This window comes from Prosopis cineraria, unplaced genomic scaffold, assembly GCF_029017545.1.
Source record: "Prosopis cineraria cultivar Desert tree isolate PC_DT_omini unplaced genomic scaffold, ASM2901754v1 PC8, whole genome shotgun sequence".
Taxonomy (NCBI): Eukaryota; Viridiplantae; Streptophyta; class Magnoliopsida; order Fabales; family Fabaceae; genus Prosopis; species Prosopis cineraria.
Window position 1 is genome coordinate 32,047,386 of NW_026555339.1, and position 72,089 is coordinate 32,119,474.

Consider the following 72,089-nt stretch of genomic DNA (forward strand, 5'->3'; position numbering starts at 1 on the left):
TTGCGTAAATTAAGTGTGATAAATTGATAATGTTAGGTGGACATTACAATTAATGTCAAAAAGATACCTAAGGACTTAAGAGGATTTATGGCATCTCGAGGGATGTGATTATCATTTATATATTTTAGTAAAATTTTATTATCATTTTTCCTTTTTTCTAACACTACTTCTTCAAGATATTTCCCATTTTCCTTCTTCATCTTAATTGAATTGAATTCTATACTCCTAATAGACTACTGTAAGCTTAAGAGCTGCCTCTCACTGAACTCCTACTATAGGATTTGATGCTATCCACTACTTCTATACTACTTCTTGAAATATCAAGCAATGAATCTACTTCTTTGTTGTTATTTGTAGTGCAAATTGAAGATGAAGCGTTGTTTAGGAGGTTTATATGAAGAGAAAGATTAGGCACTAAATTTGATAATGGGCATGGGATTTTTTTACAAGGTCTCAAATGGAGCTGCACAAAGGTTATGGCGATGAAGGTTTGGATGTGAAGGAGAATGGTTGCCAATGAGTGAAGTGGGAGATGAAGCACACATCATAGAGGAAGAAGATGAGTAAGAAAAAGGATGAGGCAAATGGGTACATGGTGGTTGACATATATCCTCTATTGGTCAAGCTTCATTTTTAATGGTCAACATTTTTAAATTTAACAAAAGGGTGAAATTGCTCTCTTTTTGAAAGTTTCAAGATGATATTGCTAGAAGAAACAAGCTTAGGATACCACACACCCCTTTTAGAAAAGTTACAAGATATTTTTACCCTTTAACCTAAAATTTAAAAATGAAAAATAATTCATGGGATGCTATTTGAAAACTTAAAGTTTTCCCTTATGTTTGCTTCTTTATTTGGAGATTATTCACAAATGCTATAGTGTGTAATGAGAGCCCCTATATAAACAATGTTATAGAACTAATCTTGTTTTTACTATTTTTTGTAATATTATTGAATATATTGCACACATGTTAAATGGTTGAAAGTGTCTTCATTTAGTAGCCCTTTAGGTATATGCATCAATTCTAATGCCATACAAAATTTTTAAAGTGGTTTGAAAAGTTGTTTTATACTTTGGGTGATGATATACAATATGTTATGGCCTATATAGCCTTTTTCTGCTAGAACATATGGAACATGAGATGTAATTTTGTTTTTAATGGTGTTCCCATGAATCCCTTCTCACTAGTGAATCACACAAATAGTACTATAAAAGAATTTTAGGATGCACGAGATTATGCTCATGGTACCATCATATTGGAGTAGCCTGAAGATGTTTTTTGAGGCAACCCTTAGCTTTTGGCTCTATTAAAATTAACTAGATTTAATTTTGTGCATTGCAAAAATTTTGAAATTAAGGAAAAAAATGAAGTGAATGATTTTCGACATCGTTGAATAACATTTTTTTTATTCAAAATGATCTGATAAAAATATACATGAGTTAAAAACTTTCATCTCTCAATTTTTTATTGCTCATCAATAAAAGGATGACTTAGATCTTGTTCCACAAAGTGAAACTATCTTCTTGATTGTTTTTAAATTAATTAAAGATTTTAAGAAAATAAAATTATAACAATTGAACATTGAATTTGTAATGGAAATATTGATAAAAATATTTTGTATATGTAAATTCAATTTAATTATAACAATTTCATTTTTTTCATTCATAACTTAAAATATGATAAGTTATGCATTTATTTTTTTAATAATAATTGATGTATATATTATTGGGAAAATTATAGGTCCCACATAAGAAAATTTATTACCAAGAGGTCCCATAAAATTCACAAAATACTCCAAAGTCTCAAATCTTATGCATTTACAACTTGACTAAGGGCATTGATGACTAAGCAATGACCATTTATAACTTGAAAAAGAAAATGACAACTTGCAATAGCATGTTCCAAATGGTTGTTGCCCATTTATCAATGCCCTTTGTCAAATTGTAAATGTGCAGGATTTGAGACTTGTGAATATTTTGTAAATTTTATGAGACCTCTTGGTAATAAATTTTTTTTATGTAGGACCTAGATGTAATTTTTCCTATATTATATTATACAACTTTAAGCATCAAGAAATTATAAAAATTAATTAGTAAATTTTTCAAAAGAAATGTTTCATATTCCTTTAAATATAGTTTGTTTTTATTTTTTGGTTCAAATAATGAATTTTTATTGATAGAACAATTCTTAAAATCAATTAGTACATTTTTTTGTTCACAGAAATGTTTCACGATGATCAAATGAATTTTTAATGACAAAAACATTCTTAAACATTCCTTTTTGTTATTCTTATACCTATTTATAGCAATTGAAACTTGCAAAAGAATATGTATTAGTTTACTTTAATATTTAGAAAGTTTAAATCATGTTTATTATTGGATTCTCATCCTAGACAGTTCATTTGTTAGAAGACTTTCCAAAAGATGTATAGATTAACATGCATAAAAGATGCTCCACATTCAACACAATTTGAAAAAAAGTAGGTTTCAGGTGCAGCATTTGAAAGAAGACTAAAAAAAGTTAATGAAAGAAAATTTTAACTTACAATACATCTCTTTTAAAACAACAATTGTTGTAGAACTCTTTGCCTTCGATTTAGAATTGTATATAAGGAATTTCAAACCATCCTTATTCTTCACTCTAGAAATGGCAACATACAACTGTCCATGAGAGAAAAACTAGTCTTGGAAAATAAAATCCAACCCTTGACAATGATTTCCCTTAACTCATATTTATTGTAATTGCAAATGAGGACAACTAGGAATTGATAGTGTCACATAAGAGATGGTAATACTCCCTCAGAAGGATTTAAATCCATTCGATGTATATAAACTTCTTCTCCCTTTTTTGAACCATTAAGTATTACCCCTCTTATAAAGTGGTCTCCCAACAAACTAACTCTTATTCTTGTTCCATTGCTTAGACCATTGGCTTGGTCTATATTCCTCAACAGCATTATTGGTATCGTAACTTTAAGATTCAATTTATATAGAGCCATACTTGAACACTCAATTGTATTAAGGAACTCTATGTTATAAATATCATCAAAAGAGTCAAAATCTTGATCAGTTTTACAAATTGAATCAGAACTGAAAAATGTTACCAGCTCTCCTAGGAAATTAAAGCAAAAGTAATTGTTCAATTGATCCATTACTTAAACTGTGGGAGCTAACATTGCTCTATGTAATGTCCTCCTTGACTTAACACTAATCACATAATCACAACATCCATAATTAACCCTAAAATTTAAGGTAATCACGAGAATAACCCAAATGAATTACTAAGTTTGTAAAATTTACATAAATGGGATCCCATGATTTCAAAACTTAAAATCTTATAAAATCATTTCATAAATTAAAATTAGAGAAAAACTTATATATGGAAGCATGGACATCATATAAGGTAAGACAACATCAAATTGGGGTCAAAAGTGCAAAAATAGTGATTTTAGAAAAATACACTGTAGCATAAACTGCAGAACCTATGATAGCAAAAAAAAAAAAATTGTCGTGGCAGATTTTCTGGCCGAACTTTCAATGTGTGCCATTTTCACATCTAATGTTCAATTGGAGTGATTCAAGTGCCCACACGAAGCTTATTTGATAACCTAACTAATGGTATAAGTTTCATTATGATTTGACACCATATGTGAGATTTGCACAACCAGATGCAAAAGTTAGATTTTATAACCATTGTAGGGCATCTAAGTTTTCAAATCTCAAAACTTATGCTGTTAACTCATTTTTAGGCTTGAACTAAGTCTAGTGGACCAAAATACATTTGGTTGATCTTTAAACAACCAATAACACTTCAAAACTAAGATTTGGCCACTCTATGCTCCCTTATCACCTAATAGTGCTAGTCACCGTATTTCCACATATAATTGCTATTAGGCCAAACTATCACCACAATTCAGATCTATTTATCACCACATACACTTGTGATAGTATTTTAGCCTAATCTCACAATGTTTCACCAAACATTACCCCTTAGGCCAAAATATTACAAATTCACATAATGCACACAAATCACCACATTTTGCACTTATAACAAAAAATTAGCCTTTACCATAAGTGATATTATCTACAATCACTTTAGGCCAATTTACCATAGTAAACATCATGATAAGTGTAATATTCAAACCTAACACATCCATATACACATCATGCTTATACTAATACATTAGCCCTACACACATGAACATCAACACCCATACCAAGGCTAACATATCAAAATATCATACAAGTATGCATCCAAAATATGCAATCTCCTAAATTGGCAACTCAACTTATATACATCATTATTTACAACAAAAACATAGGTCATTACAAAGAAAGTAAACAAAGTACTCTTGGCTTGGCTCTTTCCGTTGTCCCCTCTCAACCTTTGAACCTGGAAAAATGTAAATCCACGAGGTGAGACAATGTATCAATAACCAAATATTCTATACTATTAATAAACAAGTAAAGCAATAACAATTAATGATATAATAACAATCACCATGCATAAGCAACATATTATAATTCACCACAAACATATGGCATGCTAAACCAAGCAATTGCACAATTATCAATTTAGACTAGATTAACCAACATATAGTATAAAGGTAGATCATCTCCTAAAGAGGTGTTAAAGATTAAAGCGTTAAAGGTCACTTTTGTCCCTATATTTATTTCTTAAGAGTGCTGGGTGCCCTATACTCTTAAGTGGGGTAAATTTATCCCTAAACTATTTTTTGGAGGAGCAAAAATCCCCTTCCATTAATTAATCGTCAATTTTTTTCATTTTCTGCTGATGTGGCATGTGCATGAGGCCCACCTTTAGTGCTAATTTGCCCCTAAACTATTTTTTAGGAGCGTTAAGTACCATAAAATCTTTTTCTCGAAGTGCTGGACACCCTGAAATCTTGTTGAAATAAAATTGAATAAATATTGTTAAAATATTAAGTATTTTTCTCAGAGTGCTGGATACCTAAAGTCATATACATGTATATGATAAGCTCTTATGCTCCCTTAATTGCCTTGGAATTCATGCCTAATGCACCTTAAATTCATATTTGTAATTTGCCTCCAAATTTCTCAAAACACATTACAATTAACTTGAGCTTTGACAAGTCAACTTGATCCCTTATGTGCAAGTGCATTTAAACCTCTTGTGTGCCTTATTAGACCATGAAAATCATGCCCAAATGGTCTCATTCCAAGTCTAAATCATGTCCATAATGCTCCTTCAAAGCTCTCTTCAATTTCCTTGAGTTATGTCTTCATTTGTCACACTAATTCACCTAAGTCACAATTAAATCAAATAATCAATTAACCATAGTGTGACATTTATTTAATTAGACTAAGATATGAAATATTTAATTCATTTAAAGTATTAAAATGACTAAGGAAAAATTAATACGAAAGCCTCATAAGACTCAAGTGTAGACAAGCACACACTTGAACTAAAATCAAAGGTTAATTGAAAACCCTTAAGGAGACAACCTTTAGAAACCCTTAAGGAAACAACCTAAAAATGTTGTCTTTTCCTAATAAATCTCAACCTAGGATGAATCAATGAAAACTAACTAGACCAATCATCTTATCTCATCAAAAGACATAAAGCTCAAGCTTAATGCTAATTTAGTGAACAAGTGCATTTTATAACTAAATTACCCTTAATGCATGTATTTGAACACTTAGGCAAAACTGCACTAAGAATGTGATATCAATGCATATGGAGACTCTTAACATATAAAAAATGGTCCTAAAACTAATGCAAACATAAAATTTCCATTTTTCCCTTGAATTCCCAACACGTGCAAAATGACCAAAATACCCCTAATATGCACACTTTCTCATTAGGGCTGAAAACCCTAATTTAATACCAACAATGCACATTTGAGGGTTTTCTATCATGAAATATGGTCCTAAATGCCTAAGAAAAGTGTGTAACAATTATAACTAACTACCTAACCACTTTATGAAATGTGAAAAACAAAAACCACATCCCTTTTTAGTGAAAAGGGACATGGATTATTCATAATCCACATCCTATATAACTAAAAAAGGGACATGGATTATTTATCTTTTTTAAATATATAATTTGTATTTTTCTTTGCAGCCAATAAACTTGTAAATTTTCACAACAACAACAATCCAACATCTAATATGTCTAACAAATAATAGCAATAACAACATAAGCATATATAGATTAAAGGAACACTAAAGCCATTATCTATTCAACTGTTCAATATTTACAATCAAAGTTCAACAAACTGCAACAATATACTAAATAGAGTTTTTAGCAATGGAAAAACCCTTTTTATTGTAGTATGGCCATACATTTTCTCTCACTTAATGTGAGGGACGAATTTCATCTTGACCACTTATATTCCTCTACATAACTATAACTAAACTCGATCATAGCCTTTATGATCACCCAGTCAAAGGTGACTTTTGACTAGGTCAAAGTTCAGTGGTCATCATGTAGGAATCCATGATGATCTTAAGTCAAAGGCCTTAGTGATATAGTTATATATGAGATAAGCTTATGATTTATATTATGCAGCTTTCTCATAGTGGTTTGATCCAGCACCTTATACTCTTTCAAGTGCCTATGACTTTGATTTGTATCTCTATAACTAATCAAAGTCATACTAATCTTGTTTCATCTATGATCCCTCATAGATGACTGACTAGGGACATTTAAGACAATCACTATAGTTTGTCCAAGGATACAGTTATCATATTGAACATGCAATTGTTACGATAACAAAAGAGAAATTCATTAAATAACAATGTACATAATACAATGATTGGCCCTAGGGCACAATTTCTAACATAATATAGTATCCACACTTTGTACTCCCTATCTGTCGATGGCATTGGGCAAATAAAAATCAAATGATAAGTATAAACAATAACATATATGGAATGATTGAAGATGAAGAACTTTGAATAAAAATTACTCACATTTGGAAATATCCAACTCGGTGGCCTTTTTTTTTCCACTTTTAGGTGGGCGGCAACTTCCCCCTATCATATGATATATCTTTAGTGAACTATAATAAAATTTAAATTAAAAAATTTTAAATATATAAAAAAAATAACGTTTATAAACTATAAAACCTTAACTTACATGTTAAATATATCCTTAGTTTCACCACTAGGTTGCTTGTCCATGGAGCAAAACCAGTAAATCTCATGCAAATATGGGCAGACAACATAAAGAGAATAGTGATAACTACAACATATAAGAAATAAAATCAATGTATGAAAATAAGGAAAATATTATCAAACTGAATAATATATATGCATAAATATAAACAACTTGCCCTTCAAGAACTTAGGCCAAATAACATGGTAATTTTGTTTTTGAAATAGTACTGCCCATGTATCTCGTCCTATCATGGATATCATTGTGAGTCAGCGTCATAAAAGCAGGACATAAAAATCTAAATTGATTTTCTTTAGGTCTAGTGTAGAGATTTTTGAGAAACTTATTAGCAAAAGGAGATAAAAATTAACACATATAAATTAGAATAAAAGAAAATGAGATAAAATATAAATAATAAATTTACAAGACTAATAACATCACCCAGGATATATCAAACTCCCTTATTAATAGGAATTCCAAGATGTCTTTCTTATCAATTGCAAAAGGATATGATCTATCTACACCCATAATTCCTTTAAGCATCGTCAACTAGATTGGCTTTGTCGTTGCCTTAAAAAACTCATATAATTGTGGCAGATAAGGGAAGTTCTCAACATCTTAGGATCCTAATGACACATCAAACGAATACAAGTTATATAAATTAAGTAAAACAAAAATCAAACAATAATAGGTTTTTTTTTACCATTAAAACTGACATATCCATGTAACAAGTCTTTTAGGCCATAGAATAAAGTGACCTAATGCTTGGCCTAATTTTACAACCTCATTAGTAGGGAATGGCATTGTTACATAAGGCTCAAGAACAACTTCAATCAACACCTTGACTTAGTCGTCCGAAATAGTAATATGATGGATTGTTTCCCTAAGCAAGTATACTTGAGATGTAGCAATTACTCGCTTCTTAAGTTTATCCAAATAAAGAAAACAAGAAGTCTCATTATCTACTGAGGGACTATCAGCATGTCCTGCTATCTCTAGCGGATTATGACTATCTTTTGTGCTTTGAAGCGCAAGAGAAGTTTGGAGAAATAAATAAAATGGTTAAACATAAAATAGGAAAAATAGAAAAAAAACTAAATATTTAACTAATTGAAAACCTGGGGTCCTTACTGCTTAGTTCCTTGTGTAGCTCCCATGTTGGAGACCATAGATTTGAACTCCTGAAGAAGCTACTCACGAAACAACACATGATCCTGCTCGTACTTTGAGTAACCTTATCTAGAATCTCATCAAGCTTGGCTCTAGATACAACTCTCAATCTTTATGGTGTTGGTCTAAGTACTACCTCAAACTGACTCCTTTTCATATCCCTCTGACACGACCAGCATAATTTAGCATTCCAATTACTATCACTAAGATGTCCATTCTTTCGGTAGATTGAAATGAACCTTAGGAAGATTGTTCCTCAAGTGAATCCTATAATATACAACTAATGAAAACCATGAAATGTGAATTTCAATTTAATTTGTTTAGTATAATTACTTACAATCCTTATAGCAACTTCAACCGTCTTTAGAGTAATGTACTGCCCTTTCTTGATCCTTGCCTCCTTCCATTTTCTTTGATGAGTAAGAGGAGTCAGGGGATTAACAATAATGCTAGGGGTTTGATCTTGCAACTTCCTCCAATTTCATCAAATCAACTTCCATAAGCTTTATGTCCAGCTTCCGATGTCCCCCCCGAGATAAGTAATGTTGATATTTATTCTTAGACTATCTCTCTTTGTTTAGTATACTTAATTTCTATGATTAAATTTTGACAAAGTTAGAAATATATTTTAAAAATAAATAAAATAAGTCAGTGATTGATTCTATCAAAATTTACCTAAAATTTAGGATCTTCCTGTGACCTTACAAATTGTGTCCAAGTCTTGTGATCAATAAAATTATAGTCCAAACAAGGATCCTCATTCTTCTTCTCTCCTCAAATGTATTCCCTGAAAAGTGTTGACTTGAAATCTTTCCACCAATCACGTACTTGTTGAAGCTAATATTTCTTCATCTCAAGGGTAGGAGGGACATCATAAGTGAGCTACAAGGTATAATATTTATAAAGTAAGTTAATAACATCAAATATAAGTAATAGCATAAAAAAATATTCATACTAAAATGTCATTCCAAATCAAGTCCTTCATAGCTTCTGGTGCTTCCTTCCATTTATTGTACACGATCTTAAACCTAGATCGGGCTATAAAGCCTGTATAACTTATGAACTTAACTTCTTTTGGACCAAGTGGTGTTCTATAATCATGAAAATCCAAATGCATCTTCTCCATAGTACCTTGACGTAGAGCCAACTCTTTTAACTTTGTACTACCTCTACCCCTTCTTTTTTTAAATGCACCGGACGTGTCACTAGCATCCCCACTAGAACCCTCCATATTCCTATTAAAAAAAGAATAATGATGCAATTAAGTAATTTGCTTTTAAATTAAATATATAAAACTAAATAAATGAACTATTAAGCAAAAACAAAACAATTGTTTTATTAATTGGGGTCATACTTTATTCATTTTCCTAAATTTCTTCACAGTGATCATCTCTAATTGCATATTCATCATTGACCAAATCTAATTCGATTGATCTAGGCAGAATTGTAGTAAAAGGCGAGGTTTCATCAAGATTAAAACTTAAGTCATCATCCTCCATATCAACAATCTGCCTTTTCCCTTGTAGTATAATAAAATGTAGTTTATTTGATAGATCAGTGATATAAAACACTTGTTTTGCCTGAGTTGCTAAAATAAAGGGCTCATCTTTAGAACCAACCCTATAGAGATCAACTGAAACAAATCTAAATTCCTTATCTATTTTAATGGCATTAAAGTGAACCCGTTTACATTTAAAAATAGGTACTTTGAATTTGATGTAGTTTACTTCCTATATCTCTTCAATCACTTCATAATAGTTTATGGAAGGTAATAGTAGGTTATTATCTTTTGAAGTAGAAAAATGCATCGCTTCTGTTTCTACCATTACTCCACTATTTTGCATCGTTCTTTTATCATCTTGAGCTTTTGTGTAGAAGGAATATCCATTTATATCATATCTGCCCTAGCATACAACCTTAAAATGAGGTCCCTCAGCTAACAATGTTATTATATTAGAGGCACCAATCTCATTCATAAGTATGTCCTTTAACCACCTTTTAAAAGTATTATTGTGCTCTCATTAGCCAACTGCATCTCATTCTTTCTTGGGTACTTGTCTTTTAACAACTTTTTATGAGCATCCAAATAAGGTTGAACTTCTTCCATGTTATTCAAAATATATAGATGTGCTTGCAATACTTTTTCATGAGACATACTTTTCACTTTGACCTCCTATGTTCCCTTACCAAAAAGTCTTGTCCCCTCATGTCGAGTTTGAGGGACTCTAACAGCCTTCAACCCTTTTAGATATGAAGTATAAAATTCAATATCCTCTTCAGCCACATATCGTTAAACAATTGATGCTTCAAGTCGGTATGTATTCTTGGAATATCCTTTTAAGATTTTCATGTACCGTCAAATAGGTACATCCACCTTAGATAAATAGGACCACAAAGCCTTATTTCCCTTACCAAATAAACTATTAAATGCATCATGATGTTAAAAAATACTGGAGATAAGTGCATCTCCAATTAGCACAAAATAATATAAGCCTTATTTTCCAATTGATCTAACTTATCAGTGTTAATGACTTTACTACAAATAGCATTGAAGAACATACACAATCTCATTATAGTACATCTGACATCATCTTTCATAATGCCTCGAATAGCCACAGGTAAAAGTTGTTGTATCAACACATGGCAATCATGCGACTTCAAGCCTATTAACTTCAAATCATTCATGGAGACAAGTCTGCTAACATTTAAAGAATACCCCTATGCCACCTTAATACCATGCAAACATTCACATAAACTTCTTGTCTCATCTTTAGATAATGTGTGCACTGTTGGTCGCAAATAAGCTCTTTTCCCTTCTTCTCTTTGTGTGTGCAAGTATTTTCTTATTCCCATTTCAGCTAAGTCCAGTCTAGTATTTATTCCATCCTTAATCTTCCTACTTATGTCCAAGAGTGTACCAACAAGACAATCACATATATTTTTCTCAACATGCATCACATTAACACTATGCCTCACATCTAAACTCCACTACTAAGGAAGATTAAAAAAAATGGACCTTTTTTTCCACAAATTCTTCTCACTTGCATTTTTTTATACTTACCAAAAGCAACATTCATTCTTACCATACATTGATAAACTTGCTGTCTAGTCAAGGCCTTAGGAGCTATTTCATACTCCTGTGAGCCATTCAAAGCCTTCTTTAACCTACAGTAAGGATGATACCGATCAAGAAATCTTTAGTGACCAAGGTAGACTATTTTTCTTTCATGCTAAAGTTTGTAATAGTATGTGCCTTCTTCACATATAAGACATGCATTATGCCCTTTAACACTATATCCTGACAAGTTTCCATATGTAGGAAAATTGTTTATTGTGGTGAAAATCATAGAGCTCAACTTGAAATGCTCTTACTTATAAGCATCAAATACCTCGACACCGTCCTCCCATAGCATTTTTAAGTCTTTGATTAAAGGTGCCAGGTAGATATCGATATCATTTCCAGGCTGTTTCAATCCTGAAATCATCAAAGACAACATTATGTTCTTGCCTTCATACACAACCAAGGAGGTAGGTTGTAAATAACTAATAAGACTGGCCATGCATTGTGTGTGCTACTAAGATTACCATATGGGTTGATTCCATCCATACAGAGTCTAAGTTGAAGGTTTCTTGGATCCCTACTAAATTCAGGGAATAGGTGATCTATTGTCTTCCATTGTAGAGAATCAATCGGGTGTTAAAGCTTTCCATAAGATATCTTCTCATCAAAATGCCATCTCAAATTCTTTGCTTCTATTAGATTGGCAAACAAACATTGAAACCATGGTATTATTAGAAGATACAACAATGCCATTATAGGAGGACCTTTAGTTGTGATCTTATGATTACTATTAACACTATCAGTACCATCATCTTTCTTCACTGTGTAGTATAAGGTCCTATATTTTGAACACTTGTGTAGCTCTTAATACTCATTTCTGTATAGCATGCAGTTATTAGGACAAGCATATATCCTTTTATAATCCATACCTATTGGGCACAAGATTTTCTTCGCCTCATACATACATTTTGGAAACAAATTAAGGGTTGGAAGCATTTTACTCAAGAACTCAAGTAACTCTATAAAACTTGAATCAGTCCACCCAGTTATTGACTTAAAGTTAACCAATCCCAACACAGCTGTCAAGAGCATAAAATTAGTACACCGGGTACAAGGGTTTCCTTGCATCACTATGCAAGTTATCATACACATGTGATTGTGCAAATGATGCCACCCCAACATCATGAATCATATCCTCTATTCTATCATCCCAATCATTCACAATTAGCTCATTTTGGGACATACAAGTTGCTCCTGCTACCTGATAGGAAATTAGTCGCTTATCCTCAAAATTACACTAAAGCTAACCCTAATGCAATATAGGGCCAACCCTAGGTCATCTCCCAAGGAATGGTTTTAAGTCTAATTGAAAGTTATCTAGTGAAATAAATCAACCAAAGTTTTTAGGAATTTAGTTACCTAGCTAATTCTCTAAACTAATTACCTAATGTGCAAGTAATTAAAATGCTAGTGAAAGTGAGTGAAATGAACTTCCCTTTTCACAATAATAGAACCCTAGAGATTAGTTGATTTTGGACTCATTATCTTCTCATGATTAGGCTAAGTTTAGCTTCCCTTTCCTCTTGACTAAAGCTGTCATGACTTAAGAAAATTATCCTAAGCCAATTAACCTAATTAGCTAACCTCCCTAGGTCTTAGATTAGAGTCCCTAGTTCAATTAACCAATTAGTGAAGACATTAGCCAAGTGATTCACTCAAAATCCTCTCTCAACAGCCATGGTGAAACACATAAATTGAGCAACCACAAGATTATGTCAAGCTACTCAACAACACAAGCATTAACACCACAAGATTATGCAATATTAACACAAGGTATTCACTAATTGAAAAACACAAGATTATGTGCCAAACAAAGAGTGGCAAAATTCAGTCATGGCTGTCTAAGGAAGAAATTAAATGAAACAATTCTCTCTCTTTACATCAACATCAAATTCAAATTAGAATTTATAAGCTAAGATGATTAAACCCTAGATTAAGGAATCTAACCATCTAGTAAAAAGAGAAGAGGATAGGAAACAAAAGAACTTAGCCAATTTGAATCTCAAGACTCATCCTCCATCTTTATCTCTCTAGGATTCCACAAAGAATCTTAGCCAATCTTCATCTTCAAGAACCCTAGTGATTGCTTGTAAAGGCCAAACTCCATAGCCCTTGAATGATGGAAATGAGCTTCAATCCTTGTGAAAATGGAAGGGATGGAACGAAAATGAAGAGAGGAGAAGAATGGTATGAGTTTTGTGGAGGTTTGGTGGCTGAAAATGGAGGTTAGGGTGCTGGAAAATGAAGAACAAAAGAGAGAAAATGAAGAACACTATGAACAAGAGAGAGAGAATGTGGAAGATGAATGAGATATGTGTTGGATCCCATTTGGGGCTTAAAATGGCATGCTCTTTGGTGTCTCCCATCAGCTGAAGCTTAATTAAAATAAGGAAAAAGAAATTAAAATGTAAATGGGAGCCTTGTCACACTTGCAAGGTGGCAACTTCCTATTGGTTTGTAGATGATTCCAATGTGTGCCTAATTTCCCATGTGTCATCCACATCATTTTAGCTGATTTAATCCCTCAAAATAATCATAATTCACGTGCAAACCATCATCCATTGACCTCAAGGAGTGTTGACCTCAATTGCCCAATTGATGCACAAGTCACATGCCACCTATGTCACATAAATCACATAATTCAATTAAATAGCATATGATATAATAAAATCTAATTCATGTCCAGAATTAAATTCATAATTAGAAGGGAGAATTTATTAAATTAACCAAGTTTTAGGCTACACAAAATTATATAAAAATTTTCACACAAAGGCAAACCAAAAACTAGGACAAACTAAGACACTTAAGAAAGTGTTGACTTTTTTATTTAATTACTCCCAAACTAAAATGAATTTTAAAAATATAATTCCACCATTCATCAACTAGACATAAAATGAACTTTGTCAATTTTTCTTGTACATTTTCTCAAAAGTTCATTTTTTTGGACCAAAATGCCCCTAGTGCACTGAACCTAGAAACTTAGGCAAAATTTCAAATCTAATGCAATGTGTGCACTTGAAGGTGATAAATCATTAATAAAAGTGTCCTAATTGACAAATAAAAGTGGGTAACAAATGTGTTCTATCACTACCCCATGCCATATCCATCTTGTATACCTCAAATTTATCCCATCACAAATTAAATGCTCTTCTATTTCATCAATACCTAACTCAACCTTATTCACACAGTTGACACAAGGACAAGAATACTTCCCATTTTTACTAGAAACATTTCTCCTAGCAAATTTAAGAAACTGGTCCATGCCATTCTCATATTCCTTACTTGTTCTCCTAGCATTCATCCAATTATGATTCATTCTATTTTACCTAATCAACCATCACAAAGTCCATCAAGTTTAAAAAAATTTCGGTAGAGTTTTCCCTTAAAAATGGGGCCTTTCCAAATATCAATAACAATAAATTAAACAATTTAACCAATACAAATAATCAAATATGCTTAAATTTGAGCATATATCATGTATCACAAAATTTAAGCATATATCAAATAATCCAAATAATCATAAACTTTAAGCATATATCAAATAATCATATATCATGTCTCATGCATTAGAAATAACATTTTCCAAAGCTAGGAAACTTAATTTTCTCAAAATCACCCAAATAAATTCACAATAATTTGTTAAAGCTATGTAGACATGTACCTTAATTTTGTGATAACTTCAACACAAATTAGCAAAGAATATCAAGCTTCTAAATGCACAAACAATGATTCTAAAAAAATAAATAAATCAAAGCAATAATAGAAAAATAAAGATTTGAATAGAGGAGATATCAGTAAAAAAAATTCTAATAGGATAAGAAATATAATAAAAATTATGGGTTAGAGCTATAAAAAATATCCAAAGTAATAAAAAAATATAATAAAAATTATTGTTTAGCAATAATATAAAAATATCCTTCTAATAAATTTAAATTCAATATAATAAAAATTATTGTCTAGCAATACAAAAAATTAATTTTGAATAGAAGAGATATCAATAAAAAAATTTCTAATAGGATAAGCAATACAATAAAAATTATGGGTTGGAGCTAAAAAAAATATCCTAGGCATTAAAAAAATGGGATAAGCAAAAATTATTTTTTTAAAAAAAATTACCTAGGTGGAGGAGGCGACGATGAGCAAGGTGAAGGAGCTGAGGGTCACCAACAGATAATGCTAACTAAGGTGAGCTGAGGGCCGAATGGATCTGAGCTATGGGTGCTGCAAGCTTTAGGGAGAGACGAGCTATAGGTCATGATGAGGAGCTAAGCTTTAGGAGACGAGCTATGGGTGCCGAGCTTTGGGGGAGATGAGCTATAGGTTTCACTAAATGAGGAAGGAGATGGAGCTGGGGTTTCATGAGATGAGGAAGATGAGCTATGGGCTGCCACCAATTTGAGAGCGAGAGGCTTCTGTTTCTGAGCTGGAGGTTTTTAGATTGAGATTCACAGATGAGACACAGAAAAGGGAAGGTTTTAAATCTCTTCCATGTCTCTTTTTTTTAAAAAAAAAAGAGATGTGGAATATTATCCACGTCTCTTTTTATAAAAAAGAGATGTGGATATTACCATATTTTAAAAAAATTATTTCTCAGAGATTTTTCAAAAAAAAATTAAAATTAAAAGAAATTAAAATTTTAAGCTGGAGCTGAAATTTCTATTGGATTATCCACATCTCTATTTCTAAAAGAGAGATGTGGATATTACAAGATTTTTCCAAAAAAATAAAATTAAAAGAAATTAAAATTCTGAGCTGGAGCTCAGATATTGGATTATCCACGTCTCTTTTTCTAAAAAAGAAATGTGGATATTATGAGATGTTTAAAAAAAATTAAAATTAAAAGAAATTAAAATTTTGAGCTGGAGTTGAGATTTTTATTGGATTATCCACGTCTCTTTTTCTTAAAAAGAGGTGTGTATATTACGAGATCTTTCAAAAAAAATTAAAATTAAAAGAAATTAAAATTTTGAGCTAATACTAGATTATCCACATCTCTTTTTTTGAAAAAGAGATGTGGATATTACAAGAATTTCTAAAAAAATAAATTAAAAAAATTAAAATTTTGAGCTAGAGTTAGAAGTTCTATTGAATTATCCACGTCTCTTTTTCTTAAAACGAGATGTGGATATTATGAGATTTTGCAAAAAAAAAAAAGAAAATTATATATATCACATCACTTTTAATAAAAAAGTGACTTGATTAAGTTAATAGACAATATCAATTTAATTAAAAAAATTTTAAAAATAAAATCTATGTCCTTTTTTATATCACATCACTCAAATCCACGTCCCATTTTATCAAAAAAGTGACATCTATGAGCTTAAATATTTATCTTTCCTGTAAAAAGAATATTCTTCTTTTTAACTGTCCCATTTGCCTTTTCTCTTTTATATTATAATAATTTTTTATTCTAAAATTATTATTCTAATAATAATATTTTTTAACTGTCAATCTGATTATAATTTTTCAAACTCAAATCCACGTCCCTTTTTACATAAAAAGTGATGTGGATTAGCTTCTAATTATTATAATTTTTAAAAATAAATTCCACATCCTTTTTATATAAAAAGAATGTTGATTATTTAAATATTAATTATTATAAACTATTAAATCCACGTCTCTTTTTAGTAAAAAGAGACGTGGATTAGTTTATACGTCTATTTTTAAAAATAAGAGACGTGAATTAATATGGTTTATTTTTAAATATCCACGTCCTAAATTAAAAAAATGACATAAATATTATTTTTTACGTCACTTTTTATTAAAAGTGACATGGATATTTCTAACCATTGAGCACTTATTTATAGAATTGCCACTGCCTTTATTTTTTATGTCACTTTATTAAAAAGTGACGTAAATTGAGGGATGTAAATTGTGTTTTTTACAGTCGTAGCCTCACCATAGGATCAGGAATTATGAATGCACTCGACTCTTCCAAATGGGGCTCTGTCCCACCATTTGTGTCAAGTTCTTATACATAAACACAATTCACAATTAGTTCACATATAAACAAGTGGAACAAATTACATACATCATACACTTGCTTGAATGGCCTCTAGGCCTACTCACGTACCTATCACTAGGGCACCCTCAGTAAGATGCAATATCATATACATATATAAGTAAGGTTTCACAACCTAATTCATATACACAATCACTTATGCATCCTAGTTGGCAACTCAAACTTTAACAACATATTATATATTCATTTAACTCAATGGTAGTTATACCACTACCAAATGAAGTTACTCTTTCCTTGCTTCCTTTCTCACTTTATTGTGCTCTCTTCACCTGTGTTTAAAAGTAACGGAGTGAGACATATGCCCCAGTAACTCAGAGGTAACCCAATTACTGATTAATAAGCAAAATCATAAAAAAGTGATAAAGTAACATGTGTTTCAATCAAATAATATCATATGCATATATAGGAATTTATTCTCATCAATCTCTTTATGCTCATGCCAATGCATTCCTAATTCCACCTAGTAGAGTAATCTCTATGCTCAAACTCGGACTTCCAGTCACATGGAATAGGGCTCACTATACCTTTGCTCAGACTAGGTAATCCTCTTTGGGTATGGGTAGTCTCCTAGGTCAGTCATGGTGGAGTTAAATTCTACCCTCTAGATCATCAAGACTTGCTAGCCTTATATAGAGTAAGACCACAACCCCCTACCTTAGTCTAGGATAACCTTATGGATCATTTCATATCCTAAGTTTGTCATGGTGAAGTCAAGCTCTATGCTTTGGATCATCACAATTCTTCTTCTAGGTCCGTCTTGGCAGAGTTAAGCTCTATACTCCAGATCATTATGACTTCCTAGACCTCCTCACAATAGGGTCGCGTCCCCCCACTATAATCTAAGATATTATCATGGATGCGATGCATGGAAATGCACATGCCACCTCAAATTCATTTCAATCAATACTCATACACCCACATGCATATTCTTTCACAATATCACTACTCTATCAGTTCACAACATAATGCACATAGTTATATAGAAATACTTGTAAACAATTTTACAAACAAACAAGTAAAGGGATTACTCTAGTTACCTTTAACCATTGCTACTAAGGGTTATCAATCACACTAAGCTTCCAGGGGCGTAGATTCTCACGAGTAATGCCACAGCTGCTCAATCTACATAACACAGTGACCCTCGGTCAATTTTCAACACCTAACACATATATTGATTCGACTAAACTGGATCCTTTAATACATAAAATAGTTCAATTGAACTCTTCTAAATTCATTTATCTACTATCTATAGTCGTTAGCGCTATGGGCTATTCATCTGACTATAACAACCTTCTAACATGTGCATTCAACTAATTTCACCATTTAACCTAACTTTCTTAGGCTTTGAGCCTAACTTTTCAAAGCTTAACCATTCAACTCTATAATAGTCACAAAACCTTAGTTTCGTATTTAATAGCCCATTTTAAACCTTTCTTTTAGATTCCAACACCTTAGAACCTCATGATTCGATTTCTCAACCAATGTAATTCAACAAAAATGGGGTAGAATTGAAGCTTAGAATTGCGCGACACTTATCCAACAAGTTACTAATCGAAGTAGACTCTAAACCTTTGGATATCGTTTGCCTTAATAGAGCTAAGCTTCTCTACCCCTCTAGATGCATTTTTTACACTTCCTCTTTTGATTTTATGAGTTGTTCAGGTTAGTTTTAAGAGATTCTTGCATAGTGCGCCATGGCACACACAGCTTCCATCACAACGCATGGCATAGTGAGTCCAATCTCACTTGTGCTTACACGTTATGTCTCGAATTGTCATTCTACCTTTCAATCCTATCAATACAACATCCAAACAACACAAAACACCAAGTCAACATCCAAACCACAATCAATCCATTGATTACTAATTTACCCCTAATTAGCAACTAGTTCCCAGGATTGCAATTCAGGATGTTATATAAGACCCATGTGGTTCATTGAGCTTTCATCCTCATCCAAGTACCTAAAATGATTTAGTCTTCAAGGTTCCTCAAGTCCTCTATGGAAATAGCAAAATAGCCAAACCCCTCTATAGAACCAAGTAGAGAATGAAGCATGAAATGGATGATCAAGTGGTAGGGATGTGTAGAGGGGAGTGAGAGGAGCAGAATGAAAGTGATTTGGTTATGATCTAATGGTTAGATGCAGAGAAATGGAGGAGAGAAATGGGCTGTCATGGCTGGAAAAATGAGAGAGAATGAAGAATAATAAAGAATAGGAGAGAGAATGTAAAATGAAAATAAAAGAGATGGTGAGAGATTGTGTGTGGAGGCTAGGGTTAATTCTTTTAGGTGAAAAACACTAATGAGGGACATGCATTCTAGCTACTCAAAGGCAAAAAAATAAAACAAAAAGGAAAAGAAAAAGCTAGGGTAAGACACACACTTCCAATATGCTTAAATAGGTGGCTTTCTCTCATTGGCTCAAAGGGAATATCCTAAATGAGAGTATTCTCATTTATTTAATCAAAGGATCTGATTATTCTCTCCCTTTTCAACCCCAAAATGATGCCATATTTTCCTTTTTTAGCCTTCTTCCATGATCCTTGACCAATTGCAAAATGTCCAAGTTAACATATGCTACTTAAGTCACAAAATGTTCATAAAATCAAAATCAAATATTCATGTGACCTAATAAATAAATTCTTGCACATGGAATTAATTAACTAGCATGGGAGAATATTAATTAAGTAAACTCAAATCATGCATGCACATAAAACCTTAATTCAATCAACAAAATCTACAACCCCAGAATGTGATTTTTATTTTATAACTGTCAAACAAAATTGAATTTTGAAAAAATAATTTCATATTCATTCTTCTGGGCATAAAAAACATGGAACACAATATTAACCTAATTTTTCATAAAAAGCACAATTTTGGACAAAAATACCCCTAGTGCCTAATTTTGCCTTTTAGGTGATTTTCTTGCTTTTGACACCATAAATGTATCAAAATGGGGGATAAAAGATGTAAAATGGATCATAAATTAATGGATAAAGTGTGTAAAATATTTGTCTTATCAATTCCCCTACACTTAATGAACTCTCAACCCTAGAAAATGAAAACAAAGCAAGCAAACAAAAAGGAAAGAGATGATCAAAGATGTCAAATTATGAGTGACCGAGTCAGTCCCTATCATCAATAATGTAATTGCAACAAAGAAAGAATTATGAACATTGCAATCAAACTTTAACCAAGAGTTAATTACATAGAGTAAGCCTCATAAGATAAAGTATTTATACTCTTCTCTCAAAGTGTTTAGGTTATACAATTTCACTCAAGTTCTCTTAATCATTACCTTACCTTAAGAAGGACTAAGGATTTATTCTTGGCATATGGTAGATTAGATGAGAGCTAGTTGTAACAGGTTACATAAATGCAAGCTTCCAAACTAACTAGGATGACCTTAAATTGCAATCAGGATATGTGTTCATCTTAAATGGTGGGGTAGTGAGCTGGAAAAGCTCCAAATAGAGAACAACAACTGATTCTATAATAGAAGCTGAATATATAACAGTATTGGATGTAGCTAAAGAAGCCATTTGGATGGAAGTTCATTACTGAACTAGGAGTGGTACCTAGCATCTTAGATCCAATAAACTTGTTCTGCAACAATAGCAGTGCAATTGCATTGAGCAAGGAGCCAAGGTCACACTGAAAGACCAAGTATATACTCAGGTGTTATCACCTTATCAGAGAGATTAATAAGAAAGGTGATATAAAAATATACAAAGTAGCAGGAGATGACAATGTTGCTGATCCTCATACAAAGCCTTTTGCATAGGTGAAGCATGAGCGTCATGTCAAGACAATGGGAATTAGACAAATTAATGATTGTATCTAGTGCAAGTAGGAGGATGTTAGATATTGTGCCCTAAGGCCAATCATTGTACTATGCACATTGTTATTTAATGAATTGCTCTTTTGTTATCATATTAATTGCATATTCATTATGATAACTATATCCTTAGATAAACTATATTGATTGTTCTCAATGTCCTTAGTTGGTCATCTATGAGAGATCATATACAAAACAAGACTAGTATGGCTTTGATTAATTATAGAGAAATAAATCAAAGTCATAGGCACTTGAAAGGGTTTGAGGCGCTGGACCAACCTACAATGAGAAAGCTACATGGTACAAGTCATAAGCTTATCCTATATAAGTATGACCAGTAGATACCAAGCTGATCTAGGAGAGGATCATTAGACTGCCATTAAGAATATCCTAAAGTACTTAAGAAGGACTAAGGATTTATTCTTGGTATATGGCAGATTGGATGACGAGCTAGTTGTAATAGGTTACACAGATGCATGCTTCCAAACTAATCAGGATGACTTTAAATCATAATCAGGATATGTGTTCATCTTAAATGGTAGGGCAGTGAGCTAGAAGAGCTCTAAATAAAGAACAATAGTTGATTCTATAATAGAAGCTGAACATATAGTAGCATCAGATATAGCTAAATAGGCCGTTTGGATTAGGAAGTTCATTACTGAATCAGGAGTGGTGCCTAGCATCTCAAATCCATTAAACTTGTTCTGTGATAATAGTGGTGCAATTGCATAGAGTAAGGAGCCAAGATCACACCAAAAGACCAAGCATATACTCAAGCATTTTCACCTTATTAGAGAGAACAATGATAAAGATGATATAAAAATATGCAAAGTAGTAGAAGACAATATTACTAATCCTCTTATAAAGCCTCTTGCACAGGCGAAGCATAATCATCATGTCAGGACAATGGAAATTAGAAAAATTAATGATTGTACCTAGTACAAATGGAAGGATGTTAGAAATTGTACCCTAAGGCCAATCAAAAGTCACCTTTGATCGGGTGATCATAAAGGCTATGATTAAGTTTAATAATATTCATGTAGAGGAATATGAGTGGTCAAGATGAAATTTATCTCTCATGTTAATTGAGAGATATTATTGGGCCTCTCAATGAGTAAGACTAAGAAAATGTATGGTTATACCATAAGGGAAAGCTTTTTCCATTGTTATGTCAGTCTACTCAGAGATTGAAAAATTAATAGTTAGGTAAAGGAGAATAACAATTCCATGTCTCATACTTGATTGATGTAACATCCAAAAACTTCAAATCTAGAATAAATTTACTAGTTAAGTAATAAGTTAGTTAAAAAATATGATTAATTAATTTAATTATGTTTTTTGGGTTGCTAAATGGCTTTTTTAGGTCATATTTGGCTCTAAATTGAGTTAGAATGGAAGTTAGATCAATTGAGTAGCATAAGGGGGAGCAAAAATGATATTTTTCTCATTGTGTCGTGAGCCATGGCTTATGTGGTGTGCACCGTGATGGTACAGCATAGGCAAAAAACATGAAAATAATAAAAAAAAAGTCAGTTTTGGTAGGAGAAAGCTTAGAACTTAAAGGAGGAAGATTTAGGCATTGCTAGGGTTTCATTTTGGGAGGATTTTGAAGCTGAATTTGGCCTTCAAACTCTTGAGTAAGTTTCCTACCTTTCTCCTCTACCTTTTCATCTCATTTTCATTAGATTTGGTAAGGGAGTAAATTTACTCTAAATGGATTAAGCTATGAGTGTATGTTTTAAAGACTTAAAGTGAATCTAAAGGTTTGATTTAAGTTTCTTAACCTTGGATAAGTGGTAATGTGAAGCTACCTCATTATTTGGTGAAGTTTAGATCATACTCTAGCTTGATTATAGGGTTTTAAAGTGAGACAAGTAGATATATTAAGTGTTATGTTGTGATAGAGTTAGTGGGAGGCTTGAGAGGAATGTGTGGACATAGTGTAATCTTGACAAGCCTCTTTGTTGAGAATATAAGTGAGAAGTGGGAGAATTGGGATGTATTGATAGTTAATAGTTCTTGTGTTAATTGAGAATTAATATATAGTATTTGTTTATGTAGATTGTAGTGTGGGAAAAACTTGCCTTGACACAAGAAGAGATTTAGTACTAAGGGTAACCCTTTTAGTTACAAAAGGGTTGAAGTAACTAGATAATTTACATTCTTTATTACCTCGTATAAGTTATTGTCAAGTTATTTTTCTATGATTTGTTATGTATATATGTATAAATTTTGTAAACGTTAACTATTTTAGAAAATGAGTGGAGTATTGATTTGTGAAATTCCATGTTTTTAAAGTAAATGGTAAGATTTATTATATTTATTTAGAAAGTGATTTATGCATAGTCAGGTGGAGATATGTAGTGAAATGTTGCATATTAGAGGGTGGGAGGTCACCCTAGTGGAGTTAGTGGAGATTAAGTCCATATGGCACTGCTGGCACCTCAGGACACTAAGTGCAACTCATATTTCTCCTTAGTTCCTGAAAAAGGGTACTGTGTTGGAGACTTACTCTCTTTAGTACCTAGAAGGGTGCAGAGTTGGAGATTATGATCCTTAGCATCCGTAGGATGTGGTGTTGGAGTAAAAACACCCCAATTACCAACAATAAGGGGAACCTGTAGTCTAGAAGTGGTTTAGGACACCTTAGCTAGATAGTCCAACCATGGATGGTGAGCTTGGGGACCATACATGTGGTTTGGTTTTATAAAATAGCCTATAAGTTCGGTCGGGAGTACTAGAGGACGGGATGATTAGTGATCATGCATTTAAATTGTGGTGATTGTATATGTTGTGTTTAATATGCTTATTTTAAGGCTTGTTTATAACTTGGCATGTTAATCAATAATGTAGATTATCTTAGTTACTGAGATTTTTATCTCACCCCATGGTTGTCATTTTATAGGTTCTGCCACTGAGTTTGAGTAAGGGAAGGAATCAGGCAAGGGCTAGCATACTTGCTACATTACCATTGTAATGCTTGATTTTATTTTGAGTTGTATATGTAAACTTATATAGATAATAACATGAGTTGTCAACTAGGAATACATATCATTTTGATTGATTGCACTTGTATTATACTATTTTATTTTATATTTTAGCTCAATATTGTATATGATGTGAATATATGGTGATTTTTATGGTGATGGGCTAAAATATTAATACAAGTGCAAGGAATATTATATACATGTGATGATAATGCATATGTGATGTATTATGTAGCAATAGAGGCTAAATGATGTATGTAGTATTGATTTTGTGTTTTGGCCATATTGGGTGAAACTGGCATTAAGTGGCCAAATTTTGTGTTGGCTATGTTTCTGTGTGTTTAAATGCTCAATCAAGTTTATTTTGGTCCATTGGACTTAGTTCAAGCCTCAAAATGGGTTAATAGTATAAATTTTGAGTTTTAGGTACTTAGATACTTGAAAATTACTTAAAAAACTAACTTTTGCATTTGAGTGTCTAAAATTCTCATACAATGTTAGATTGTAATGAAATTTGTACCATTCATTAGCTTGTTAAATAACATTCACGTAAGCGCTTGAATCACTCAAATCAGACATCGAATGTGAAAATGACGCGTATTCGAAGTTCGTCTCAAAAAGCTATGCTGTCATGACAGGGACACGTGCCCTACAGCATATTACACACAAGCTGCAGCACATAGTACAACAGCTGAGTTGGCCCCTCTATGCCACATGCCATGGTGCATGGGCCATGAGCTGCGGTGCATGTACCAAAATACTCAAAAATGACATTTTTTGTCCCTATTTTCATGTGTTTTGCTTCCCAAAACTTTTTCATACTTCCCATATCTTTATAAATCATTAAGTTTGAACTCAAACTACTTATCTGAAGGGTTTTTATGGGATTCCAAATATTTCAAAATTATTTCTAAAATATTATTAGTTTTAACCCTTCTATATTTAATGTGAGCTTAGGTGCAATGCTTGCTCCTAATTATCATTATTGTTGTGATTTTGAGGTGAATGTTAGTAATGTCAAGGCAAACATTATAATCAAAATATCATGTGACAAAAGGAATGTGATACGGTTATATGATAGATTACATCAGATCATCGATCCTCATATGAATTGGGTAGTTACAATGTTTTGCTAGGGGCCACTTGTGAATTGTGGGCTAAAAGTGTAATTAGCCTACTGCCAACTTCATATGGGTCTATATGATTGCACATAAGAACAGCCTAAATTTGAGGTATAATGTCCAAGTTCATTAAATCTGGAGTGTGTCTAGATTTAATAAATATAATGCTTTTCTAGGGTGAATGAATTATATATATATATATATATTTATTTATTTATTTATATGGAATATAAAATTCAAAATACAATTATATATGTATTTTTGAAATATATATAGATGTGTATATTTGTGTGTATGTGTGTGTATGTATGTATCTGATATGATATATAAAATTTCAAATATAATATATATATATATTTTTTTTTCAATATATATACATATATGTGTATTTTTATGTATACATATATATAATATAATATGTATATCTGATATATTATATTATATTGTATTTGTTTTAAATTTAATTTTATGTGATAGATTAAATTTAATGACTAACATGATATGAGAGAATATCATATTAATTATATAATTTGAATTTAAGAGATAAATTTAAATTAGATATGATATTATAGATTTTATTTATGACACAAATTTAATCTAATTTATCCGTTGGCACTTCAAGTGGTAGGCAAAAACACTAATCTATATATTATATAAAGAAGGGGATGTGCAACAAATAAGCAATATTAAGAAAGTCTCCTCATGGCAAAAAACCTCTAAGAGCCACGAAAATTCCCTAGAAAACAAAAGGATGACTAAATTGATAGACGGACAAAGATTAGATATGGAGAGTGTTAGTATGCTGTTCATATTGGGAAGCTGTTTGTGTGGATAACAATAGAGGGAGAAAATCTACATTGCCAGCTCTTAAGATCCAAATTCTTAAAGAGAATGTTGTGAAGTATGGAAAATTAGAAGGTAACTCTTCTATCCACCTTGATTTAAATGGGTTCATTTAGTTCACATCAGGATAGGAATTTAAAATTTTTAATCTTCCGTTACACCTCCCTATCCAACAATGTATGAGATGGGACATATGCATAGACATTTTCATATGCATTTGTGAGTATACTTTAGACTAAGGTCAGGGGTGGTAGCCCTACTCTGTGTAAGGCTAGGAAGTCTTAAAGGTCTTGAGCGTAGAGCTTGACTTCACTAGGAAGGACCTAGGAGATCCTGAAGGTCTTCAACGTAGAGCTTGACTCCTCCAAGAAGGACCTAGGAGAATGATCCATAAGTGTACCCTAGACTAGGGTAGGGGATTATGGTCCTACTTTGTGTAGGCTAGGAAGTCCTGACAGTCTAAGCATTGAGAATGCTCTACTAGGTGGGATTTAAGAGACCACCCATACTAATGATTCCCAGATTGAGATAATGGTTTGGTGGGCTCTGCTTCATGTAAGGCTGAAAGTCCTAGTTCATGCATAGAGCTTGCTCTGTTAGGAGAAATTGGGAGTACATGAGTATGAGCATGATAGGTGGATGAGTATTGTAAATGCCCCAAGAGGGGGATGAATTGGGCTAATTGAAAATTTAAATGACATATAGTAATAATAAGTGAGATGAAGAAACAAAATCACCAATCACAAGAGTCAGATGAACAGATCTTAACATAAGTGATTTATCCTAGTTTGACTCCTACCACTTGAGTCTATGTCTAGTCCCCAAGAACCTCTTGAGATTTTCAACTATATTACCAAGATTAATCTGGGCTCTTGGTTGCCTCAGTACAAAAATAGACTTCTCAATAAGTCTAAAACTTTCTCTCTTGCAAAGGTAATGATAAATATTCTTAAGCTCCCTAAGCTTAAGTTCCTCTATTTTGAAGATGTAAAATAAGGATAAACAGAGTAAGTTCAAGAATGAACTGCTAGTGCTTTTAAATTCTCTTTTATAGTAGAAGTGGAAATGAGATGCATCTAAATTTCATCTTAGAAACTATCTTTTGACAACAATTTTAGGTGTGTGTGCCACAGTGCATATACTCATCTGCTACAGTGCACGACACAAAGCAAAACGGATATAGTCTCCGAGGCATATGGCACAAGCCACGGCGCACGGTGCAAAATTTCACTTAGTTTTTATGATTTGAACATGTTTTCTTAGATTTTAATACACGTTTACTTAATGCTTCTGCTCTGTGTTAGGGTTTTATAACCTGAATTATTTATAAAATGATTTCTGGAAATCTTTATTTAGGATCCTTAAGGTTTTCAAAGTTTTCAAAAAATGATTTTGATTTAACTAGAAAGATTGTAGTGGAGCATAAGGTAATGTTGGTATAAGGCATTACAAGAACTTTCTTCCCAGGTTGGCACCAGTGTTGTGAACATGACTGTTTTTCATAGGATAAGTTTGACAGCCTCATCAACCTTTCATTGGTTGGAAGATTCAGAAAAGTTTTGAGATAGTCTTCTGTAATGTTAAAAGACTTTCCTTGTACTGTTGCTCTCAGTACTTCATTATTGTATAGAACTTGTAGAGAACTATAAAATGCTCTTACAACTTCTAGACTTACTACCATGTTGAGTTCCAATAGAGTCTTGTAAGGCTTCATCATTTTAGTAACATCATACCCTTTCTCTTTGAGCTCTGTTAAGTTGACAATCTAAAATTTACTGGCTTCTTTTCTAGCCATTTTTAAGGCCAAACTTGGAATTTGCCCAGTGTGGATTGAGTTGAAGTAGAAACCAGCAAAATCATCACTCTCATCTGATCCCTCAGTAATAGGAGCTTTCCCTTTCCTCTTCCTCTGTTCTTCAAGAGTTCTAGAGTAAGGTTGACTAGGTAATGTACCCTCGAGTGCCTTCTCAAAGGAGACAGATTCATGCTCAAAGGGTTTTGAAGCTTTAACTTTCTTTGATGCTCTTTGACCTTTTCTAGTAGTCCTAGGCTTCATAAGAGTAGGTTGAGATGGAGCAGCACTAGTGGTTTCCACTTGTTCTTTATCGAGTGTTTTTGTCTTCGTTCTTTCCTTTCTCTTTCTGACCTTCGCAACTTATTCTACTTTATTCATAACTTCATTATAGCTGCTGAGACTTGGATCTCCTCATATAAACCCAACTCGCTTAACCACAATGTCTCTAGTTTGGAAGAAATTAGACACAAATAGTCCTTATGCTTTCAAAGCCTCTTTAGTCATTTTTATTCGTGCAGGCTTCATCACATATTTGATCAATGTATATCAGAGATTTGGATGGAGAAAATGGTGTAAAATTGATAAAGGAATGGTCAGGTTTATAGGAAAAATGGTTTTGAGAGAGTAGAATGAAGAAGGAGTTTATGCGAGAGAGAAAATAGCACTAGTGGTTTTAGGGAAAAAGAGTAAACTGAGCAAGAATGCACACCACACACATATATATAGATAGATATAGCACCGATGTTGCATACCATAGCATTGGTGTTAAACTCAAAAAATTGAAGTTCAACAGTTACCTCATTTAAAGTTGTAAATCAATTTGATCTTATCCACGCTCAGTCATTTTGAGGTGTCAAACTCATTTCTTGGCAATGTTAATGACTTTGTAGTGACTTTCACAGCATTGGTGTTGAATAATATAGCACCGGTGTTACTATCGAAGTTAGCTATTTGCAATATCTCAGAATACCCATTAGTACCAATATTGAATTTCTAAAATTAGTATTATATATTTTTATAACACTAATAGAAAATTTCTTCAGACAGAGACCTGCACTTTCAAATAGCTACTCCAATGCTTAAGTTAGAATACATAATTAAATATATTAAAAATAAAGAGTAAAAAAGAAAGAATTGCTTATAGTTTATTAGGATTTAACAAACCCAACTTTCTTCTTATAAATACAAACTGCTCTGCTCCCAAAGGTTTTATGAAAATATTAGCAAGTTGTGGTTCAGTAGGAATGAATTCTACTGTGACATCTTTCTTTTGAACATGATCTCTGATGAAGTGATGACAATGTCAATATACTTAGTTCGAGGATGATGAACTGGATTTTTAGTCAAGCATATTGCACTGGTATTGTCACACTTAATTGGAATATTCTTAAGCTTGATTCCGAAGTCTTCAAGTTGCTGCTTCATCCATAAGATTTGAGAACAACATAATCCAGGAGCTATATATTTTAATTTAGTTGATGATAAAGAGACAATATTTTATTTCTTGCTTGCCTGAGACACAAGTGAACCATAAAAAAAGTGGCATGTTCCACTCGTGCCTTTTCTCTTTGTCTTGCATCCACCAAAATCAGCATCATAATATCCAATTAAGAACTTACTTCCTCCTTTAGGATACCAAAGACCTAGTGAATTAGTATCTTTTAGAGATCTAAAAATCCTTTTCACTATTGTCACATAGGATTCTTTTGGTGCTAATTGAAACCTTGCACTGAGACCAACACTGAAGGATATATCTAGGTGACTTGCTGTGAGATATAGAAGAGATCTAATCATCCCTCTATATGATTTGCAATCATATTCTATTCCAGCAGCATCTTCATCCATTTTGATGGTTGAGCTCATTGGAGTATCAATTCAATAGCTTGATCCATCTCAAATTTTTTGAGAATCTCCCTAAGATATTTAGTTTGACATATAAATATACCATCCTTCCTTTGCTTAATTTGTAGTCCCAGAAAGAATGTCAGTTCCCCCACCATAGACATTTCAAATTCTCCCTACATTAACTCAAAAAATTCTTCACATAAAGATTCATCAATTACACCAAATATAATATCATCTACATAAATTTCAACAATTAATAATTGATCCCTTTTTCTTTTTATAAAGAGGGTAGTATCAACTTTACCTCAATTGAATCCTTTTTCTAAAAGAAAAGAACTCAATCAGTTATACCAAGCTCTGGGTATTTATTTGAGTCTATAGAGAGCTTTCTTTAATTTGAAGATAGCATAAGATTTTTGAAGATCTTCAAAACCAGTGGTTGTTCAACATATACCTCTTCAAGGATGTAGCCATTGAGAAATGCACTTCTTACATCCATTTGGTATAGCTTGATATCTTTCACAAATGCAAAAGGCTAGAAGTAGACGAATTGCTTCTAATCTAGCAACAAGAGCGAAAGTTTCTTTATAGTCTATACCTTCTTCCTAATTATATCATTTTGCCACTAGTCGTGCTTTGTTTCTAATAACGATGCCTCCTTTATTAAATTTATTCTTAAAGATCCACTTAGTTCCAATTATTGGATGATTTTTGGGCCTTGGTACCAAGACCCATACTTGGCTTCTTTCAAACTGATTAAGCTCTTCTTACATTGCATCTATCCAGTACTAGTCAGATAAGGCTTCTTCAAGTATTTTTGGCTTTATTTCTGAAATGAAGGCTAAATGACTAGCAATGTTTTGAATTTTACTTCTAGTCTGGACAGGTTCATTGACATTCCTAATGACTTAATCCAGATGATGATTTTTGTTACTTCTCAAGGTGGTTAGTTGATGAATTTCTTCAATTTCATTATCTTCGGGTGGAGTCTAAGATTTCTCTCCTTCATCTTCTGTTGAATTATTTTTCTTTAGTTGAAGATCATATAACTTTTTAGTGACATCATCAATATTAGGAATCTTCTTCTTTTCCATGGGAAATTCATTAAACACCATATGTATTGATTCTTCCATGGTCTTAGATATGAGGTTGAATACACGAAAAGCCTTACTCCTGCTGGAGCATCCAAGAAAAATTCCTATGTTTGATTTGAGATCAAATTTTTCTAGATTCTCCTTGTTGTTGTTGTAGAATAATACCTACTACCAAACACATGAAAGTGAGATATGTTTAGCTTTCTTTCCTTATAGAGTTCATTTGGTGTCTTGTTAAGCTTAGGCCTTATGTAAGCTCTATTGATGATGTAACAAGCAGTATTGGTTGGACATAAGAGCAGTATTGGTTGGACATAGTGACTTGTAACATTATATGTTAGCTTAAGTTTTGATGATGACAAATATAGATGAGTTAACTATAGTTATGCTTAATTGCTTTTATATATATAGTAGTTAACTACATCTATAGAACAAGTGCTTTAAAGTGTTTTTACTTATGATGTTCCATATTTGAAAAAATGATTTGTTTGTATTAAAGTCATTTTATACTATCATATTTTTCCTTATCTCATATTGATTCTATATCCAAGAGTGTTCATAGTATTATGTTTCATAACTTGGATATATGCATATTGATACTTAGACTAACCATTCTATTTATAACATATCATTTAAGGTTGTCCAAAGTGAAGATGAGAGTAAGCATGAAGAGGAACAAAGTTGAAGACATCATTTTCATGCTACACTCATTATTGAAAAACATAAAGATAAAGAGAAGGATGATCCAATAAGAGCTTAAAAAGAATAAAGACATTTATACAAGCTTGGATACACCTTAGAAGCCTTAGACTTGATAGGTATAATATCATTAGGCTAGAAATCTTTATGTTAAACTCATTGATTTAGATATAAAATATTGGCTCAAGATATCTTAAATCAAAACATGCATTTTAACTCTTAAGAGAAAGAAAAGTGAGATATAGTTTTCTATAATCATGGTTTTCATCTTTCATCACATATGTCTCACAAAGTTCTAAATGTTTTGATTAATAACTCCATAAAATTTTCAAAGTTGTTCTATTTACTCAAAATGGAGTTAATTAGAAAAATTCATGAAAACTTAAAGTCAATACCTTGAAAAGGAAATTGTGCAAAAAAATTAGTTCTGACCATTGGTCATATTTCTTATTATATCTCTCACTACATAGATCATTTTAATGTGAAACATATCTCATTTGAAAAAAGACTCCAACAAATTTTTAAAGATAGTTTATTTATTCAAAATAGAGTTCCATTGAGAAAGATATGAACTTTAGAAGTTGAGTATTAAGATACTAATTTTGCACATCTTTAGTCTTGACCTTCATACATTATTTTGATCATATCTCAAAATATAAATTTGATTTGAGTATGAAACTTATTTTATTAAAATATATACTTCAAGAGCTTTCTAACTATGTATAATTTGTCAAATTTGGAGTTGTATTGAGTGAGTTAGGACATTATGAAGTTTTGCACACTGTAGCTGCATAATCATGCGTAAGAGTAGTAGTCAAGCACGTGTGATTTAGCACTAGTGTTCAAACTCACATGAGAGTACCTCTAGATCACATGTGAAAATGCCTCCAGAAGCCTATTTTCATTCTTAATAGCTTCTAAATGCTCAATCACACTTGATTCTACATGTCATACGCGAGATATGACCTCCAGAAGCATTAAACAAGCTCTATAAGCTAAATCACATATGAGACACTTCTTAAACTCGCTTAATATGTCATTTTTGCTTGAGAAACCTCTAAAACATATGTGATTAAGCACTGGACACTCACAAAAAATTGCATTAATGGCTATATTTACTGTGTGACATCTCCAAATGACCATTTGATATCTCTAACACATATTTCACTCCATGAGCTATAAATTTAACACTCCAAACTGATCAAAATATGAGATTAACATTAGAAATTATTAAACTATAAAATTCATGATCTTATTACTCCTATTATATAAAAATCATTATTCTTGAGCCAATATCATCTATATCTTTATCTTTTGAGTATTAGAGCTTCATTGTACTCATCATTACTCTTAAAGAGAGTTCCAAGTGACTGATTCACATACACAAAACCTTTATAAAGGTGAGGGAGAGATTTCCCTTGGAATCAAGAGAGGTTGTTTTCTTAGAAAAAGAAGCTCAAAGTGAGTTAGTGTAAAGGCTCACAAGTGCTTAAATTGAACTTGTGGATGTACCAAGGTGGTAAGAACCCACTCAAGCTTGTGTTTTATTGAAGAAATCTCAAGTAGTTGCATGGAGACTAGATGTAGGCTCAAGAGGAGGAGTTGAACCAGGATAAATCATTTTTTGCAATCTCTCTTCCCTTAACTCTTTATATTTCTAGCAATATTGATTTATGCTATGTTTTAATGTGTAAAATTGAAATTGATTTATCTACATACTCTTACTTAATCTTTTACATAGAAATTAATTTTTACACATATTGAGCTTGTGAAAATAACTTTGGCATTCTTACACAAATAGTTTAGAATTTAAATTTGCCAAAACCTTCCTTTGAACACACTTTTGTTGAAAGGTTTTAAAAAAATTAAAATTTCCTCAAACACCCAATTCACTGCCCCTCTTGCGTGCTTTGCCATATCTAACAGTATTCATGACATCAGCCCAGAATATTTATAATACGCCATTATCACTAAGCATAGCTCTGGCCATTGTTGTGAGTACTCTATTCTTCCTTTCTACCACTCCATTTTGTTGAGGAGTTCTTGGTGCAGAGAAGTTGTGTCTGATTTCATTTTCATCACAATAGTTCATAAAGTCACCATTTTCAAATTCTCTTCCATGATCAGACCTGATTGACACTATAGAAATACCTTTCTCATTTTAGACCTTTTTGTCAAATGCACTAAAGGCACAAAAAGTTTCACCTTTAGACTTGAGAAAGTAAGTCCAAGTAAATCTAGAGTAATCATTAACAATAACTAAAATATAGAGATTTCCACCAAAACTTTTTATTCTCACAGGACCCACCAAATGCATATGCAAGAGCTGAAGAGGTTTCTCAGATGAAATAAAATCTTTTGACTTAAACAATATTTTAGTTTGTTTTCCAAATTGACAAGCTTGGAAGACTTTTTCTTTATCAAAGCTTAAGGGTGGTAAACCAATAACTAAATCATTTTGCAAAATTTTTTCAATTTGTCTTTTTGTTCACATGAGCCAAGTGCATATGCCACAAATAGCTTTCCTTAAATTTACTTAGAAAACAGATTTGAGAAAGAGGTTCACAATCTAAATCAACAGTATAATAATTACCATCTTTATCAGTAAGAAGAAGTATCTTCCTATCAGATTTTCATTGGACAATGAATTCCTTTAAGTCAAAAATGACTCTATTTCCTCTATCACAACTTGGACTTACACTTATTAGATTGTGGGAGACGTTTGACATATAGTACTCCTTCAATGCTTACTTCTTTTCCTCTTCCCACATTTCCAAAACCAACAATGTGACCTGTTAGATCACCTCTAAAAGTAACATGACTACCATCTCTTTTATGTAGTTCTATAAATCGATTTAAATCTTCGGTCATATGTCTGGAGTACCCAATATCTATATACCATTTATTTCTCTTAGAGATAGTGAGGCATACCTATAAATAGAAACTATTTCATTTTAGGTACCCATTTTTTAATGGGTCCTTTCTTGTTAGTTGGTTTCCTAGAAATATTACTATTTTTAGGAACCCATTTCAAGGAGCTTTCAATGCCATTCTTCCTATATAGGAAAGACTTGACATGATGCCCTTTCTTGTTACAATATGACTAGGCAATAAATAGACTGGAAGAATGCACAGAAGATTTAAAGTAGATATGATAGTATCTAGCTCCCTTTTTAAGCTTCTTTTAAAAAGTGTCAGTGATAGGATTATATTCAATTCCTAACCTATCAAAGATGCATCTTTGTAAGCCAATCAAAATGTTTAGCATCTCAGTACCCCAAGTGAATTTTTGTAAATCATTTTTTAGGATGTCATTTTGAGATTATAATAATATGCAGTTTGTACATAAATCAGAATCATTTTGAGCAACAGTCTTCTTTTTAGAAGAAGTTTTTAACTTATATTCTAACACATAAATTTTCATTTTACCAAGTAGAAGTTGTTTGTACTATTCTTTAAATAGATAGAATAACTCATTATATTCATCTAATAGAAGATCAAAATTTACCTCATCTGATTGTGATTCAGTCAGATCTATTTCTTGTGCTATTAGGCATAGGTTTGTTGTTTCCTCCTCCTCTTCATCATCCGAAGAGCTAACTCCCCATATAGCAAAGGTCTTCTTCTTCTTCTAAGGCTTTTCCTTTTTTCTTCTCCTTTTCTTGTTTCTTTTACAACTGAAGACAATCCCATTTAATGTCCCAGTTTCTTGCATTCATAACATGTCAGTGGCTCCTTTTGATCTTTCTTATTGCTTGAAGATCCTTTTCTAAAGTTCTTCTTTCCTCAGTAGAATCTTTTGAATCATCTGACCATCATGCCAAATTCTTCATCTTCATCAGACTCTGCTTCTGATTCATCTTTGTCAACTTTCAGAGTAATGCCTTTCTTCTTTTTGCCCATATCTTCCTTGTATTGGAGCAAGGTTGATTCGTGTTCTTCAAGGCTTTCGAAGAGTATAGCTACCGAACTTATTGATACTCTTTATGCCTCAGTAATGGCAATGATTTTGGGTTGCCATTCCATTGGAAGACTCTTAAAGATTTGTCTGACTTGTTCAGCTTGAGTGTAAGCTTTACCCAAATTTATCAAATGATTGATAATATGAGTAAAACATACTTGCATATCTTTGATTGCTTCTCCTTCCTTCATCTTGAATGTCTTATATTTATGAATGAGACTACTCTTCTTGTTTTCCTTAACACTATCAGTTCCTTTATGAGCTTGTCTCAAGGTATCCCACATTTCTTTTGCAGTAGTATAGTGAGTAACAATATAATATTCCGTTCTGTTAAGAGAAAAACAATTGTAAGTTTTACCTTGGTGTAAAAATTCAATCTTCTTTTGTCCTTATCATCCTATTCTTCTCTTGTTTTTTATCTCATCAGGCTATCATCTCCAAGGATCATGGGGACATATGGACATCTGGTAACAACGTCCAATATCTCAATGTCCTAAGCTTCAAGATACATCAATATCATTCTACTTTTCCAGAGGGAATAGTATTCTCCCTTAAAAGCAGGAGGCCTCGTTATTGACTTACCTTTACCTAAATTGTTATTTGTCAAATTAGCCATTAGTAGGATCTTTTACTCAAACAGTTAAGTTAAGAATGAGCAACCAAGCTTTGATACCAATTGCAAATACCCCAAGGGGAGGTGACTTGGGCTAATTAAAAATTTAAATGAAATGCAGTAATAATAAGTGAGATGAAGGAATGAAATCACCAATCATGAGAGTTAGATGAGTAGAGCTTGACACAAGTGATTTATCCTAGTTCAACTCCTACTACTTAAGTCTACATCTAGTTCCTAGGAACCTTTTGAGATTTCTAACTATATTACCAAGATTAATCTAGGCTTTTGGTTGACTCAGTACATAAGCAGACTTCTCAATATGTCTAAAACTTTCCCCCTTACAAAGGTAATGATAAATCTCCTTAAGCTCATCGAGCTTAAGTTCATCTATTGAAGATGTAGAATAGGGATGAACGGAGCAAGTTTAATAGTGAACTGCTACTGCTTTTAAACTCTCTTTTAGAGTAGATATATAATCAATGAAGCTCTCTAATAATAAATGATATATAGAATGTAGGTAAGCTTTGATACTCAAATAAATGCAGAATGTTCTTATTGTTCTCGTTGTTTCTTTCTTTCTTTAGGTTTCATAAATAAGTCTATTTATAGTTAAGGATTATAAATGATCTGTTAGACTCATAAATTTTTCTGTTGGAGGTTGCTTGTGATCTATTTCATTCTAGCTTCGAGTTTTCTCAAATATCCAAGCTTTTCTAAGGTTTTCTGGTGGATTAGCCAATGGAACAATGCTTTATGACAAAGACTTCCTCTTTTGTACGGTAATGGCTATAAACATTAAATGCTTCTAACAAAAGTGGTTGAAGCTTATACATTTTAGTATAACAGAAAGCAAGCTCGGTGAATAAAAATAAACACGAGCAACCAAAAAACTTCAAGGAAATAATGATGTTTAAATATCATTTGGTAAAGATATAGAGTGAACACAATTGATTTTGGATGAAAAGAAGGATTAAAAGATGAGTTTTGATGACCTTTGGAAGAGATACGAAAAACAGAGCACAAATATTCATAGTAGTATCAGTGTTATCATGTTTTAGCACCAGTGTTATAGTGAAAAGCAGACACAAAAAGAAGGTCATAGCACAAGTATTGTCCTTGTAGTACTGTTGTAATCTAATACGTAAAAGATGGAGATTTTTGATATTTTTAGAAGAATTAGAATATTTCTAAAAAGATTATTTAGCATTGGTATTAAAAGGAAATAACACTAAAGTAACATATCAATCAAATCTCTTTGAAGGATAGAAGAAAGGACAATATTGATGTTGAGGTGTTAACACAGGTGTTGTACAAACTTGAAGAAAACTTAGTACAAGTGCTAAATAGTTGTGTTAATTCAACTAAAGATAAATGAAGAATAAGACCGATGTTAAATAGATGTTACTAGTACAAGGAAAAAAGATTTGAATAAGAAAGAGTCAATTGCATAGGTTTAAAAGGATAACACCGGTGTTAAAACGAGTAGGATTGGTCTTATGTGAAACATGAATTAATAGAACAGTGAGAATAATAAGTATAGCACCAATGTTAAAACTTCCAATACCAATGTTAGCAACACTTAAAAACATTTTTGAATAAGACAACTTCAAGTACAAAGATTATAGTTAAGTCAAGTACTTAACTAACAAGATAGCATATCTTCTATTACATATAAGCTTTTTCTTAGTCAGATTTAACGTTAAGCCAAATAACTTAGTTTTAGTTAAGAAAGCCTGAAACGCACAAAACTTTTCTTTATTTTGTAATCATCAAAACTAGGGTTCAACAAGTATGAATTCATGTATATGCATATTTATACTATTTATTAATAATGCTACTTTGTCTCTAGTTTATTATTTTACTTATGAGCCAGATTTGGGTTATATCTGAGTTATTGGGATGTATGTCCTACTTTGTTACCTTTGTACATAAGTGAAGAGAGTATGAGAAGGTTGGGAAAGGAAGTGATGAAAGAGTAGCCTCGATTAGTAGTAGTATGACCACTTATGTGTAATGAATGCATAAAGTTATCATTAGAGATATGAGTTGCCCACTAGGATACATAAATGTATGTGAATGTGTATCTGATTTGTGGTTGAAAACTTGCTTGTGCATATGATACTATATCTCATCAAGGGTACCATAGTAGTGGGTATATGAGTAGGCCTAGATGTGAATCAAGCAAGTATATGTTATTGTATAACTTGTTCCACTTATTTTGGATGTGAATTGACTATGAAAACTATGTGTATATTTGTAAACTTGACTAAATGGTAAGGCTTGGCCCCCATTTATAGGAGTCGAGTATATTTATGATTTTCTAAGCATATGGTGAGGCTTAGCTACATATGAAGAAGTCAAATGATTGAAGTGAAACTAGTATATATGTGTATGTAATTATATGTATTGTGCCTCATATAAGCCCACACGTGTGTAATGTGGCATTGAGAGGTCAAAATGACTATGTGATGTAATATATGTCATTTGATGTGTTAATCAGGTGTAGATACTCCTTTTGTACTTGGTTCAAAGCCCAAAGTGGTCTAGTAGGACAAGGAATGGAAATTGAGCACTTAGTCTGTAAGTTTTAAAAGAAAAAGTAACTTTTTACACCCCAGGCGTCCAATTTTAGATTGGACTATTGGATCATGTTCAAACTTTCTCATTAGATAGGATATGTTATAAGTTTTGTGTGGGCAGTTAAATCACTCCAATCGAACATCAGATGTGAACATAACATGCAGCAAATGTTCGCCCTGCGAACTATCATTTGACAGCAAAATTGTTGTCATATGCATTGTGGCACATTGTGCGTCACGCCACGGTGCATGGCATAAAGAGAAATAGAGCACGTAGCTTTATACCACATGCCGTGGCACATGTGGTCAATGCGACAAAACATGGCACATTTCCCAGAAAATAGTTTTGCCTTTTTGAGTCTTGAGATTTATGTTTACACTTTCGTTAATCCTCTTATTTGAATATACTTTTTGCAAAGTTGAGATCCTGTATTTTGAAAATAAATTGAGGATTTTTATTTTGATAATCATATTGTGATTATGTGTGTGGAATGGTAAAGTCCAGATGAATTAAGGGACCTTACAAATTGGGAGGCACAGCGAAAAATTAAAATTCAAATCCCAATCATGATCATAGACCAATCAAACTCATTTAAGTCAAGGTGGATAGAAGAGTTACCCTATGTTTTTGTACTTCTCACATGTTTTCTTCACGTATTTGGACCTTAAGAGCTAACAATATAGATTTGCTCCCTCTATTGATATCCACATAAACAACTTCCTAACACGAACAACATGCTAGCGCTCTTCATATCTAATGTTCGTCCATCCTTCAATTTGAAGCTCCTTTTGTTTTCTAGGGTATTTTCATAGTTCTCAGAGTTTTGCAGTCAATAGACTCACACTCAAGAAACTCGTCCCTTTTATCTATATTATGTACATTAGGGTTTTGTAGCCAATGAAATTAAATTTAATTTATCTCATAAATTAAATTTATGATATCATATCTAATTTGAATTTATCTTATAAATTCAAATTATAGAACTGATATGATATCTTCTTATATTATGTTATTAAATTTAATTTATTATATAAAACTAAATTTAAAACTAACACAATAATATAATACAATATAATATAACATATATATAAAATATGTGTATATATATATATGTTATACATGAATATATATATATATATATATTATATTTTGAATGTTATATATCATATACATATACATATACACACACACACACACCAATAGTTATTAGATAAATATTCAAATGCATATATATTTGTAATTTGTTTACCCTAGATAAGGCATTATATTCATTAAATCTAGGCACATTCCAAATTCAATAAACTTGGACATTATAGATAGAGTTGAGCTATTCTTATGTGTGACCTTGTAGGCCCATATGAAGTTGGCAATAGGCCAATAACGCTATTGGCCTACAAGTCACAAGTCGCCTCTAGCAAGACATTGTGACTATCCCATTCATATAGAAATCAATGATCCTATGTAACCTATCATATAACTATATCACATTTCTTTTGTGATGTGATATTTTAGTCAAGTGTGAGATATGGAATTGTTATTCTCTTCTACCTGACCATTACTTTCTCGATCTCTAAGTAGACTGACTATAACAATGAAAAAATCTTTTTCATTATAGTATGGCCATATATTTTCTCAGTCTTCCTTATTGAGGGGCCTAACAATATCTCTCAATTAAGGTGAGGGACAAATTCCATCTTGACCACTCATATTCCTCTTCATGAATATTACTAAATTCAATCATAGCCTTTATGATCACCATGTTAAAGATGACTTTTAACTAAGTTAAAGTTTAGCTGTCATCATGTAGGAATCCATGATGATCTCAAGTTAAAGGGCTTAGTGACATAGTTACATGTAGATAAGCTTATGACTTATACCATATAGCTTTCTCATAAAAGGTCAATCTAAGACCTTGAACCCTTTTAAGTGCCTACGACTTTAATTTATATCTCTATAATTAATCAAAGTCATACCAGTCTTGTTTCATATATGATCTCTTGTAGATGACTAAATAAGGACATTTAGGACAATCATTATAGTTTGTCTAAAGATACAATCATCATAGTGAACATGCAATTAATAAGATAACAAATGAGAAATTCATTAAATGACAATGTTCATAGTACAATGATTGACCTTAGGGTACAATTTTCAACATACTATTATTGTAGATTCCTTCTATCACCTTATTTACTGACATACTTCAAGAGATTCTTGATTGACGTGGACTGGTTTGTCTTCTCTACATTTATGAGCTTGAAACATTTTTAAGAGCTTTGGATTATATGGGGCTATAGCAATTTCTCTTAGATTTTTCAATCTAAGTAGGAGGCAATATACTTGGATATTTTTCATTGTTCTTTCATTTAAGCAATCATTCCAATTCAATTGAAAAAGAAAATATCTTCTTACGAAGTAATTAAGTTTTGGTTTGATGTTGTTCGTGTATTTATTTTTTTACACCCTTTTTTATGTCCAATCCTGCATAATCTTCTTTAACATCTTTTTCTTTCTTTGAAAGGGATGCTTCAAGATTTAGTCGACCTACTTATTCTATTTTTCCTTTATTTTGAGTCTCTAACTCTAATTCAAAATTTTTTCCATCATCTAAAAATATCTATTTTTTCTTTTTCATGATGTTTTTCTTTTCACTAACATTTTTATTTCCATTAAAATTAAAAAATAAAATAATTTGATTGGTATGATCCGTGAATTACTTGTATATGCATTATAAAATATAAAAAATTTAGTAAAGAAAAAAGATTCCTGATTCAGTACGAAACAATTTAGTATTTCTACATTCATTCCCATCCAATTAAAAAAACCTTTTTGATTTGATGGATTGATTTCTTGATGAAGCATAAAGTAATAGTCATTATTGATTGAACCCCCAAAATGTACTTTCTTTCTAAGACAAAAATTCAGGATTTTCCAATCAAAATACTTTCTATCCAGATTTTTTTCCATATCTAGAATAGAATCTTCTACTATATAATTCTCGATAGGAACACTGTAACATCTAGAATTCTTAAATCTAGAATAAATTTCTAATTAAAGGAGAAATTAGTTAAAAAATAATTAATTAATTTAATTTTTTTTTTTTTGAGATTTTTCTCACTACGTCGTGAGCCATGGCATGTGTACCACAAGCTGTAATGCACGGCATAACATAAACAGCTTAAAACAAGAAAATAATCAGAAAAAGGTTGTTTTGGTTGAGGGAATCCTAAAACTTGAAGGAGAAGGGTTTGGCCTCTACTAAGGCTTCAATTTAGGTGATTTTGAAAGCTAAATTTGACCTTTAAACCCTTAGATAAGTTTACCACTTCTCTCCTCTACCTTTTCATCTCATTTTTATGGGATTTGGGGAGTGGGTAAATTTGCTCTAAATTGTTAAGGCTATGAGTCTATGTTTTAAAAATTTCATGTGACTCTAAAAGTTTGATTTAAGTTTCTTAATCTTGAATAAGTGTTAATATGAAGCTTAGCTGTTGTTTGGAGTGAGTTGGATCAAGCCCTAGTTAAAATTATGGGGTTTTAAAGTGTGACAAATTGAGATATCAAATGATATGTTGTGATAGAGTTAAAGGAAAGCTTGAGGGGATGGTCTGAACTAATTGTAACCTTGACTAGCTTCATTGTTGAGAATAGGAGTGAGAAATAGGAGAATTAGGGTGATATAGGTAGTTAATAGTACTCGTGTTAATTGAAAAGTTAACATATAATATACTATTGTAGATTGAAGTGCGTGGAACCTTATTAAAGATTCAAGTGGTGATAGAGGAGATTAGTACCATAGGGTAACCCTTTTAGTAACAAAAAAGTTTAGATAATTAAATAATTTATATTATTTATTAGCTTGTAAAAGTTGTTTGCAAGTTGATTTTGTATGATTGGTTATATATATATACATATTGTAAAAGCTAAGTATTTTAGAAAAAGTAAAGAATTGATTTGTGAAACTTCAAGCTTGTGATATAAGTGGTTAAGGTGTGCATTATTCTATTTAAAAGTTTGATATGCATGGTCTAATGAAGATATGTAGTAAAATGTGGTGTGTTAGTAGTTGGGAGGTCACCCTAGTGGAGTTAGTGGAGATAAAATCCATATGGCACTGTTAGCACCTCAAGACGCCAAGTACAGCTTATATTTCTCCTTAATACCTAAAAGGATGCAGTATTGGAGAGTTACTCTCCTGAGTATCTAGAAAGGTGCGGAGTTAGAAACTATGCTCCTTAGCATCTATAGGATGTGATGTTGGAGGAACAACACCCCGATTACTTGTAATAAGGGGAACCTGTAATCCAGAAGTAGTTTAAGATGCCTTAGCTGGGTAGTCCTCCCATGGATAGTTAGCTTGAGAACTAGACACATAGTTTGGTTTTGTAAAATAGCCTACCACTTCAGTTGAGAGTATTGGAGAATTGGATGAATAGTGATCATGTATTTTAATTGTGGTTATTTGTATATTGTGTGCTTACTATGTATATTTTAGAGCTTGTTTATAATTTGGCATGTTAATCAATTATATAGATTATCTTGGTTGCTGAGATTTTTATCTCATCCTGTGGTTGCTATTTTTACAAGTTCTATTATCAAATTTGAGCAAAGGAATCAGGCAAGGATTAGCTGAATAGCTACATATATTATAATTCCTAATTTTATTTTGAGTTGTGTACATAAACTTAAAGATATGATATTATATGTTGCCAAATAGGAATGTATAACATTTTGTTAGCGCACTTGTATTATATCATATTATATTGTATTTTAGCCCTAAGTTGTAGGTGAAGGGCTAAAATGCTAGCACAAGTGTAAGGAATGTTGTATATATATAGTAATGATGTAAACTTAGTGGGTTATGTGGCAATAAAGAGGCTAAATGGCGTGTGTTTGCAATTTTATAATTTTGGCCATATTGGGTAAGACTTCCCTCAAGTGGCCAAATTTTTTATTTAGGTGTGTTATTGTGTTTTTAAATACTCAATCAGGTGTATAATGATTAATGGTTAATGGTATAAGTTTTAAATTTTGGATACTTAGATACTGTAAATTGTTCTAAAATTTGACTTTTTGCATCCAAGTGCGTAAAATTCCTATGTCGTGTTGGATCATAATGAAACTTATACCATTAGTTAGCTTATTGAATAAACTTCACATGGACACTTGAATCACTCCAATCGAACATCTGGTATGAAAATGGTGCTCAACTGAAGTTCACCTGAAAAGCTGTTATAATAGCATTTTGCTATCATGGTAGTGACACGTGCGCCGCAATATGTTGTACACAAGGCATGTCATATGACACAAAGGCTGAATTGCCCTTTTTGTACCACATGCCATGACGCATGATCTATATCTTCGAATTACCATTATGATGTGATAGACTAGTGATTATTAGTAATGTTAAGGCGGACATTACAAATATCATCCATCATATCCAATTTTTTGTTCAAGCATATTGGAATTATAAGAAATTTCTTGGTTAATATTTGCTTGGAATGACGATCTATATCCATATGTATATGATTCCTTCTTATCTGCATAATTACTAGATTTATATGAGAAAAGATAATATCCATGTTGTTTTTGTTAATGAGTCTATTTCTTGTTTTTTGTAAAGAATTAATCCATTTTTTTTTCATATGAATGATATTTGGTTAAATTTTTATTTTGAGACACATGGCACTCATTCATTTTATTTTGCCATTTTTGGGAGACTAATTTAGATCATTCATTTTGAGATAAATCGTATGGATAATGACCTTTTAACTAATTTGTCTATTGATTCATTACAGAATTGGAGTGCTCTTGTGTTTTAATTTGGAATGAGATATTCCTTGTACTCCAAAAAAAAAAGAATCCTTTATTTCTTTCTTAAAAAAAAAGGGTGTTCCATGATATTCAAAAATATATCTTAATTTATACTTATATAAGTTAATAATGTAACACCCTCAAATTTACATACCGATTTTTCACAAATTATTAAAACCATTATCATGGTAGAAAATTTTCTTACCATGATACATCCAAGACATAACACAAGTCTTAAAATATCCAAAAAGGCAATTAAAACCATGAGAAACAGACATAATCCTCATGTCATGATATTCAAATCAGATCATAAATCAAGAGGGACAAACATAATCCTCTTGGTCATATAAATACTTTTAATAAAAAGGATTAGAGTTTATATGCTTCACAAAGAAGATATGTCCTAAGTTGGCACAAGATACATTGTATAATCTAAAATAAGAGGCAACGTAAAAGATGGAGTCTCATACACCATAGTTACACCTCTGCTGCTTTCTCGGCCGGACTCGCTCCTATAAAAATATTAACCACGGGGAATGAGACTTAAAAGTCCCAGTAACCAAAAATTAATATGTAATGATGTATGCGGATGTAACTAATCATGCGATTGCTAAGTGGGCACACAAAATATTTAACCGAACAATACTTTCAAACAAACCGAAAAAGTATTTAATTTGCATGACTGCACCTTATATCCTCCTTTCGTCATGCTCGGACGCCAAATCACCCGGCCAAAGGTGAGTTGGACCAAGCGACACGCCACTCATTGAGTCCAATGAGGGCTTACCACGTGGTAATAATTAACTGAACAGAAATTCCCATTAACACCATATATTAAAATACCCTGACAAGTCATGCATCATTCAAATATCCAAATAGGAATATATCCGAATAATAATATCTCATTATGATAAACAAAAATAAATTTTTGACCCACTTGGCAATAATTTCAAACAAGTATATATATACAGTATTTATTTTCATTAATTCATAATTTTTCCAAACAATAAAACAACACATAACCATTCACAAACACACCCATCACAACACATTAATAATGGTTACCTTGTATCTTGAATAACAAGTTCCCCTTCACAACTCCTTTTTCACCACTATCTTTGTCAATATAATCTACATAATTATTTCACAATACTTTATATTAATTTTACATTAAAATAAATAACTCTAATTTAAAGAGTTAGAAAGTCTTAGATCTATAATCCATATTAACACTAATTTAAGATTTATACCTCATTTAACTTTCCAAATTCTTTTCTAAAATTCTCGTACCCTAATAAACTATTTTTTTTATCTTCAAATCATTTCTAGTATCATAATTTCAGCCTTCTATATTCTAAAAATTCATCCAAAAATAAATTAAAAATTTTAGAATTATCCTGAAGCCTCAAATCACCTTTCTATAACCTCAAAAATACCTATTCATACTTAAATAAATATTTAATAATTATAGGTTTATCCCTACATCTCAGATTCCACATAAATTCAACCATATAGATCTAGATTTTAATTCAAAAATTTTTAAACATGAGTTTCAACCTCAAAAAAATATTCCATAATATTTATTATATCCTAAGAGTTTTAACCTATATTTTTAATCCATCATATCATCAGATTAACTATCTTATAGAAAAATTCTAATCAGAATATTTACTCTATCCTACAAAATAATCATATAACTAGAAAGCTAATATTATTTAGAAAATAACTATAAAATTAATTTTGTAATTAAATAAATTTTTAAATGCTAATCTAAACAGGAAAGTTAGAACATACCTAAAAAAAAAGAAAATAATCCCCCCTTGTGAGAAAACACCGAGCAACGTGAGAGGAAGAAAGAAAAATAATATAAAAATGAGATTGTGGTCCCAAAATTATATTAAAAAAAACTATAGGTTTGAATTTAATTATTCAAACCTTTGGGCCATTACTTGCAATTTTCACAAATTGGATCTTGGGCCCTTAGTTGCAATTTTTACAAATTACAATAAAAATTTCCTCATGCTTCCTCCACAATGCACCTCCTCTTTATACATGAGGAGGTGCCTTTCATTCCCACATCTAACCGATGTTGGACTAAATCCCCTCCCCCTTTTTTTTTTACTTTCTTTTCTTTTCTTTTTTCTTTTTAACTCACACACACACATTAATAATAATTTTTTTTAAATCTTAAAATTATATCTTAATAAAATATTTCTTATATAATTTTAAACTTAAGTTTTTAATTCATAATTAAATGCCTAACAATATTATTATTTTCAAATAACCTCAAATAATATAAATTCCTATTATTATTATCATTTAAAAAAAACTTAAATTTCATAAATTTTTTTTATCTAAAAATTAGGATGTTACAAATAACTTGGGTTTGTGATAATTTGTAAAATACATATATTTGTGACAAGGAGGATACGCCACAAAAATTCTATGAATTCGTATTTCTAATATTACAAATTGATTTTTTTTATGGTAGAAATAAAGTGAATTAAACTTTTATTTTTCTTAACACTTCTTTTTTTTTCTCTTCATTTTCTTTGTTATTGTAAATGTATTTATTTATTTATTTTGTTGATTCAAGAAAAAATTGTGTACTGATTCAAGGAATATTAATGATACATACAAAGGTATCTATATATACCCTTTCTATGAAAAATTTAAAAAAAAATAATGTGATTTGTGGGAGAATCAAACATTTCTTTTTTTGTAATATCTACTAAATTGTTTTTTGTAATTCTAATCTTTTATCATCATAAGTTGTTTTCTTAGACCAAATATTTCTCTTTCAACCTTTTTTCTTGTATTTTTAATTTTTCTATTTGTTTTATGATTTTCTTTGTTTTATCATTCAGATATTTTATTTTTTTTCTGTTAACAAACAATTTGTCCAATTAATAGATTGACTTGGAATGGTTGATTCATAAATCATTAGATTACTCTTGCTTTTTGTTGAATCTTTTTGAATTTCATTGAATTCACATATTTTTCTCAATCCAAATATAAATAAAAGATTTGATAATGATAGTTTTTTTTTCTTTTAGAAATAGAAACCTTTTGAGAATACTCCATTGTACTATTTCTTTGAGATATTTAGCAAAAATTTGCCCTTTCATTTAACGCTGAAAACAAAATTGGAAAAATAAAGGAAAATTTGAAATAACACTAAAAACGACTAAATTTGGCAAAAATAACCCATATTTGGTACCGAAGGGTACCAAAATTGATCAGCACACCCAAAAACCTTGGAATACAAAAAATCAGAAATTTTTGGGCAAAAATAGAGTAATTTCTAGAGCAAGATATTTAAACAAAGTCAACCGATATGCAAAAATGTAAAAGAACAAAACAAGATAAAAATGCATGAAAATGCAAGTGGAATGCTTGAAAACACGTACGAACTCCTAAATTTGATCCCCGACAGCGGCAACAAAATTAATGTTTGCCTTAGTTGTGTTGGCACTCAATTAAACTAAGATTGACTTAATATAGTATATGCCAACCTTAGGTCATTCTTTTTAAGGAGAAATTTAGGAGTTATCTTAAAATGATTTTAGGTATTTAATTACTTACAAAAAAAATCTAAAACTAATGCTAAATTTTTATACTAAAATGCAAATGAGAAAATGTGATTTATGCCATTAAAACTACCTAAATGGATACTAATTCTTATGTCTAACACCTAAATTTTATTATGCAATGCATGAGTCCTAAGTTATGATGGGGGTTTTATTTCAATAAAAATGAAATGTAAACTAAAAAAATTAATTAAATGATAAAAAAGATTAATTAACTAAAAATTAAGAAAAGTTTGATTCAATTCTGCTAAGGGAACAACTTAGGACTGAACATGGAGTTAATTTTCCTAACCCAAATCAATTAGTTAGACCAAAGGGAATGATAGGAGAGTGGAATTAATAAATTTGATTACCTAATTAAAGCAAAGGGAACCCACAAGCTGTAATACCCTTACTGACATTACCATACACTCCACTATAATCAATCTAATCACTTTGAATATACTTGGTTTAAAAACATTTAAAGCCTTAAGATCCCAATAAAAATATTTTCAAGTCATTGTATAGATCACTCGGGTTATAAAACCCCACACACAAATACATACATATTGGAAGCATTTAGACTTGGTGTATTAAAGATCAAGAAAACATGTGCATCTCAGCAAAATTAAGTGAAATCTGGCACCTACGCCGTGGCTTATGCCGCATGCACTGTGGCATATGGCACAGAGGCCACAACCATTCACTTTATACCGTGCACCACGGCATGCAGGTATATACGCCACGGCACACACACCTAAATTTGCTATCAAATGATAGTTTTTGATACAAAATTCACATGTGCGCCATTTCCTCATACAATGCCTGATTGGGATGATTCAAGCTCCTACATGAAGCTTATTTCAAAATCTAACTAATAACAATAGTTTCATTTCAATCCAATATCTCTATCAAAAATTGAACACTAAAGTGCAATTTGACCATTTTTTGGCAAAATCTTGCCACTTAAGTGTCTCAATTCAAAACCAATTGTCATTAGCCACTTTTTGGACCTTAACCATATCTAAATGGACAATAGACACCTGATTGACTACACACATGCACAATATATCACACATACACATATTTGGCCTGTAAACCATCCATTTCACACTTTTGGCCAAAATCACATTTTCACTTCTTTAATCCCATACGAGGCCAATTCATTACATATACTTTTCAACCAACTCATATTCACACACATATGCATTTATCCACTAGCCTATCTACTCATTTCATCTTTTACACATACACAAGGGCTAAGGAAATCCAAATTCATCAAAACATAATATAAATACAACTTCATGCACATGATTGAATCCTATGGCAACTTATACATATTTACAACTACTGACAACCAAGTTCATTACACTAATTCTTACAAATACTTAGGCGAGATGAAAACTCAACCTATATCCTTTCCTTTTCATCTACTAGCACTAAAACCTAAAAAATGTAAATAACTATGGGTGAGATAAAAATCTCAATAGCCAATATAGTTCATTCAATGCCTATTACCACAATGTAACCATGCTAAAGTATCAAAACTGAGGTAATATCACACACACACACACACATATGAATACATAACATCTTTTCAAAGGAATTCCACATAATTACACACTAGCATAATCATCTAGCCGCCAAACCTCTAATGCTCCCTGACATGAAACCATAAGCTCTCTTAGATCAACCACTTATTGACTCAAGAACACTTTCGGTGGTAGAAACACTCGGCCAAAGGTAATCTAACCCACTTATAGATTATGGTTTTTCTCTTCACACACTTGTGATAGAGGCATCATTGACTCCTAACCACACCCTATCAGGTACTAGGGAGTTACCAAACTACCCGGATGTCCCATAGTAATAGTCTCATAATATGTTGTATCGGATTACCCATGGTAATAGCCTGTATAATGTTGCACCAGATGTCCCATGGTGTCAGCCCGACCATATAGATTTTTCACTCACATATCTCCATGCACACACATCCCTACATATCTTGGGTGAAACTCCCACCCCCTCTGATCATACTCTTTTATAAATTTCTACTATTTTCTTTCACATTGCCATAACATATAATGTCATAACACACACACACAAACAAATATATATATATATATATATATCATTTGAAATCAATTAACGTAACAAATCTCATTTCATAAACCATTGTACATGCTAAAACCATTTCAATAGTAAAGCATGCACAAAACTCTTAAAACAACAAATTCATCAATTTGTATTTACTTCTACACAGTTATAATAGTTAATAAACACAATAAATTATATGGTTACCTCAACCCTTCTGTTTACTAGAAAGGGTTACCCATATTCCAAACAACCCCATTCAAGCTCCTTCTCATAATTCATGCATCATGCACTAAAATCTACACAGAATTGGCAACCTAAAGTCAATTTTCACTATTGACAAATGTGCAAATTGTCACATTTAATCATCTAATTGCTATCAAATCCATATTTCATACTCGACTATGCATATTGTCACTGATTACCCCTCATTTCAAGCTTTAACATTTTCTAGCAATTTTCTCTCACTACTCTCTCTCAATACATTAAGGCAAATCTTGCCTATAGCTTCAAAGCTTTATCATTTTAACTTAAACCAGTCACAAAGCACTAGTTTAGTTTCAAAAAACCTTTCTATTACTATAGGGTAAGAAATTAATTCCTTAAAACTCCTGAATTCAATTTCTCACTTGTTAAAACTAAGTGAAAATAGGGTAGAATTGGAGATTAGGGCAATATGTGACTTACCCAATAAGTAATAGGTCGAACCAGTCACAAAGCACTAGTTTAGTTTCAAAAAACCTTTCTATTACTATAGGGTAAGAATTTAACTCCTTAAAACTCCTGAATTCAATTTCTCACTTGTTAAAACTAAGTAAAAATAGGGTAGAATTGGAGATTAGGGCAATATGTGACTTACCCAATAAGTAATAGGTCGAACCAGTCACAAAGCACTAGTTTAGTTTCAAAAAACCTTTCTATTACTATAGGGTAAGAAATTAACTCCTTAAAACTCCTGAATTCAATTTCTCACTTGTTAAAACTAAGTGAAAATAGGGTAGAATTGGAGATTAGGGCAATATGTGACTTACCCAATAAGTAATAGGTCGGACACATTGTCTTTGCTCCTGTTTATGCTTAACCTAGCAGATCCCTTGCTCTTCTCTATATCTGACCTCTTCTCTTATGTTCTTCCTTTCTATTTTCACAAGTTAGCACGTCCCTATTAATCAAAATTCTACGCCATATGTTGCGACGCATCCATCCCCTGCCACAGCATGTGGCACAGTGAGGAAAATCCTTACTATGCTCACACGTCTGCTTTAGAATTTCACTGTTCCACTCATATCTATTCATATAACATCCCAATAGGTCAAAATAATACTTCACTTCTCAAAACCCTAATTCTAGATTAAATCAGCAATCCATTCTTAATCAGTTATTAACGTAGAAAAAAAAAGTTCAGGATGTTAAACAAGTTAAGCACAAAGTCTAACACTTAATTTACTAGAGAACTCACAGTGAACCAAATGCTACAAATATGAATTAGGCAAATTAAATTAATTAAAACTAATGATGACTAATTCAAAATAATTGTGGAAAATATGTTTAAATTATCTAATTGAACAATTAGAATTGATCAACCAAGAGGTAAAAGAACAACCCAAATCCACAACAAACACCACAATGACAATTAAATCAACAATGAGAACTCAATCATTAATTTAATTGGCAAAGCAAAGATATATAAATAAAAATTTTGAAAATTCATTAAACACAAAATCAATCTAAATATCAATTCAATCCAAGATTTAAAATATTTACAACCTAAAACTAGATTGTCTTCTAACATTACAACTTAGAATCATTTAAAACTAAATAATCCTAAGCTCTTGAATTAAAAAAATAAATAAAAAATCACTCCATAATAGTTTTCAAGTGTAAATCTTAAGTTCTATCTTCCTCCATATTCATCCCAAGTTACCTCTCAAGCTAGCTCAAGTTTCCATGGATTTTCTGCCTCCTCCTTTTACCATAAAAGCCATAGCCTGATAATATAGTTGAAGGTTAGGAATAGAATGAGTGGGGGATGGTGTGAGTGAGAATGTGTGCGTGGAATGAAATTGGAGAGAAAAGAAAAGAATCAATGGCGAGGTGGCGTGGATGGAATGGAAGAAAGGATGACTGAAAGTAGAGAAAGAGGGATGTCGGAGATGATGATGATTCATGCTTAAGGAAAAAAAAACCTAAGAGAGAGCTGTCTTCTCATCTTCAATTCTAACGATAGTGTATGTGAGAGAGGGTTAGGAAAAAAAATGATTCCATAACTAGAAAAGAGAATAGGGAGTTTAAGAAAAATCACAACTATTGAATTAAAAAAGAGTCAACAAGAAAAAAGATAAAAAAAAAGTGTAACAGTTCTTTATTTTTTCTTAGTTGAAAATACTCATTGTACCCTTAATGAACCTTGATAATTCCTCTCTTGTCTTTCAAAACTTTGACCATTGGATATCTCTTGAAAGCCAAGAATTAATCTTCGCTATTGAATTTTATTAATTGTGCTTCCATAACCTAAAAAGTCAATATGAACTTATTAGTGTAGATTATGTTCAAAATAAATCCCATGTCTTATAAAACATTTTCAAATTAATCTTTTTCAGCAATTGTACTTTTCCAAAAAATGGCCAAAAATTCAAATAATGTATAATAATTCAAATAAAACTCAATTAAAGATTGGCAAGATTAAGCCATGTTAAAAATATGAAAATAAAATACTAACAATTTAAGCCCAAACTTCCTATAATTAATCCAAAAATATATTATTTCTTAAAATTGGCTAAAAATCCAAATAATGTTTAATAAACCCAAATTAGCAGAAAATTATCATTAAAATACGTGGAAAAAGTGGGATAGAATATATAAAAATTATGAGTTATCAATGGTACAATATATATATTGTCTAGAACAATCCCTTTCTTGACAATTCTCTTGCCATCACTCCTTCTTCGATAGGTTGGGTACCCTTTATGAAAAAAATTGTTGCATCTTCTATCTTCCATGCACAATGATCTTGGATTTGCATGATCACAAGGCCTATGAGGCATATAGTTGCTAACTAAGTTATCAAGAATTGGATCTTCATCTTTGTTTGGTATTTTAGTAGAGATTAACTTATCTACTCTTCAAGACTATTTGTTTTATCTTTATTATCAAGGAATAAAATTATATGAGCATGTGGTAGTCCCCTATTTTGGAATTCAATTGTATAAATATCTAAAATTCATAAAATTGACCTATTGATTAACATTAAAGCTTTGAAAATAATAGAAATGACAAAATACCTACTTTAATAGTTCCAAATATCTTTTCTTCCTTGATCAGTTTCATGAGCATATTCAGCTTACATTAAAATGTTCTACACAAAATATCTAGATGATCATTTAGAGATAACTTCTCTTTGTTAAAGAATCCTTTGACCTCAAGCCATGCTGGATTGTAGGTGAAAGTGATGAAAATGTCTGGATACCCTGCCTATCTACAAATTGCCATAGCATGATGATAACTGTTAATCATGTATCGAGCTCTACTAGTGAAAGACAAAGGTAAGACAATCCTCTTTCCAATTAAAGTTGCTTTAGTTTCACCTCTAAATAATGCATATGAAAGCCCTTGATAAAGATTGACCTTAAGTTCATCTTGATGGTTTCTAATGAAATCCAATCTTTGACTTTCCACCGTTGAATAACTATCAATAATGAATCATTGTAGAAGTCTTCTACCATAAAGAATCAATGATATCTCATTATCTCTATCCATTAATCTATAGCATAAATATTCCCTAATGGATAGTGTTTTTTTTCTTTAAGGTGCAGTTGAGGCTTTCCTCCTCATGATTGGTTCTAGGATTCTAGCCATTATTTCCTGGAGAAAAAAGTAGAGGATACTGAAGATGTAAGTATGACTTATGCATTTCATCTATCCTCTTTAATTGCCCATTTTTTTCAACAATAATCTCTCTCTTTGTGAAAGACTCATCAAAATCTCCTACTACAGGAGCTGCAATCTCTAAAGCTTTAGGCAAGTTATAATTTCTTCGATATTATTTTGTCTTATCAAGCACATTTTTTCTTCAGCATATGGTTCTACTTCCAATATATCCCTTTCCATTTAGTACTTTTCAACCAAAGCATTTCTGGAATCTAGGATCTCCTTTATCAAACGAACTATACCTGGTTCTTATGCACCATCCCTTGTATTCTTGCTATAAAAAAACAAATAAATTAATATTTATTTAATGATAATGAAATTTAACTTTTGTTAAAATAAAATACTATCTAATTATAAACACTATTAATGTTGGATAGCTCACAGCATTGATCTTATTTTGGATCTCATTCTCTGTGTCAAAGATATAAAGTTATGAATACACTATAGGAGCTCCAACTAGAGGAAGAAGACTTCCTAACTCATGATAATTTTGTCCAGACAGAACAAAGGTGTATGACCCTCTACCATTATTCAAATTATGATCAATCTTACCTCCCATTGAAGTGAAACAAAACAAATTGTTGTATACTCTAATATTCTTTTGAAAGATTTTAGAATACTTGGAATCCTTGTCAAAGAACAATTTACATAGACCTTGAGGTGGGTCTGCTAAATTAGGCACTTGAATCTTTCCATGGCTACAACACATTGACAATACAAGAGCAAGTTTACTTGATGTACGTTTCAAGCATTCTACAAACCACATTTGGCTCCATAATGATTACAATTGTTTGCTGGGTCATCATTATCTAAGTAGTCTGGCAACATTTTACTAACATAGGGAAATAATTTGTTAACAAATGTGAGAAGCATTTTTTTTACGATCAAACTATTAATCTATACACATATTTAAATTTCATCTAACCTGAAGAATCTTTAATAGGGCCTATGAATTCTGAATTAACTGGGTCATCGTATTTTGAGCCTTCAACTTGTCCTTTAGCTATTGCTTTTGAAGTTGACATATATGCATAATGTGAATATAAGATCTTTAGTTAACATGACATTATAAAATCAATTTGTCTTTCAAACACAAATTAAGTTAACCAATGACTGAAGTTTAGATACCTTCTAGATTACATTCTCTGAATCTATCTTCAAGGTTTGCTGAAAGGTGGGATATGAGAATTGTCATTGGAGAATTAGAAATTAATTATGTGTGAAAAATCTGATGAAGATTTCCATTATCAATATTTTGATGCATTAAGGGAGCCGTATTTTCCTTGCTAAAGCATGAAGAAGTAGAAGGACTGATTGATATGTTTATTTTTTTCTAGTATTTGAGTTTCTCTTTATCCATGAATTACTACACTTCTTAGCTCTTGGGATGTTATGATCTCATTTCCTATCATGGCATGAATTTTTCTTGATTTAAGCTTAAAAGAAATTGCATCCTGTGAAACTAAGTTCATAAGTTAAACTATATCATAAAACCTACCGTTAGTGATTTCTATCAAAGGTCTTTTGTTCACACTTTTGCTCTTCCCTTAAACAGTGCCAAAATTTGGAGTCTAGAATGATATTGTAGAAGCATCTGTTTGAGGGGAAGGAATCATAGATCTATATGAATTTTGTACTAGCATCTATTGGAAAAATTGTTTATTTTTCATTGAGGACCTGTATCATAGAATTAAGATTTTTAAAAATATTACGCACATGCATATCAGATACTTAATTTTATGGATAAGATTTTTTTTTTACTTATTTATGTAGATGACTTAAAATATACTAAAACCTATTGTAAATACCATTATCCATATACACAACTTTAATTGCAACTTCATCTCAAAACACTCATACATGATCAGTTGTTAATTGCAACTTCTATTTTAAAAAAACATCATCCTATGGATGATAGCAACATGCAATCACCTTGATAATTTAAATAGAGCACTCTAATATCTCTCCTATTTTTCTATTAGAAGTTACTAATGAAAACATCATTTTCCATTTAAAGAAACCTTCTGCATCTTCAAACAATTAACATGCTACTATATTTAAAAAATTTGAAACCAGAAGACCTTTGAATAGGGTCAGTGAATTGTGAATGAATGGTTCTCCTAGATTCTAAGCCTCAACTTGTCCTTCTACTAATGTTTATGATGCTGTCATTGACAAATCATGAGAATACAAGGTTTTAAGTTATAAATACAGTAGAAAAACAAATGGGATGTTTCAAGAAGACTTTAGATAAGATACATTCCATGATACAATTGGCCTACCTAACTTCAAGGTTGGCTAACAGGTGAGATAAGTCACTTGCATTTAGGGAATTGGAATTCAATGAGGGATGTAAATGATGATGAAGATTTATTTCCATTATCATGATTTTGATGCATTGAGAGAGCCATATTTTCTTTACCAGGGCATGAATTTGTTAAAGGAGTGCTTGTTATGGTAATGTATTTACTAAGGTTTGAATTTCTTTTCATCCTTAAAGTAATTAACTTCTTAGCTTTTGGTATGTTATCGTCATTTCTTGTCATTAAATGTGTTTTTCTTGGTTTAAATATAGTAGAAATTGCAACTTGAGAAAGAAAACTCATAAATAAAACTATATAATAAAATATACTATATGTAAATTCTATTAAGGGTCTTTTATTAATAATTTTGCTCTTCACTTGAAACATTGCAATGTGGAGTTTGGCCATAGCAACATCTTTCTTGTGGGGAGGGATTCGTAGAAACATTTGAGTTTGCTACCAGCATCACTTGGATAAATTATTTAATTTTTGATTGATGACCTATAAAAAATTATATTTTAAATAAGATTTTGCACATGTCAGATAGATACTTATTTCCAAGGAAGAGATTTTTTTCAATACTTATTTATGTAGACGATGATGAATAGTCTTGCACATGTACACAGAATCATTATTAGCATAGACAATTTTTTTAGTTACTTTTAGTTGTGAATTGCAACTTGTCACGCCCCAAAAAATGGAGGGTAGCTGGCACAGGATGTGAACCATATAACACATCTCCACAAGCCTTTAATCTTAAACTCATTTCATTTTTAAAATGTAATCAAATTTTTGATATTGGTCAATATAATAAAGTTTTAAAAAAATTTTGTAAAAATTTTGACAAAACCTTGCTTATAAATAGGATCTTCTAAAACTCTACAATACAAAATATTGACAAAATATCATGTCAGTCAGGAGTTTAGCTCTTCCAACAAACAGAAAGCATATATACCAAAATAGAAGCCCTAGACATAGCATATATGGAGCATCTAACCAAACTTCTCCAAAAATAAAATGCATAAGCATTTATAGTTACATAAAAAGGGAAATTTCGATAAGTTCTTCACCCAGCACATTTATGAGTTCTCATGGATCAATAGGAGGATCAGCGTCAACTAGGGTGTCTGATATTAAAATTAATTTTTTAATGAATAACGTCCCAATAATAACCAATAGAACATAAATAAAATGAAAAGTTTGAAATAGTTATGTAAGTTAAAGAGACAACAATTTTTGTAAAAATTTAATAGATTTCATAATAAAATGGCTTCATAAAATTTCAAATAAAATATTAAATCATTGAACTATCACAGCAAATGATAATATCACTTGATTTTAGAAATGCACATAAATGAAATAAAATTTTTTTATATAAATTACTAAATAAAAACTAATGGAATATAAATTATCAAATAATTGGATTCATAATTATAGGGACTCATTAGAATAATTAACAAACGTAGACACACAGTCCACGATGATAAATAACCAAACGCGGCTTATGTCACGAAAACAAACGTGGACACACCGTCCATAAGGGTAAGTAACTAAACGCAGCCGAAGCCACGAAACAAACGTGGACACACCATCCATAAGGGTAAGTAACCAAACGCAGCTGAAACCACGAAACAAACGTGGACACATAGTCCACGAAGGTAATGCTAACCAAACGCGGCTTGAAGCCACGAAACAAACGTGGGTACAATACTCACGAATAACCATCCCTTCGTTCCACGTGCATTGGCAATCGCACGGGGCTAGCACCTCCTATAAATACCCTGCTAGCTAGGTGTGCCATGGCGTGCCAAGGGCTAACAAAACTGTCGTTAGCAATTAGTGTTCTATATAAAGTCACCTTTTAAAACCATTTTCAAACATGCGAAAAAATATCACTTTCAAGATACAGTTCTCATTCTCAAAATTAAACTCGCATGAATACTTTTAAGCATTAAAACTTACCAGAATCAAATTTTATATTCAATGCTCATGCTTAAATTTATTGAATAATCAAAATTTGTCAATGCTAATGAAAAGGAATTTTATTAATCCTGAAAGGATATCTCATAAGGGGTAAAACATTCATATGCTATGATGAATCATTTTTCACCACCATTTTGAAACTTAAAAATGAAGAAATTTAATTGACAAAATATCCACCAATCAACTTAATTATTATTAATAAAATCAATGTAACAAAATAAATTTCAGTAAGAAAATTAATTGATAAATTAGTTTGGATGCTATCCACTTACCTGTAGTATCCTTAAGGCTCCAAACTCATTTCTTATGACTCTATTTAAGCTTTCCTTCTTCCAAACATCCTATAGTATATAATAATAATATTTTAATGGACTTTATTTTTTAAAACTAACAAGATCCCATTTTGAGAGAACCCACTCAACTAAAGTTAACAATAAAAATTTTGAAATTCTAAGAACACAATTCATTTATAAATATTTCTTCTTAGGCTTTTTACCAAACATTTAATGTGTGACATTCCAAACCATTTAATAAAACATGAAACCTTTAATTCTATTGCCTAACCATTTCCAAGCATCCAAATATAACTTCTAAAATGATAATGTACTTTATAACCTTTCAATTTTGCAACTCTCAATAATCCAAAAATCAAATAAGACCTCAATAACTTCTTAAATAAACTCCTTTACAAGAACTCAATTAGATTTACAAATAACAATGTCCAAATATTAACATTCAGATCACCAATTTCCTACATAATTCTTTAGCCATAACAACCTATTTCCTTGAGATAAAATTTTCTCTTAGGCTTTACATCAAATACTTATAGGTACATTATTTTCAGCCATACAAATAGAATTTTCAAACCTTCCATCTTTTATACAGTAATTATAAATTACCATACTATCCTCAAGAATTTAAGTAGTTACATGCAAATTCACAATCCAATTCTTTTGATTTGCAACCTACAAGTTAAATTCATGAATTAATACCACCCAAACTAAATATACTTCTCACAATAATTAATGAAACTTTAGAAACATAAAAATCGAGCAAGACTCTCATAAAGGCAACTTATCAAACACCTTATAAGCATGAGTCCTTTAACAAATTCCAAACTTCCTTTTCTTCAAATTTCATTTCCCAAATTTTCTAATATCTATAATTGAAATAATCCAGCTCTCCAATTTAAATCCTTCAGTAATTATAAATTTTTAATACTCAAGAAAAATCAAATTCCCAGCCTTGCACATTACTCAAGGTTTGCAGAAAAATGGAGGAAAATTCACAATCTCAAACCAAAATGGTATGAACGCAGCAACAAGGAAGCAATACTCACAGCTTTAGCCATAAACCACCTATGCACAAATAGGCAATCAAACAAGGAAGCAAGAGGTGAGATTTACTCACTCGATCAGTTGAAACAAATGAAAGGCAGAGCTTAAAGCTCCAACACACAGATCAATGGATTCAGAACTATATGGAGAAGAAAGTGTCACCGTGTGAATATGAGGAAGGAGAAGAGAGGCAGTTGACATTGAAACATGGGAGGAAAAAGTCTAATGCACCCAACATCCACACCAAAAAGGTTACGCACCAGATTATTGCTGCTGCTCGAAGAGGAAAGAGGAACCTGACGTCCAAATAGAGGAGATGAAGACTTGATGGTGATGGCTGGAATTCATGCACCTATCGACGGCGAACTGACTGGTGGAGAAGGAAGCCTCACGATGATTGACGAAAAGAAGAAAAGGAAAAAGGAGGAGCTTGGATGCTAAACAGGGGAACCTTGGTCTTGCGATCTGCACCTCAACGCAGTGGTTCTCAACGGACATTACAGCATTGGCGAGCAGAGCTCCTGCTCTCATCAACGACTAGCTAAACAGTGGAGGGTAGAGATGAATAGATCGAGTGTTCAAAGCTCTCGAACATAAATTTCTCTAGTTCATAAATAGACCAAACACAAGCCAGAGAGGGAAGGAAGAAGAAGCTTACGGTCGCTGGCCTCAGTCTTAATGAAGGAGGAAGAAGAAGAGGGAAGATCAAAGGAGTTACTATCTGAATCTCCCCCTCATACTTTCTAGTTCTAGAGTTTTCAAAGAACAGAGGGAAATTTTTCTTTTTCATGTGATTTGACTGAGAGAGAAGAGAGTAAAAGCTTGAATCATTAGGAAATCGCAAAAATTACAAACGAGGCACAGCACTTTCCTCTAATAACATAAAAGTCATAGGCACTTTGATATTTTTTTTAAATTTTAAACTAAATAAAATTTAACCTATTACTCAAAAGAATTCAAATTTTGGGACTTCAAATAAACTATTAGTATAAGTTTCATTAAGTCACCACTCATCTTTTATCATAAAATTAATTTAAATAAACTATAAATTGGGAGAATTTTTTTTTTTTAGGGTCATTACACAACTTTTGTTAAAACGCTGCTACAATAAAGGCTTTTTACATTGCTTAATTTTTTAGGGCATTTCACATCACTATCTGGGACGATATAGATCTAAGCGACTTAGAAAGTTCTTATCCATGTTACTTTTGGGCAAAAAAGTGACTTGGTTATTGTAGAAACCATGTTACTTTTTCTTACAAGTGAGGTAAAAAGTCTTGCATTTTATTAAAAAAAAATAGGGCATTTTTTTTGGGATTGAAAATGATTTAAAATCATTCTTAATCCAAAGAAACCCCTATATTATTAAAAACATATAGCTTAATTATAAATTTAAAAAGAGAGAAGAAATCACAAGTAGAAATATTTCAAAAGATAAGGAAATGGAGAATTTATGCGAATGCAAAATCACATTCGTTTCATTTATATTGAACAAACATGATAATGTAAATCAAAAATACATAACCAGAATCATAAGCACATAAGGACATTGCTATACTATGAGAAGCATTCATATAAATGACAAATGAACATAAATAACTAGTTCTTTAAAAAAAAAAAACCCATGAAACTATAAAAAGAATTACTAAAGCTTCATCTGAAATTAACATATCAGGTTACCCCAACTCCTCTTGCCCTAACTCCTCTTGCAAAGCCACTCTTCTTCCCCAACTTCGAGTACGAAGTCTTCACTTCATCTTCTCCCATAAATGAGTGCACTATACCAACTTAAGAAATTACCTATTCCATCAAGACAAGAATTGCAAGAATAATGAGTTCCTTGAAAGTCTATCAACTAGATTTCACGCAAATTGAACAAGAGATATTCTGATTATAGAAATAGAAAATTCAGAGATAGCAACAACTTAAAGAATCCCATGGGACGCAGAGCATATCTTACAAATATGTATCATACGGCTTCTTAAGCAGTCTCTATGAAACTTGTGCTCTTTTTGGTTTGTTAGCTGGAAAGAAAACTGAAAAAGGTAAAAGTGAACCAAGGATTCCTGATTATGCATCTAACGGCAAGAACCATTTAAGTTGGAAAACGTAAAACCAAAAATCCAAATTGAATCAGTGCATATACTTGTTTTTACTCTTGATCATTAAGTGGAAATGGTATAGTGAAAAAGAAAAAGTCGAGGGCATGATGGATAGGGACAAAAATCATAATGTGCTAGCACCAATCATAGTTCGAGCATTGTGTCGAACATCTTAAAGGTGCAATTTTGAGTTCATACTGCCATGATTCAGTGGGTCGTTTCCAACCATTTTTACAGTGAAAATTTAGCCACAGTACACGCAAAAAAGCAGTTAGATGATTAAGCAATAAAATATAAATTAAAATATACTGGACATAATCACACAATCCAGTGCATAAAAGCAATAAAACATTGGCTTTTATATTTTTAAGAAACATTCGCCACATCATAACCCAAGGCAGTAGCTATCCAATGTTTTCATTAAATTGTGATATTTGATAAAATAGTACAAGTGAGAGTCACATAAGTTAAAAAAATGTCCTAATTGCTCATGGGTTGGGCTTGTCCTCATCGTAACATCCTCGTACATGATCCAATATATGATTATAAATAGAAACAAGGAACTTGCATATTCAATTGTGTCCTGTTGTTGGGCAAAAAAATGGGTTCTGTTTGTTACAAGCAGAACTTGTTTCAATGAACAAGATATGATAGCAAAAATATGGTCAACGAAGAAAATCATGATATGGCAGAGAGAACAATGTAACTACTACTGTTTCATGTGCATTCTCCATAATCATTCCTCAGATGCTATATACAAATAGATGAGAAAAACTATAAAAGAATCAAAGATGAACAAAAATTAATCATCCTCAAACAAACAAAATGCATTTTCATAATCATTTGGAATGAGTTACATGACCCTAAAAATGACTATTGTAGCAAATGAAGCAAAAGGAGTTCATTTCCTCACAATAAGCCATACCTATGGAATTGTTAATCAATTAGTTTCAAGATTTTCTGCAATTGTTGAACTCAGATTTCCATTAACACTTGGACCAAGTCCCCTTATGGAAATCAGTTCGCCATATGCAGCTAGCTCTCCCGTACCATCAAATGCAATAGGTACTTGCCCATTCGACAAAATCATCACATACCGGAAAAAGTAAAGGAAAAAATGTTAATGGATTCAACTTGAATTAACTATAGCACAAATTATTGGTCTTTCAACAATTCACCCAGCTAATTCTACCATTTTCCCCCCAATCAGTTCATGGACACTGGTAAGTACATCTATCTCACCAGCCCATTCACGTTTAAAACCTTACAAAATTCCATCAGAATTCACAACACGACCTAATTTTCAATTATTTTCAAGCAACATGTTTCTGCCAATAGAAAAATGCTCAAAACTCATACTTCAGCTAGTTCGAGCGTTGTGTCGAACATCTTAAAGGCGCAATTTTGAGCTCATATTTCTATGATTCATTGCGTTGTTTTCAACTATTTTTATACTGAAAACTAAAAACAAAAAGAAAAATAAGAAAAGAATGAAAACAATAATTGAAGAATATAATGAGTTAGACTCACGGATTTAGGTTTGCTTATGATTTTAGCAACAGCTTGTGGTGTCCTTGAGAATATCAGAAGCCACGACGAAATCCACACGCATGTTAGTAAAATGGAATACAGGAACAGAGCAGGTACAGATGTATAAATTGTAATGTGTTCTCACAAATTGAAAAAAATCAGGAAAAAAAGAAGAAGAAAGAACTGTTGAAATATTTATAAATATTATGGATTTGCATTAATTAATTAAGCATAAACAGATTAATCTGTATGATCTTATGTGGACCGTAATAGGTAGACCACACAAATGAGCTCAATATACAGAGGCTCAACCTACAACCCTATAATTGTTAATTATTCCCTATATCTTAACTGATTGAATCAAGGATGATATGAAATTTTATTATTTAATTATTTAATTAATTATTAAGGTGGTTATTTGATGTGATCCATCTACTGTGATTAGTCAATAACTAATACATATGATACTTTTTGCTCTTCATTATCTCTGAATTCTCTACAAAATACGAGGATCTAGTAATGGGTTGTATAACTACCTATACTCGAAGTAATCGAGGTCTTATATTCAGTCATGATTCTTCAAGTATGTACATGGCTTTACTCAATCTTGTTTGACTTATATAAATTGAGATACTAAGGTTAATAAGAACCTCAACCTGAAGCGTGCGCTGACGGAGTTGAGGGATAAAGGGACAAGAGCAACATAGCAAATCTACGACAGATGGAGGGATTGAATGAGGATCTCCAACCCCTGTGAAAGCAAGGAACTCAAGGCCAGGGTCAACACTCAACAAACAGAAACAAATGTAGATCGTTACTGTATTGAGGGAGGCAGCTGAGATTGACGCAACTCACGAGGGACACTTGAGGAGACCATATTTTGACTCGATCCAGATTTTTGATGTCCAAAAGTGCTTCTTTGAACTTGAGAGAATGGCCCAAGCTGAGAAGGAGAAGATTGGATAGCAAGGTTTACACGAGGACAAGGATTACACTTGAGGAGACAATGGGGAGAAGAAGAGGTGGCTCGCAAGTTTGAGATGAAAGTGGGAGCACGAAACCTAAAATGAGCTGAATGTTGGAAAATGAAAACTAAGACAGGCTAGGGGATTTTAAAATCCAAATCAATGTCACTTTCTAGTAGGAAAGGACGTGCATTTGAATATCCAAATCCGCGTTGCCTTCTTATAAAAGCGACATGGAATCCACATCGCTTTTATGGCTATGTGAATAATTGGCCAGAATAAAATAGTTTAATATAATTTTATTTTTAAAAATTCACGTAGCTATTTAAAAAAGTGACGTTAATTCTTTATCCATGTTGCTTTTTATAAAAAGTGACATGAATAATGGCCAGGATAAAGTAATTTAATACTCCTTCCGTTTAAAAATATAAGGTATTTTTTGAGAAGTTGGGTGTTCAAAAATGTAAGGCATTTTTAGTCTTTCAATATGTAATCATTACTTTTTTTCCAAAAGTGCCTATATTAATAATGACTTTATATTTATTATAATCTTTCGATGTGTAATCATTACTTTTTTTTCCAAAAGTGCCTATATTAATAGTGACTTTATATTTATTATAGGGTGTTTAATAAGGATAAATATAAAAATATAAGGTTAGTTTGAAAGTAAGTAACTACTTTATTGAGAGGTAAAATTTAGTTAAAAATGCTTTACATCTTTTAATAGAAAGAGTATAATTTTATTTGCAAAAATTCACATCATTATCTAAAAAAGTAACATTAATTCTTTATCCACGTCCTTTTTTATAATGGCCAGAATAAAGTAATTTAATATAATTTTATTTTTAAAAAGCCATGTTGTCATTTAAAAAAGTGACGTTAATTTTTTTTTTAGGTTGCTTTTGTTAGAAGTGACATGAATATCTATAAATATTCAACACTTATTTATAAAATTATCATTGTCTATATTTCTTATTTCACTTTTACAAAAAGTGACGTAAATTGAGGGATGTAAAATATAAATTTTGCAATAGTGAAAAAACACTTCAGAAAAAACTGATAGATGATAGTAGTATGGAATCACTTTTATAATTTAAATTGAGTACTCTTTTTGCTCTCCTATTTTTTGTCAATAGTTATCTTTGGATAATCTCATTTGCCATTTAAAGTTACCCTCTTCAATTGATTGAAACTACATTAATTCCATGAACTCCCCTTCTTGCTTGACAAAAATAGTCACACCTGAGGCCATTTTGAAGTAGAATTTCAATCATTGAATTATTTCAAAAATTCAATTCTATGCTATTATTTTTGACAAGTACAATGTGCCTAAAAAATTAGAGAGACAAAATTTGAACTGTCAAAAAAAGAGGAATTAACCTGAAAATGTATCATTGAGTTTGGAGACTAGATAGCTTAGTTTGGTCAAATTTTGTTTCCTTCTTGAGGTGTTACTTGATAGAGACATGTCATTACATATCAAAGAGGAAGATACAAGGGAGTGTTCAAACTGATGCTTTTTAGATGGGATCTTTTCACTACCACAAAATAGCATTTTCATGTCGCATTTTTAGGCTTTTCAACATTACAATTGGAAGGGACATAAAATAGACTTTGTCAATTTTTTTTGTACATTTTCTCAAAAGTTCATTTTTCAGACCAAAATGTCCCTAGTGCACTAAACCTAAAAGCTTAGGCAAAATTCCTAATCTAATGCAATGTGTATAGTTGAAGGTGATAAATTATTAATAAATGGATCCTAATTGACAAATAAAAGTGGGTAACAAATGTGTTCTATCAATTTCCCCACACTTATCTTTTGCATTCTAGGCAAAATTAAGTGAAAAGGTCCCAAAAGCAATTATAAGACAAAGAAACAAGAGAAAAACAATGTTCAAAGTCACTATAATGCTAGCTCATAAAATTATACAGATTATCAATTAATGTGGCAATAATTAAGAAAACATTATGCACATCACAAAAAAACCCTTACCAAGAATTAATGTCAAAGAGTAAACATCTCTAGGTTAAGTGTTTGCTCTCATCACTCAAAGTATATAAGGTATTAAATTTCACTTAAAATTCCTTATGATAACTGTAATGTCCACCTTCACATTACCAAAATTCACTACACAATCACAACAAACAATCATAATTAGGAGCAAGAATTGCTCTTAAGCTCACATTATCCATATAAAGGTTTAAATTAATAATCTTTTAAAAATAATTGTGGAATAATTAGGATCCCATAAAAACCCTTCAAATTGATAGTTTGAGATCAAACTTAATGATTTATATAGGTATTGGAAACATGGAAAAGTTTTGGGAAGAAAACCACTTCAATACAGGGCCAAAAATGTCATTTTTTAGTATTTTGGTCCATGCGCCGCGGCTTGTGGTCCGTGCACCGCGGTATGTGGCATAGAAAGACAAGTTTCCTTGCTGTACCGTGTGCCACGGCTTGCGCAAAATGCACCGCAGTGCACCTATCCATGCTGTCATGACAGCAATGCTGTCATGATAGCTTTTCTGGATGAATTTCGAACGCGCACCATTTTCACATCTGATGTCCGATTGGAGTGATTCAAGTACCCACGCGAAGCTTATTCAATAAGCTAACTAATGGTATAAGTTTCGTTATGATCTGACACAGTATAAGAATTTTAGATACTCGAAAACAAAAGTCAGTTTTTTAAAGAAATTTTCAACCATCCAGGTACCCAAAACTCATAACTTATACTATTAACCCATTGTGAGGCTTGAACCAAGTCCAATAGACCAAAATACACTTGAATGACCAATCAAACACACAAAAACATATCAAACACAAAATTTAGCCACTCAATGGCCATTTTGCCCAATATGGCCAAAATACCAAATCAACATCATATATGCTATTTGGCCTCTATTGCCACATAATACACTACAAATACATTGTCACTACATAAATAAAACATTCCTTGCATGTTTATTAGCATTTTAGCCCACCACCACAAATTTACCACATATTCACCTCATATACAATATTGGGCTAAAATACACAACAACATAGTATGAAAAAAGTGCAACCAATCAAAATGATATACATTCTTAGTTGGCAACATATAATATCATATAACAAGTTTATGTACATCACTCAAACTAAAATCGGCCTTTACAAAGAGTGTAGCAGATATGCTAGCCCCTGCCCGATTCCCTCCCTAGCTCAGTCTCACAGGTAGTACCTATAAAATGATAATCCATGGGGTGAGATAAAAATCTCAGTAACTAAGATAATCTACATTATTGATTAACAAGCCAAGTTATAAACAAGCATTAAAATAACTGACATAATCACATCAAATAATATCACCACAAATTTGCATGCATAATCCCTAACCATCCGATCCTCCAATACTCTTGGCCGAACTAGTAGGCTATTTCACAGAACCAAACCACATGTATAGTCCCCAAGCTCACCATCCATGGTAGGACTACCCGGCCAAGGTGTCCTAAACCACTTTTGGACTACTGTTTCTCCCTATTACAAGTAATTGGGATATCGTTACTCTAACACTGCATTCTATGGATGCTAAGGAATATAGTCTCTGACTCCGCACCTTTTTGGGTACTAAGAAGAGTAAGTCTCCAACACGGCACCCATTTTTGGCACTAAGGAGAGTAAATGCTGCACCTGGCATCTCGAGGTGCCAGCAATGCCATATGGACTTAATCTTCACTATCTCCACTAGGGTGACCTCCCACTTTCTAATATGCCACATTTCACTACACATCTCCACGTGACCATGCATAAACAATTTTTCAAACAAGTATAACAAAATCTTTCCATTTACTTCAAAAATATAGAATTTTACAAACCAATACTCCACTTTTTCTAAAATAGTTAACCTTTAAAGAATTTATGCATATATACTCAACAAATCATAGAAAAGCAACTTGAGAATAACTTATACAAGGTAATAAACAATGCAAATTATTTAGTTACCTCAACCCTTTTGTTACTAAAAGGGTTACCCCTGGTACTAATTCTCTTCTTGTGTTAAGGTAAGTCTTCCAGCACCACAATTTATAACAATAAATACTATATGTTAATTTTTGATTAACACAAGCACCATTAGCTAATATTAACCTCCCAATTCTCCCACTTCTTACTCATATTCTCAACAAATAGACTTGTCAAGATTAAAATTTGTTCACATCATCCCTTCAAGTCACTTTCTAACTCTATCACAATATAAAACTCAATATCTCAACTTATCACACTTCAACACCCTATGATCAAGTTGGGGCTTGATCCAAAATTCACCAAACAAGAAAGTAGCTTCCTATTACCACATTTCCAAGATGAATAAACTTAAATTAAACCTTTAGAGTCAATAGAAACCTTCAAAACATTGACTCATGGCTTAATCTAATCAGATCAAATTCTCACTCTTTTAAATTCAATGGAAAATGAGATGAAAAGGTGGAGGAGAAGGGTAGGAAACTTACCCAAGAGTTTGGAGACTCAAATAATCATCAAAATCCTTCCAAATTGATGCCCTAGTAGTGCCCAAAGTTTCTCCCTTCATGCTCTAGGTTTTCCACCCCAAAACTATCCATTTTTTATGATTCCCGAAATTTTAAGTTGCCTGCTATGCCGTGCGTTGCAGCGCACGCCACACAAGCCGTGACTCACAACGCAGCGAGCAACAACTTATTTTTGCTCTCCCTAATGCTTCCCGACTTGATCCAACTTTTATCCTATCTCAATTTAGAGCCAAATATAACCCAAAAATCCAATTAGCCACCCAAAAACATAATTAAATAAATTAATCTTATTTTTAACTAATTTATCCCTTAATTAATCTATTTTTCCAGATTTGAAGTTTAGGATGTTACAGTTCTCCCCTCCTTTAAAGGAATTTTGCCCCCAAAATTCAAGAACAACCACAACACATACCCAGAAAAACAGATAAGGATATTGCTGCTTCATTTTGTCCTTTGTCTCCTACGTAGCATCACCAGGAGCCATTCCTTTCCACACCACCTTAACCAGTCGAATAGTCTTGTTCCGCAATTGCTTATCTTTAGCATCTACTATTCATTCTGGCTCTGGTCGTTAAGTCATATTGTCTTGCAGTTCTACCTCTTCGGGTTCAATCATATGAGATGGATCAGGTTGATACTTCTTCAGTTGAGAAACATAAAAAACATCATGAATTCCAAATAATTATGGTGGCAAAGCGATTTAGTAGGCAATCGACCCAACTTTCTTGAGGATCTCAAATGGACCCATGAATTGAGGAGATAATTTCTTTGCTCTGATTGACCTCCCGATTCCCGTCACGGGTGAAACTCTTAGAAAAACATGATCACTAACCATAAACTCCAACGACCTTCGCCGTTTATCCACATAACTCTTTTGCCTACTCTGAACTGTTAGAAGTTTCTGCCTTATCATTTGAATCTTTTGCGTTGTTTGATCCACAATATCAGGACCCATAATGCTTTTCTCACTCAATTCAACCCAATAGAGAGGAGATTGACATTTTCTTCCATATAGTGCCTCATAAGGAGCCATCCCTATACTGAAGTGGAAACTATTATTATAGGCAAACTCAGCCAAAGGAAGGTAGCTATCCCAATTGCCTCTTAGTTCCAAGGCACAAGCTCTCAACATGTCCTCTAGAGTCTGTATAGTCCTTTCTGTCTGTCCATCAATCTGTGGATGATACACTGTACTGAATCTTAATTCAGTACCCATTGCTCTCTACAACACTTTTCAAAAATTCAAAGTGAACCTTAGGTCACGATTAGAGACAATGTCCTTTGGCACCCCATGCAATCTCACAACTTCTCGAATGTATATCTCTGCAAACTTCTCTAATGAATCACTTATTCGTACTGCCAAGAAATGGGCTGACTTTGTCAACCTATCTACAATCACCCAGATAGAATCATGACTGGATTGGGTTCTTGGTAATCCCAAAATGAAATCCATAGATATACTATCCTACTTCCACTTTGGTATCTCTAGTGGTTGTAAGGTTTCTGCTAATCTCTGATGCTCGATTTTAACCTTTTAACAAATTAAATACTGAGACATAAAATCTGTGATATCTCTTTTCATTCCAGGCCACCACCAGTACCGCTTCATATCCTGGTACATCTTAGTTGCTCCAGGGTGAATTGTATATCTACTCTTATATGTCTCATTCAGAATTTTCTTTCTTAAATTACCCTCATCTGGTACACAAACCCGATCTCGATATACGACATATCCATCATCACTGAAACCAAAGTCTGTGGTTCACCTTTCCTCCATATCTTTGCGAATTTTCAACAGATACTCATCCTCAAGCTGTGCTGTCCTTAACTCTTTCCAAAACTCATTGGTAATCTCTGTGGAATGTAGGCTACACAAAATAAATTCTAGTGAGTCATGCTGAATATCCAAGTAGGATTCCAGCAATTTATGCTCTTGCACCATTAGATAAGTGACATGTAATGACTTTCTACTTAAGGCATCTACAACCACATTTGCTTTCCCCGGATGGTATTTAATTTTGAAGTTATAGTCCTTTAAGAACTCCATCTACCTTCTCTACCTCATATTAAGTTCCTTCTGATCCACTAAATATTTCAGGCTCTTATGGTCACTAAAAACACTGAACACTACTCCATACAAATAATGCTGCCAAATCTTTAGTGCAAACACAACTGTAGCAAGCTCTAAGTCATGAATAAGGTAATTTTCTTCATGTGGCCTGAGCTATCCAGAGGCATAAGCCACTACCTGCTCATTTTGCATCAACACACATCCCAAACCTTTTAGAGATGCATTTGTATACACTTCATATGGCAATCATGAATTAGGAATAATCAACACTGGTGTTGTAGTCAGTTTCTCCTTCAACTTTTGAAATGCGATCTCGTACTTGTCATCCCAAATGAACGGCTAATCTTTTCGAGTCAACCTAGTCAATGATGAAGCTATCTGAGAGAAACCCTGGATAAATCTACAATAATATCCAACCAATCCTAGAAAACTTTATATTTTAGTCACAGAACTAGGTCTTTCCCATTTCAATACTGCATCTACTTTATATGGATCCACCACAATCCCTTTCGTCGACACAACATGTCCTAGAAATCAGACCTCTCATAGCCAGAACTCACACTTGCTAAGCTTGGTATAGAGCTTGTTGTCCTTCAAAATTTGTAGCACAATCCTCAAATGCTTCGTATGCTGCTCCTCATTTTCAGAATATATTAAAATGTCATCAATGAATACCACTACAAACTAATCCAGGTAAGGCCTAAATATACAGTTCATATAGTCCATGAAAACCATAAGTGCATTTGTTAACCCAAATGGCATGATTAGGAACTCATAATGCCCATACCTGGTATGGAAAGCCATTTTGGGCACATCCTCCAAGCGTACTATTAATTGATGGTATCCTGACCTCAGGTCAATTTTTGAGAAAACCGAAGCTCTCACTAATTGATCTAACAAATCATCAATCCTTGGTAAAGGATATTTGTTCTTCACCGTCACCTTATTCAACTATCTATAATCAATATAGAGCCATAAGCTATCATCCTTCTTCTTAACAAATAACACAGGTGATCCCCAAGGTGACACA